This window comes from Xenopus tropicalis, chromosome 2 (assembly GCF_000004195.4).
Source record: "Xenopus tropicalis strain Nigerian chromosome 2, UCB_Xtro_10.0, whole genome shotgun sequence".
NCBI classification, from domain to species: domain Eukaryota; kingdom Metazoa; phylum Chordata; class Amphibia; order Anura; family Pipidae; genus Xenopus; species Xenopus tropicalis.
Genome location: NC_030678.2, coordinates 171995933 through 172068021, shown reverse-complemented (window position 1 = coordinate 172068021; position 72089 = coordinate 171995933). Strand labels below are relative to the sequence as shown.

The window sequence follows — 72089 nt, the reverse complement described above, 5'->3', positions numbered from 1 at the left end:
AATAATTGCCGCGGGCGCCAATTTTTTTTGCCGCACAAAATTTTTGCCGTTTTGCAGATCTTTTGAAAGGATGGTGGCATCATAGTAACATAGTAAGTTGGGTTGAAAAAGACACATGTCCATCACGTTAAACCTTAATGCCTATATATAACCTGCCTATCTGCCAGTTGACCCAGAGGAAGGCAAAAAACCCCATCTGAAGCCTCTCATCCAGCATCCAAAGTGACCAATCAGTGGGATTATGGGTCACGAGACCCACCGGCATATGATTTCTGGGTGGCCCAGGAACACAGTGGAACTGGCTGGAGTTCTGATTCTAACCATGATTGTAGTGCGAGCAGTTCCAGCTCCAGATGTGGTTAAATAAGAATCACAGAGAAGGCGAAAGGGAAATGCGCGCGGAGATAAATTATAGGAACTCAGCAGAGAAAGTATTTGACGATTTGTCCCTCAACAATCACTCCCCGTCGGGCCTGCAAAGGTGAACTCTTCAGAAACAAAAGGGCGAGATCCAAAGCTGCACAAACAAGTCCCGGTTCAGATGGTGTTTGGACCTCACAGTGGGGCAGGGATCAGTTCCAAGGAATAGTTGGGAGGAGAGGGGGATGAAATAATCCATTCTTTTAGCACTGGGCTCTGGGATTTCCAAGGAAACATCTGTTTAGTAGCGAAATCAGTAGTCGCTCATTATCTTCCCTTGTCAGTACATTTTCCTGCCAATAGATTAGCCAATAGTGCAAGCTTAAACGCTATAGTTATTCTGCAGAAAGCTTTACCATAGCTGAGTAAGCAGCCCTAGAAGCTCCCTCTGTTTGTTTAAAATAGCAGCTGCCATTTTAGCTCGGTCTCAGTAGCTTCTGTGCTGCAGCTCTGGCTGCTGGTAGCTCAGATTACACAGAGTTTGGAGAGGAGCAAACTGAGCCTGTGCCCTGAAGGATATTTCTGAGAGAAAAGGGAATCATTTAACCATGAAATAAACCCAATAGGGCTGTTCTGCCCCCAATAAGGGGTAATTATATCTTAGTTGGGATCAAGTACAGGTACTGTTTTATTATTACAGAGAAAAGGGAATCATTTAACCATTAAATAAACCCAATAGGGCTGTTCTGCCCCAATAAGGGGTAATTATATCTTAGTTGGGATCAAGTACAGGTACTGTTTTATTATTACAGAGAAAAGGGAATCATTTAACCATTAAATAAACCCAATAGGGCTGTTCTGCCCCAATAAGGGGTAATTATATCTTAGTTGGGATCAAGTACAGGTACTGTTTTATTATTATAGAGAAAAGGGAATCATTTAACCATTAAATAAACCCAATAGGGCTGTTCTGCCCCAATAAGGGGTAATTATATCTTAGTTGGGATCAAGTACAGGTACTGTTTTATTATTACAGAGAAAAGGGAATCATTTAACCATGAAATAAACCCAATAGGGCTGTTCTGCCCCAATAAGGGGTAATTATATCTTAGTTGGGATCAAGTACAGGTACTGTTTTATTATTACAGAGAAAAGGGAATCATTTAACCATTAAATAAACCCAATAGGGCTGTTCTGCCCCAATAAGGGGTAATTATATCTTAGTTGGGATCAAGTACAGGTACTGTTTTATTATTACAGAGAAAATAATTGTGGGATTGGGAGGAGGCAGGCTGGGGACAGCTTCTCACAAAGCTAAAGTTGTTTTTGAGAGGCCCAGAGAAGGATCTGGTGGCCCTGCTTTAGGGTCAATTAGGGAGAAATCTGGGGTGAATGTTTGTTCTCCTAGGACCCCTGTAGGCCCAGCCTGAAGGTCACTTGGGGTGGAACAATTATTCTATATACTCATGGAACCTTGTCTGACAGGTACATTGTTTGTCAGTAGTTGTATAAACTGGAGGGGCGCTGACCCAATAAGAGACGGGGGAGCAGACTTGCTTTGCTCAGCAAAATAAAAGCCATATAAAGCATTTATTGTTTTCTTAGATATAAAACGTCAGTGTAGCGGCCCCCCAGCCATGCTGGGCTTCTGGAAGAAACGTCTTGGTTCCCACTATTGTCTCTGCTATTAATTAGGAGATGCGGACACAAAAAGCCAATATAAACCAAGCTCGGAGCTGATGTCATTGGCCCCCAACGGCCAGGCTTCTGTGGAACATTCCGCACACAGGGACCTATTGTCCTACACTTGTTCTTGGCTGCACCGCGGGCCTGGAGTCCCAGTACTACCGCCGACTTACAAAGGACTCGTTTCTTCTGGAACTGCTTGAGTTCTGTCCCGGATCCAAGCAGAGAAGAATAGAGAGTCAGCACCGGGCACACCGGATAGAGAGGGGTCTCCCAACTGCCCAGTGAGAGCCCAGAACAACTACAGCTATCAGACCCCTCATCTGGAAACCCTTTATCCAGAAAGCTCCAAATTACGGAAAGGTCATCTCCCATGGACTCCCTTTTAATAAAACAATTCAGAATTTTAAAACTGATTTCCTTTTTCTATGTAGAAATAAAACAGTACCTGTACTTGATCCCAACTAAGATATAATTACCCCTTATTGGGGGCAGAACAGCCCTATTGGGTTTATTTAATGGTTAAATTATTCCCTTTTCTCTGTAATAATAAAACAGTACCTGTACTTGATCCCAACTAAGATATAATTACCCCTTATTGGGGCAGAACAGCCCTATTGGGTTTATTTCATGGTTAAATGATTCCCTTTTCTCTGTAATAATAAAACAGTACCTGTACTTGATCCCAACTAAGATATAATTACCCCTTATTGGGGCAGAACAGCCCTATTGGGTTTATTTAATGGTTAAATTATTCCCTTTTCTCTGTAATAATAAAACAGTACCTGTACTTGATCCCAACTAAGATATAATTACCCCTTATTGGGGCAGAACAGCCCTATTGGGTTTATTTAATGGTTAAATGATTCCCTTTTCTCTGTAATAATAAAACAGTACCTGTACTTGATCCCAACTAAGATATAATTACCCCTTATTGGGGGCAGAACAGCCCTATTGGGTTTATTTCATGGTTAAATGATTCCCTTTTCTCTGTAATAATAAAACAGTACCTGTACTTGATCCCAACTAAGATATAATTACCCCTTATTGGGGGCAGAACAGTCCTATTGGGTTTATTTAATGGTTAAATGATTCCCTTTTCTCTGTAATAATAAAACAGTACCTGTACTTGATCCCAACTAAGATATAATTACCCCTTATTGGGGCAGAACAGCCCTATTGGGTTTATTTAATGGTTAAATGATTCCCTTTTCTCTGTAATAATAAAACAGTACCTGTACTTGATCCCAACTAAGATATAATTACCCCTTATTGGGGGCAGAACAGCCCTATTGGGTTTATTTCATGGTTAAATGATTCCCTTTTCTCTGTAATAATGGTTAAATGATTCCCTTTTCTCTGTAATAATGGTTAAATGATTCCCTTTTCTCTGTAATAATAAAACAGTACCTGTACTTGATCCCAACTAAGATATAATTACCCCTTATTGGGGCTGAACAGCCCTATTGGGTTTATTTAATGGTTAAATGATTCCCTTTTCTCTGTAATAATAAAACAGTACCTGTACTTGATCCCAACTAAGATATAATTACCCCTTATTGGGGCAGAACAGCCCTATTGGGTTTATTTCATGGTTAAATGATTCCCTTTTCTCTGTAATAATAAAACAGTACCTGTACTTGATCCCAACTAAGATATAATTACCCCTTATTGGGGCAGAACAGCCCTATTGGGTTTATTTAATGGTTAAATGATTCCCTTTTCTCTGTAATAATAAAACAGTACCTGTACCTGATCCCAACTAAGATATAATTACCCCTTATTGGGGCAGAACAGCCCTATTGGGTTTATTTCATTGTTAAATGATTCCCTTTTCTCTGTAATAATAAAACAGTACCTGTACTTGATCCCAACTAAGATATAAATAATCCTTATTGGATGCAAAACAATCCAATTGGGTTTAATTAATGTTTAATTGATTTTTTTTTTCAAAATTACGGAAAGATCCCCTATCCGGAATACCCTTGGTCCTGAGCATTCTGGATAATGGATCCTAAACCTGTATAAGATATAGGGCAACCCTCTTCTACAGGGGCATAATTACAGAGGAAGCAGAGGGGGGCCCAGAAGGTATCAGGAGCCCCATGAAGCCCTAATTAATGAGCAATTTAATTATATATCGGTCAATCAGGCCATTTTGGGGGCCCAGTAATATCTAGTTACACCACTGCTCTTCTGTCTTTTATTGAATCATTTTCCATGTATTTGTTATATGAGGAAAGAACTGGATATCCCTAGACAGAGGTTTATATACAAGTAGACATAATAGGGAGATAACTGAGACAGACAGACATTAGGATTTGCAATATATTCTCATTACTGTAACTGATATAAGAAAAGGCAAGTTATATATTTCCCTAGCGGCCGAGTAATCACAGAATGATGGCATTACCTGATGATAAAGCCAACCTGCCGCACTCCAAATATGATTGATATAATTACTGCGTTAATTAGCATTACCTCTCAATGCCAATTTATACTCCTGGCCCTTTAACTTAACTTAATTGTGTGCCCCCCCATAACAAATAATGCATTTTAGACAAGAATATATATTTTATTTGAAATGCTATGATTGTTTCAGTAGAATTTATATTTATTAGAAATGACTAGAAAGCCAGACCCATTTGTTCAATTAATATTTTTAAATATTAGCGTTGGCAAGAAGGTGCCAGGTCTGATGGACAGGAATTTTTACCCCAATGTTTCTATATATCTGTAACCTTGTTATGGGCTAAGGGGGCCCAGCCTGAAGGCCAGTTAGGGGGGGATTTGGGGTGAGTGCTTATTTGTGCCCTGGGTACCCCTGGAACTATAGCGGGGTGACTGTTACCCCAATGTTTCTATATATCTGTAACCTTGTTATGGGCTAAGGGGGCCCAGCCTGAAGGCCAGTTAGGGGGGGATTTGGGGTGAGTGCTTATTTGTGCCCTGGGTACCCCTGGAACTATAGCAGGGTGACTGTTACCCCAATGTTTCTATATATCTGTAACCTTGTTATGGGCTAAGGGGGCCCAGCCTGAAGGCCAGTTAGGGGGGGATTTGGGGTGAGTGCTTATTTGTGCCCTGGGTACCCCTGGAACTATAGCGGGGTGACTGTTACCCCAATGTTTCTATATATCTGTAACCTTGTTATGGGCTAAGGGGGCCCAGCCTGAAGGCCAGTTAGGGGGGGATTTGGGGTGAGTGCTTATTTGTGCCCTGGGTACCCCTGGAACTATAGCGGGGTGACTGTTACCCCAATGTTTCTATATATCTGTAACCTTGTTATGGGCTAAGGGGGCCCAGCCTGAAGGCCAGTTAGGGGGGGATTTGGGGTGAGTGCTTATTTGTGCCCTGGGTACCCCTGGAACTATAGCGGGGTGACTGTTACCCCAATGTTTCTATATATCTGTAACCTTGTTATGGGCTAAGGGGGCCCAGCCTGAAGGCCAGTTAGGGGGGGATTTGGGGTGAGTGCTTATTTGTGCCCTGGGTAACCCTGGAACTATAGCGGGGTGACTGTTACCCCAATGTTTCTATATATCTGTAACCTTGTTATGGGCTAAGGGGGCCCAGCCTGAAGGCCAGTTAGGGGGGGATTTGAGGTGAGTGCTTATTTGTGCCCTGGGTACCCCTGGAACTATAGCAGGGTGACTGTTACCCAGTCCCTTCCTAGAGGCTATTATCCCCCCACTGCTACTATAGGCACCATCTCTCCCTACTATACCTGCTATCCCACAGCCCCAGTCCCTTCCCAGAGGCTATTATCCCCCCACTGCTACTATAGGCACCATCTCTCCCTACTATACCTGCTATCCCACAGCCCCAGTCCCTTCCCAGAGGCTATTATCCCCCCACTGCTACTATAGGCACCATCTCTCCCTACTATACCTGCTATCCCACAGCCCCAGTCCCTTCCCAGAGGCTATTATCCCACTGCTACTATAGGCACCATCTCTCCCTACTATAAGTTCCATGCAGGATGCTGCCGCTTTGCAGAGCGATTTGACAAAATTGGAAAACTGGGCAGCAAACTGGAAAATGAGGTTCAATGTTGACAAGTGCAAAGTTATGCACTTTGGTAGGAATAATATAAACGCAAACTATCTACTGAATGGTAGTGTGTTGGGGGCATCCTTAATGGAGAAGGATCTAGGGGTTTTTGTAGATCACAAGTTGTCTAATTCCAGGCAGTGTCATTCTGTGGCTACTACAGCAAATAAAGTGCTGTCTTGTATAAAAAAGGGCATTGACTCAAGGGATGAGGACATATTTTTGCCGCTTTATAGGTCCCTGGTAAGGCCTCACCTTGAGTATGCAGTGCAGTTTTGGGCTCCAGTCCTTAAGAAGGATATTAATGAGCTGGAGAGAGTGCAGAGACTGCAACTAAACTGGTAAAGGGGATGGAAGATTTAAGCTATGAGGTTAGACTGTCGAGGTTGGGGTTGTTTTCTCTGGAAAAGAGGCGCTTGCGAGGGGACATGATTACTCTGTACAAGTACATTAGAGGGGATTATAGGCAGTTGGGGGATGTTCTTTTTTCCCATAAAAACAATCAGCGCACCAGAGGTCACCCCTATAGATTAGAGGAACAGAGCTTCCATTTGAAGCAGCGTAGGTGGTTTTTCACGGTGAGGGCAGTGAGGCTGTGGAATGCCCTTCCTAGTGATGTGGTAATGGCAGACTCTGTTAATGCCTTTAAGAGGGGCCTGGATGAGTTTTTGAACAATCAGAATATCCAAGGCTATTGTGATACTAATATCTACAGTTAGTATTACTGGTTGTATATATAGTTTATGTATGTGAGTGTATAGATTGGTTAGTATAGGTTGTGTGCTGGGTTTACTCGGATGGGTTGAACTTGATGGACAATGGTCTTTTTTCAACCCTATGTAACTATGTAACTATGTACTATACCTGCTATCCCACAGCCCCAGTCCCTACCCAGAGGCTATTATCCCCCCACTGCTACTATAGGCACCATCTCTCCCTACTATACCTGCTATCCCACAGCCCCAGTCCCTTCCCAGAGGCTATTATCCCCCCACTGCTACTATAGGCACCATCTCTCCCTACTATACCTGCTATCCCACAGCCCCAGTCCCTTCCCAGAGGCTATTATCCCCCACTGCTACTATAGGCACCATCTCTCCCTACTATACCTGCTATCCCACAGCCCCAGTCCCTTCCCAGAGGCTATTATCCCCCCACTGCTACTATAGGCACCATCTCTCCCTACTATACCTGCTATCCCACAGCCCCAGTCCCTTCCCAGAGGTTATTATCCCCCCAATGCTACTATAGGTACCATCTCTCCCTACTATACCTGCTATCCCACAGCCCCAGTCCCTTCCCAGAGGCTATTATCCCCCCACTGCTACTATAGGCACCATCTCTCCCTACTATACCTGCTATCCCACAGCCCCAGTCCCATCCCACTGGCTATTATCCCCCCACTGCTACTATAGGCACCATCTCTCCCTACTATACCTGCTATCCCACAGCCCCAGTCCCTTCCCAGAGGCTATTATCCCCCCACTGCTACTATAGGCACCATCTCTCCCTACTATACCTGCTATCCCACAGCCCCAGTCCCTTCCCAGAGGCTATTATCCCCCCACTGCTACTATAGGCACCATCTCTCCCTACTATACCTGCTATCCCACAGCCCCAGTCCCTTCCCAGAGGCTATTATCCCCCCCACTGCTACTATAGGCACCATCTCTCCCTACTATACCTGCTATCCCACAGCCCCAGTCCCTTCCCAGAGGTTATTATCCCCCCAATGCTACTATAGGTACCATCTCTCCCTACTATACCTGCTATCCCACAGCCCCAGTCCCTTCCCAGAGGCTATTATCCCCCCACTGCTACTATAGGCACCATCTCTCCCTACTATACCTGCTATCCCACAGCCCCAGTCCCATCCCACTGGCTATTATCCCCCCACTGCTACTATAGGCACCATCTCTCCCTACTATACCTGCTATCCCACAGCCCCAGTCCCTTCCCAGAGGCTATTATCCCCCCACTGCTACTATAGGCACCATCTCTCCCTACTATACCTGCTATCCCACAGCCCCAGTCCCTTCCCAGAGGCTATTATCCCCCCACTGCTACTATAGACACCATCTCTCCCTACTATACCTGCTATCCCACAGCCCCAGTCCCTTCCCAGAGGCTATTATCCCCCCACTGCTACTATAGGCACCATCTCTCCCTACTATACCTGCTATCCCACAGCCCCAGTCCCTTCCCAGAGGCTATTATCCCCCCACTGCTACTATAGACACCATCTCTCCCTACTATACCTGCTATCCCACAGCCCCAGTCCCTTCCCAGAGGCTATTATCCCCCCACTGCTACTATAGGCACCATCTCTCCCTACTATACCTGCTATCCCACAGCCCCAGTCCCTTCCCAGAGGCTATTATCCCCCCACTGCTACTATAGGCACCATCTCTCCCTACTATACCTGCTATCCCACAGCCCCAGTCCCTACCCAGGACCACAGCACTAATGTTCTCTCACTTATATATAAATCATATAAAACTTCATTCAGTCATTTGACACAGTGGCAGTTGTGCAGGAATAAGGGATGCAACACAATTACATTCTAACAATATTCTGAGGCTGAATGAAGTTCTCATATGATTTATACACAAGCGCGGGGATGTTACATAGTGCCGCGGGCCTGGGTTTTCATTACTGTCGGCTTTATATACATTAGTGGCTGCCCAAGCCCGGGCTTTTCCCATTGCTACTATAATCACAGCTGTGCAAACAGAAAAACGGTTCTACAGTGTTCTTGTTCTTTCACACACCCTCCGTATATAATAATGCTGCTACGTAGAGCCCTGGGTGCTTTCGGCTGTCCATAGATTATATTTGTTTGTGTAAATCTCGCTTGTTATAAAAGGCAAAGTAAACACTTCACCCTGACGTTTCACTGGAACGTCAAAATAATCTTTTCCCAAAAATTCGACTCTGATTTGTGAGTTGTGACTTCGGAATTGCGACACCGTATGATAAACACGGATCTGTTATTCTGGGCGCAGCAGGATATATTTTACTGAGTCGTCACACAAATGTCTGGCTCGGTCCAACAGAGACGGAAGGGGGGGAGACAGAAAGCCTTTCATTGGGAGATTAAAGGGGCTTGTTGTGGTTGACGATCTAATGAAAGAGCATCAACATCAAACATGAAACACCCATGTCCTTGGCACCCGCAGCGCAAGGGGCGGGGCAGCGGTTTTTACAATAAATACACAGAGTGTAAGAAAAAATAGAATGTTTCAAACCCCAGTATTGTTGTTGGAGAGACGACACAGGCTCCGTAGCGCATTGTGTGCAACAAACGTTTTGTCATTCTGATCTTCATACAAACTAGTTCCCAGGAATATAAACTGACAGGGCCACAAACTGCCCACAAAAATCCTGTTTATTTATCATTCAACAATCCTGGTGCAACACATCTATGTGGGTGTGACTCAGAGGCATGCTGGGAAAATCAGGGTAAAAAAGTCAGATACGTAACGAAACACAAACATTTCTGCCCCACCAGTGGCCCTTATTGTACTACCTGGGGCAGCTAATAACTGGCCTTCAGGCTGGGCCCCCTTAGCCCATAACAAGGTTACAGATATATAGAAACATTGGGGTAACAGTCACCCTGCTATAGTTCCAGGGGTACCCAGGGCACAAATAAGCACTCACCCCAAATCCCCCCCTAACTGGCCTTCAGGCTGGGCCCCCTTAGCCCATAACAAGGTTACAGATATATAGAAACATTGGGGTAACAGTCACCCTGCTATAGTTCCAGGGGTACCCAGGGCACAAATAAGCACTCACCCCAAATCCCCCCCTAACTGGCCTTCAGGCTGGGCCCCCTTAGCCCATAACAAGGTTACAGATATATAGAAACATTGGGGTAACAGTCACCCTGCTATAGTTCCAGGGGTACCCAGGGCACAAATAAGCACTCACCCCAAATCCCCCCCTAACTGGCCTTCAGGCTGGGCCCCCTTAGCCCATAACAAGGTTACAGATATATAGAAACATTGGGGTAACAGTCACCCTGCTATAGTTCCAGGGGTACCCAGGGCACAAATAAGCACTCACCCCAAATCCCCCCCTAACTGGCCTTCAGGCTGGGCCCCCTTAGCCCATAACAAGGTTACAGATATATAGAAACATTGGGGTAACAGTCACCCCGCTATAGTTCCAGGGGTACCCAGGGCACAAATAAGCACTCACCCCAAATCCCCCCCTAACTGCCCTTCAGGCTGGGGATAATAGCCTCTGGGAAGGGACTGGGGCTGTGGGATAGCAGGTATAGTAGGGAGAGATGGTGCCTATAGTAGCAGTGGGGGGATATTAGCCTCTGGGAAGGGACTGGGGCTGTGGGATAGCAGGTATAGTAGGGAGAGATGGTGCCTATAGTAGCAGTGGGATAATAGCCTCTGGGAAGGGACTGGGGCTGTGGGATAGCAGGTATAGTAGGGAGAGATGGTGCCTATAGTAACAGTGGGGGGATAATAGCCTCTGGGAAGGGACTGGGGCTGTGGGATAGCAGGTATAGTAGGGAGAGATGGTGCCTATAGTAGCAGTGGGGGGATAATAGTCTCTGGGAAGGGACTGGGGCTGTGGGATAGCAGGTATAGTAGGGAGAGATGGTGCCTATAGTAGCAGTGGGGGGATAATAGCCTCTGGGAAGGGACTGGGGCTGTGGGATAGCAGGTATAGTAGGGAGAGATGGTGCCTATAGTAGCAGTGGGGGGATAATAGCCTCTGGGAAGGGACTGGGGCTGTGGGATAGCAGGTATAGTAGGGAGAGATGGTGCCTATAGTAGCAGAGGGGGGATAATAGCCTCTGGGAAGGGACTGGGGCTGTGGGATAGCAGGTATAGTAGGGAGAGATGGTGCCTATAGTAGCAGTGGGGGGGATAATAGCCTCTGGGAAGGGACTGGGGCTGTGGGATAGCAGGTATAGTAGGGAGAGATGGTGCCTATAGTAGCAGTGGGATAATAGCCTCTGGGAAGGGACTGGGGCTGTGGGATAGCAGGTATAGTAGGGAGAGATGGTGCCTATAGTAGCAGTGGGGGGATAATAGTCTCTGGGAAGGGACTGGGGCTGTGGGATAGCAGGTATAGTAGGGAGAGATGGTGCCTATAGTAGCAGTGGGGGGATAATAGCCTCTGGGAAGGGACTGGGGCTGTGGTACAGCAGGTATAGTAGGGAGAGATGGTGCCTATAGTAGCAGTGGGGGGATAATAGCCTCTGGGAAGGGACTGGGGCTGTGGGATAGCAGGTATAGTAGGGAGAGATGGTGCCTATAGTAGCAGTGGGGGGATAATAGCCTCTGGGAAGGGACTGGGGCTGTGGGATAGCAGGTATAGTAGGGAGAGATGGTGCCTATAGTAGCAGTGGGGGGATAATAGCCTCTGGGAAGGGACTGGGGCTGTGGGATAGCAGGTATAGTAGGGAGAGATGGTGCCTATAGTAGCAGTGGGGGGATAATAGTCTCTGGGAAGGGACTGGGGCTGTGGGCTAGTGGATATAGCAGAACTCAGACTCAGGATCAGATTGTACAAATGCAGTTCTGCCTGAGGCATGTGACGCCATTTTTAATAATACATTCCATCAGTTGTTTTGTTGCTGTTGGGGAACAATGGCTCCGCTCCAGATGTATTACTAGGTGTAGAATAATATTTAGTAACTTAGTAACCACGCCTGAGTGAAATGCTTTCAATAAACTTTATAACCGCCATGAAACAAGCAGGTCCCGGACAACAAACCAACCTGAAGGCATCGGGGGAGAATAATCGAGAGGTGGAAGTAGAATTCTCAGTAGGAAGTGGGGCCGGGGGGGCCGCTAATCATGTTGCACTCGTTGCTGAACATTTTCCTGCTGTTTGATGGCGTCAGATGTCTCCTTGGATCAAACACATTAAGGCAACATTTATAAAACTGTGGGGCTGGTACCCAAGAGGGGTGCTTGTGAGTGATTATTTACTATCTTGGTTACACCTGCAATTACAGGATTGTGTCTGTAGGGCCAAGTGGGGCAAATAACCAAATGTCTGACTTCTAAGGGGGCTTGAACCCAAACATTTGTAAGTGTTTGATTTAGTTCTTCAGGAGAGGTAACAGAGAGAAGGGGGGTCTTGGGCTCAGGTGTCCAAGACAAGTGTGTAAGTAAGTGAGTGAGTAAGCAAGAGAGTGAGTAAGTGAGTGAGTGAGTAAGTGAGTGAGTGAGTGAGTAAGCAAGTGAGTGAGTAAGTGAATGAGTGAGTGAATAAGCAAATGAGTAAGTGAATAAGTGAGTGAGTAAGCAAGTGAGTGAGTAAGTGAATGAGTGAGTGAGTAAGCAAGTGAATAAGTGATTGAGTGAGTAAGCAAAAGAGTAAGTGAGTGAGTGAGTGAGTGAGTAAGCAAGTGAGTGAGTAAGTGAATGAGTGAGTGAATAAGCAAATGAGTAAGTGAATAAGTGAGTGAGTAAGCAAGTGAGTGAGTAAGTGAATGAGTGAGTGAGTAAGCAAGTGAATAAGTGATTGAGTGAGTAAGCAAAAGAGTAAGTGAGTGAGTGAGTAAGTGGATGAGTGAGTAAGCAAGTGAGTAAGTGAGTGAGTGAGTAAGCAAGTGAGTAAGTGACTGACTAAGCAGGTGAGTAATTACCTTAGCAACAAGGGTGTGGTTTGAATGAAAGACATTGATATATGAATAGGAGAGGACCCATGTTTGAAAATGGCAAAGAGTCAGAAGAAGAAGGCAAGTAATTCAAAAATGTTTCCACAAAAAGCGGAGCACCACGTGATTAAAAATAAAAACAGTCTTTATTCAGTCACATTTAAAAAGGCACATGTACATCTCATGGACTTACGCTTAACGCGTTTCGTGGCTCCCGCCACTTCATCAGAAGCATAATCAGTATAATTATACCCAAGTGGCCACTCTAAACAGTGCCAGGTGGAAAAAATGAAATACAATTAACCCTTACTTCCCACAGATATAAAAAGAAGAAAACCACAGAATAACATAAAATCAGAGACGAAAAAACCCCATATATCCTAACTATATATAAATTCAATAATATCAGTATAATTAGAGAAATATATATATATAGATAAAGACATAAGTACAAAAGAGATATAGGTAATGCAATTTCCTAAATATATATCAATAGAAACAAGACAATTCCCATTCTCTGTTCATACCATCTTGTGATTCTAGGGAATGCAGATTATATATCCAAAAAGCCTCTTTTTTAAGCAATCTTTTTTCCGAATCTCCCTTCCTAACTTGAAAAGATGGTTTATGTATTATCTGGAAGGTAAGAGATGCCTTCCCGTCATGTTTCTCTATTACATACATTACGTATTGTTTTCCCTACATATTGGGATCCACATGAACGTGTTATTAAATCAACAACCTCCTTCGAAAGGCAATTAAATTATTGTTTAATCTGAAATTTCTCTCCTGTATGTGTGCTAGTAAAGCTTTTGGACACATTTAAGAAGCGACATGCCTTACATCTCTTTCTCCCACAGTGGTAATTGCCTACATATTTAAGCCAAGATGTGCTTTTCTTTTTAGAGGTATAAAGACTTGGAGAAAGCCAAGATGCCACATCTCGGCCTTTTCTATATAAAAAAGGATGGTTTTTTGTCTAGTACAGGTACCGGACCCCTTATCCGGAAACCCATTATCCAGAAAGCTCCGAATTACGGAAAGCCCGTCTCCCATAGACTCCATTTTAATCAAATAATTCAGATTTTTAAAATTAATTTCCTTTTTCTCTGTAAAAATAAAACAATACCTGTACTTGATCCCAACTAAGATATAATTACCCCTTATTGGGGGCAGAACAGCCTTATTGGGTTTATTTCATGGTTAAATGATTCCCTTTTCTCTAATAATAAAACAGTACCTGTACTTGATCCCAACTAAGATATAATTACCCCTTATTGGGGCAGAACAGCCCTATTGGGGTTATTTCATGGTTAAATGATTCCCTTTTCTCTGTAATAATAAAACAGTACCTGTACTTGATCCCAACTAAGATATAATTACCCCTTATTGGGGCAGAACAGTCCTATTGGGTTTATTTCATGGTTAAATGATTCCTTTTCTCTGTAATAATAAAACAGTACCTGTACTTGATCCCAACTAAGATATAATTACCCCTTATTGGGGCAGAACAGTCCTATTGGGTTTATTTCATGGTTAAATGATTCCTTTTCTCTGTAATAATAAAACAGTACCTGTACTTGATCCCAACTAAGATATAATTACCCCTTATTGGGGGCAGAACAGTCCTATTGGGTTTATTTAATGGTTAAATGATTCCCTTTTCTCTGTAATAATAAAACAGTACCTGTACTTGATCCCAACTAAGATATAATTACCCCTTATTGGGGGCAGAACAGCCCTATTGGGTTTATTTCATGGTTAAATGATTCCCTTTTCTCTGTAATAATAAAACAGTACCTGTACTTGATCCCAACTAAGATATAATTACCCCTTATTGGGGCAGAACAGTCCTATTGGGTTTATTTCATGGTTAAATGATTCCTTTTCTCTGTAATAATAAAACAGTACCTGTACTTGATCCCAACTAAGATATAATTACCCCTTATTGGGGGCAGAACAGCCCTATTGGGTTTATTTAATGGTTAAATGATCCCTTTTCTCTGTAATAATAAAACAGTACCTGTACTTGATCCCAACTAAGATATAATTACCCCTTATTGGGGCAGAACAGCCCTATTGGGTTTATTTCATGGTTAAATGATTCCCTTTTCTCTGTAATAATAAAACAGTCCCTGTACTTGATCCCAACTAAGATATAATTACCCCTTATTGGGGCAGAACAGCCCTATTGGGTTTATTTAATGGTTAAATGATTCCCTTTTCTCTGTAATAATAAAACAGTACCTGTACTTGATCCCAACTAAGATATAATCAATCCTTATTGGATGCAAAACAATCCTATTGGGTTTAATTAATGTTTTATTGTTTTTTTAGCAGACTTAAGGTATGGAGATCCAAATTACGGAAAGACCCCTTATCCGGAATACCCTTGGTCCCGAGCATTCTGGATAACAGGTCCTATACCTGTACTTTCACTAGGATGGGGTCCTGTAAAAGGACACCCCAATACTTACAAATACTTTTACGTACCACATGGGCATCCTTATTATAGACCATTGAAAAACGGATTTTGGATTGCTCTTTATCATGTAGACTCAATTTACCTGACCTCTTAGGTCTAAGAAGAATATCTCTATCACTACTCACAGCCCTATCATATGCAGCCTTAATTACATCTGGTGCATACCCTCAAAAACTATAAATAATAAATAATGAAGACCAATGGAAAAGTTGCATAGAATTCGTGGTCATTCTATACTATACTAAAATAAAATAAAATTCAAAATGAATGTATAAAAAATTGCTCAGAGCCCTCATCTAATCACATCTGCAATTTTCTTTTTCTTTTCTTTTTTTTTAGTTTATACGATATTAACCGTTCTTAAATTGCTGATATATTGAATTTGAAACAACAGCGCCCCCTGCTGCATATGAAATACGACTTAGAGGTGCCCGCTGCCCATTACTATCCCTCTATATACGGATACATTCTGTAAATGAATGGCTGGGCATCAATTTGGCCAAAATAAATGCGTTTTTCAAGGGGACATGAAGGAGAAATTGTGGGCCCCCTGTGACCCCCACTCACGGGCCCCTGTATAGAAGCAGACCTGGGCCCCCCTGAAGATTTGGAGCTGTTTCTGTATAGTTACAACACTGGGTCAGTCATTTCAATTAAAATAAGGCACCTAGGCAGGTGTCTCTTCTGCTACCCCTAGTTCCGGCCCAACTCAGCTGTCAGGGAATAAACTGCTATAAAACTAGCTGTAAAGTCTGAAGATAAAGATCATACAAATAAAAAGCCATAGTACTAAATGGTGCTGAATAGTATTGTGTATTTTCTGCTGCTGATTCTTTCATTCTGACCAGTTTCTTTCTCACAGAATTCCAAAGTGCCCAGGAACAATGCCCCTTTATTGCCGGCTCTGGGTCTGGGCAGTGAGAGTCTGGGTTTAGCCCTGCATGGAGGAACTTGTGTCGTTGCAGAGCCCAGCCATGCCGGGCAGAGCCTGTTAGCTACGTCTCACCTTGTATTAAGCGCAGAACCCAACATGCCCTCTGCCTCTGTACAGGGTGAGGCTGGCGCACCAGAATACCATGGTACATCCCAGTGGGCACAGCCTGGGTTAAGTCTGATCTGCTTCCTTGTCCCCGACATAGACCTTACAGACTTTTACATTATACTGCCAGTAGGTAAAATGCCATTTATCACTCCAAGGGACATTTCCATTGCACTAGATTCCAATGGCGGTGCCGTTAACACCACTCCAGCACATGGTGATATTAGCTTAATTTGCCTCTGATTACCCATAAACCCCACGCACCGTGGCATTGTTCTTGTGGAATCAGCAGTGAGTGTTCCAGGTTATGATGTGTCTGAACACTTGGCCATAGAGTGCAGCATGTGTATATCAGCTTGGCCTTTCTCTCCCCATGTTAATGCAAGTTGCATAGCAATGACCCAAACCAGCAGCTAGGGGGAGTAGGACATCCCTGCAGTAAAGTCCGTTAGGTAAAGCTGAATTACAACATAGAAAAAGTCTGACCGTTTGTTTTTCTTGCACAGTTGGGATGGGGAATGTATATCACTGCCGATACAATTATTTAGCATTGGAATGTTTTTATTGAACTATTCCCCTGCAGTAAATTGCACATAAACCCCATTCATTAAAAGGAGAAGGAGAGGCTAATAAAGAGTTAATCCCAAGCTGCAGGCATACCTTCAGTTGTCTCAATAGTGCCCTTAAGTCTCCCCATATTTCTCCCGTTCAGATGATCATAAGCCAAACAGGAAGAAAAGACGCTGAGCTGTGTATAGAAAGTTCCCATAATGCCTCACTCCTGCACCAAGACCCAGACCCATGTACATGCTCAGTTAGTAAGACTATGAGTCAGCTTCCTGTTGATTGGCTCAGATCCACATTCCTAAGGGGGGGGGAGTGAGTTCTTAGCATTCTTGAGGGAGGGGGGAGCAGGAGAGCGGTGAGAGGAGAGAGCAGCATGTCTCTGGCACAGGAAAACAGACACAACAAATCTTTTGAAAGAGGACTTAGTGCAGTGTTTTTGTGAGTGCTTATGGCTGTATCTCCGTTAAAGGTACTTGCGTCAAAAAAGCCCTTCCTGCCTTTTACTCTGAACCAGTTGCTGCTGTGCCAATTGACGCAGGAAAACCCTGGAGCTTCTCCCACTTCCAGGCCCAGGGTCGGACTGGGCTGCCGGGACACCGGGAAAAATCCCGGTGGGCCCCGGCTCTAGTGGGCCCCCGGTGGCCCAGACCCGACCCATGCCGGCGCTCCCCTGACGCAGTAAACTTATGCGCGTTCAGGGGAGGACGTCGGGTGGGGGCCCCTGCAGGGGGGGTTAGGGGACGTGGTCGGTGGGCCCTGCACCCCCCAGTCCGACCCTGTCCAGACCAGGCAGTAGGTCCGGGGTTCCCTCTCTCACGTACCCCTGTATGGAGGACGCAGACCTGGGCCCCCTGCGCACGTATAACCTCCTTTCTGCTTAGTTACACCCCCGGGTCAGCCAGGGAACAGGGCACAGGGTTAATAGAGCCGACTCCCCATATAAGGAGTAAGTGCCAAATAATTACAATAAAGGCAAAGTCAGCTGTCGGAATAAACTGATATAAAACCAACTGTAAAGTCTGAAGATAAACATCAGTATAAAAGAAAACCCAGGGCTAAATGGTGCTGAATAGTATTGTGTTTTCTTGGCACTTGTTGCTGATCCTTTCTTTCTGGTCTGACCAGTTTCTTTCTCACAGAATTCCAAAGTGCCCAGGAACAATGCCCCTTTATTGCCAGCTCTGGGTCAGGGTATTGGGAGTCTGGATTACTTGGAAACTTGAGCCAATGCAGAGCCCTTGGCACCGTAACCCAGCCATGCCGGGCACAGCCTGTTAGCTACATCTTACCTTGTATTAAGCGCAGAACCCCACATGCCCTCTGCCTCTGCACAGAGACTGGCGCGCCACAATGCCAGCAGTAAAATATAATTGTTTGGGTTGTAGGTCCAGGGATCCCTCAGCATCCTGCGTCAATAGGTTGAAAGAGCTGCATTATGGGAAAAAACGTGCCAACTGCGCTTCAAATGGCACTTTGCTCCCCCATTACCCTTCACTGGTAAAAACTGCCATTTTGCACAACAACTGCAGAATAGAATGGTTTTAGGATAGAAACAGGAGTGAAATGTCCCTCTGTAGAACGATAGAATTATTACCTTTTCATATAAAAAGACTTTACGGGCATGAAACAGTTTATTTGTAGGTACAGGTATGGGATCCCTTATCTGGAAACCCATTATCCAGAAAGTTCCGAATTACAGAAAGGCCATCTCCCATAGACTCCATTACAAGAAAATGATTCTTATTTTTAAAAATGATTTCCTTTTTCTCTGTAATAATAAAACAGTACCTGTACTTGATCCCAACTAAGATATAATTACTCCTTATTGGGGCAGAACAGCCCTATTGGGTTTATTTAATGGTTAAATGATTCCCTTTTCTCTGTAATAATAAAACAGTACCTGTACTTGATCCCAACTAAGATATAATTACCCCTTATTGGGGGCAGAACAGCCCTATTGGGTTTATTTAATGGTTAAATGATTCCCTTTTCTCTGTAATAATAAAACAGTACCTGTACTTGATCCCAACTAAGATATAATTACCCCTTATTGGGGCAGAACAGCCCTATTGGGTTTATTTAATGGTTAAATGATTCCCTTTCTCTGTAATAATAAAACAGTACCTGTACTTGATCCCAACTAAGATATAATTACCCCTTATTGGGGCAGAACAGCCCTATTGGGTTTATTTAATGGTTAAATGATTCCCTTTCTCTGTAATAATAAAACAGTACCTGTACTTGATCCCAACTAAGATATAATTGCCCATTATTGGGGGCAGAACAGCCCTATTGGGTTTATTTCATGGTTAAATGATTCCCTTTTCTCTGTAATAATAAAACAGTACCTGTACTTGATCCCAACTAAGATATAATTACCCCTTATTGGGGCAGAACAGCCCTATTGGGTTTATTTAATGGTTAAATGATTCCCTTTTCTCTGTAATAATAAAACAGTACCTGTACTTGATCCCAACTAAGATATAATTACCCCTTAATGGGGCAGAACAGCCCTATTGGGTTTATTTAATGGTTAAATGATTCCCTTTTCTCTGTAATAATAAAACAGTACCTGTACTTGATCCCAACTAAGATATAATTACCCCTTATTGGGGCAGAACAGCCCTATTGGGTTAATTCAATATTGAAATGATTTTTAGCAGACTTAAGTTATGGAGATCCAAATTACGGAAAGATCCCTTATCCAGAAAACCCCAGGTCCCGAGCATTCTGGATAGTAGGTCCCGTACCTGTAGTGGTTCAACAAATAAGTAAATAAATAGATATATATTTTAATACACATGACGCTATCACTGGTCTATTAAAGAGCAACAATATCTTTATACGTATTTTCCCTTTGAAGAGGTGCTTTTCTAATCTTTTTTTTTGCTTTTAACCGGACTTCTATGAAGAGCTCAGCGGCACAACATTCAGATCTGCCATTGTCTCTCAGGCTGCAGCCTTGTCGCCTTCCATAGCCCTCCTGTTGTGTTATAATAAGAAGGCAAAAAGAACCTTGTCTGGGTGTGAGAAGCAGAACAACCGGCCGTGTTGTGTTTGTATTAAATACTTGCCCTTGGGGTGGAATTTTATTTCTGTTTAAAAATATCTCTTAAACAGGTTCCTGCTTACAACTTATTTTTGGCTACTAAAATCCCCGGTGACTGCGTTTACTGCTAATCCAGCTCAGTAAATATTTGCAAGTGTTAGGTACATAATTACTAATTAGCTTTCAGAGTTTCCGTGACGACTGGGCTACGAAGGTCTATTAAAGTATTTGCGATGCAATGTATTCTGTTTGTGCATGTTCTTAGGTAGCGATGCAAAGCTGGCTCCATACAGAGCCGGGGTAACTAGAGATAATATATACTGAGTATTGGCAGTGACTGTAACATCACGCTATCAGTAGTCCCAACCGGGGGTGCAGGATCTGTCCCTATTCAGTTACTGTAGGGTCAGGGCGGGCTTACATGGGCAGCTGAGCTGGTATCTATCGGCTATTCTCATGGTATCGGAGGGGTCTGGATATGGGTAGTGTCTCCCTAATGAGAAAAGAGGCGGCCATTATATACAGGGTCGGACTGGGCCGGCAGGACACTGGCCCTTGTCCGACCTGGACCCAATCCCCACTACTTTCGCTTCCCACTGCCCTCCCCCAATCGTGGCAAATTGTAAGGCAGTGATGCCCAACCAGTGGCTCAGGGACAACATGTTGCTCCCCAACCCCTTGGGTGTTGCTCTCAGTGCCCCCAAACCAGGGAGTTATTTTTGAATTACTGACTTGGGGGCAAGTTTTGGTTGAATAAAAACAAGATTTCCTACCAAATAAAGCCCCTGTAAGCTGATAGGGTGCATAGAGGCCCCTAATAGCCAATCACAGCCCTTATTTTGCTCCTCCAAGAACTTTTATGCTTGTGTTGCTCCCCAAGTCTTTTAACTTTGGACTGTGGCTCCCGAGTAAGAAAGGTTGGGGATCCCTGGTGTAAGGTATACACTTGGGGGGGGAGGAAAGGGCTGGTAGTGGGCAAGTAAGGGCCCCAACACCCCCTCAGGGGCCCCTAGGGTAGCAGCCCCAGTGGGCCTCTCACACCCCAGTCCAACCCTGTTTATATATATATACAGTATTATAGAAGAGAGTGTATACTGGAAACCGGGAACCCAGATGGAAAGTTTCAGTGGGGTCTTAGTTATTAATCACTTTTAGTTGTCCTTTAAAACTGTCTTTATTTCATATTCTTGCAGATTATAGACTTTACTGCTATATATCTACACATTCTTGTTATGGGGTATTTTTTTTGTGACCCAGTCAGTGACCCAGTGAGGGTTCAGGTAAGTAACAGGTAAGTAACAGATAAGTAACAGGTAGGTAACAGATAAGTAACAGATAAGTAACAGATAAGTAACAGGTAAGTAACAGGTAAGTAAGTAACAGGTAAGTAACAGGTTAGTAACAGATAAGTAACAGGTAAGTAACAGGTAAGTAAGTAACAGGTAAGTAACAGGTAAGTAACAGGTAAGTAACAGATAAGTAACAGGTAGGTAACAGATAAGTAACAGATAAGTAACAGATAAGTAACAGGTAAGTAACAGGTAAGTAACAGGTAAGTAAGTAACAGGTAAGTAACAGATAAGTAACAGGTAGGTAACAGATAAGTAACAGATAAGTAACAGGTAAGTAACAGGTAAGTAAGTAACAGGTAAGTAACAGGTAAGTAACAGATAAGTAACAGGTAGGTAACAGATAAGTAACAGATAAGTAACAGATAAGTAACAGGTAAGTAACAGGTAAGTAACAGGTAAGTAAGTAACAGGTAAGTAACAGATAAGTAACAGGTAGGTAACAGATAAGTAACAGATAAGTAACAGGTAAGTAACAGGTAAGTAAGTAACAGGTAAGTAACAGGTAAGTAACAGGTAAGTAACAGATAAGTAACAGGTAGGTAACAGATAAGTAACAGGTAAGTAACAGGTAAGTAAGTAACAGGTAAGTAACAGGTTAGTAACAGATAAGTAACAGGTAAGTAACAGGTAAGTAACAGATAAGTAACAGGTAAGTTACAGGTAAGTAACAGATAAGTAACAGGTAAGTTACAGGTAAGTAACAGATAAGTAACAGGTAAGTTACAGGTAAGTAACAGGTAAGTTACAGGTAAGTAACAGGTAAGTTACAGGTAAGTAACAGGTAAGTAACAGGTAAGTAACAGGTAAGTTACAGGTAAGTAACAGGTAAGTAAGTAACAGGTAAGTAACAGGTAAGTAACAGATAAGTAACAGGTAGGTAACAGATAAGTAACAGATAAGTAACAGATAAGTAACAGATAAGTAACAGGTAAGTAACAGGTAAGTAACAGGTAAGTAACAGATAAGTAACAGATAAGTAACAGATAAGTAACAGGTAAGTAAGTAACAGGTAAGTAACAGGTAAGTAACAGGTAAGTAACAGATAAGTAACAGGTAGGTAACAGATAAGTAACAGATAAGTAACAGATAAGTAACAGATAAGTAACAGATAAGTAACAGGTAAGTAACAGGTAAGTAAGTAACAGGTAAGTAACAGATAAGTAACAGGTAGGTAACAGATAAGTAACAGGTAGGTAACAGATAAGTAACAGATAAGTAACAGGTAAGTAACAGATAAGTAACAGATAAGTAACAGATAAGTAACAGGTAAGTAAGTAACAGGTAAGTAACAGGTTAGTAACAGATAAGTAACAGGTAAGTAACAGGTAAGTAACAGATAAGTAACAGGTAAGTTACAGGTAAGTAACAGATAAGTAACAGGTAAGTTACAGGTAAGTAACAGATAAGTAACAGGTAAGTTACAGGTAAGTAACAGATAAGTAACAGGTAAGTTACAGGTAAGTAACAGGTAAGTAACAGGTAAGTAACAGGTAAGTAACAGGTTAGTAACAGATAAGTAACAGGTAAGTTACAGGTAAGTAACAGATAAGTAACAGGTAAGTTACAGGTAAGTAACAGATAAGTAACAGGTAAGTTACAGGTAAGTAACAGGTAAGTAACAGGTAAGTAGAGAAACTGTATCTGTAGATTAGGACCAGTAATGGTACCAGATGGGCTTTACATTGGATATGGAGGCTTAGCAGCTGTACTTTAAGTCGCCTTGGCTTGTTCCTATAATCCCCCTGTATTGCAGCATTTTACACATAATTCCATGAGGTTCTAGCCCAAACCATCCCTTTATTGGTTCCTTTAAAAATGGCTTCTGGTCTGGGAGACATCTCCAGAATATAAAGCTACACTGGGGCGGGTTCAGCGGGTTATCCTTTCCCTGGGTAATGCAACCAGGCAGGATGGTGCCAATCAGTGAAAACTATAACCAGAGGTAAGTAGTTATGGCCACAGGTTAGCAGAACTAGCCCTTACACCTTGCTTAGAATAAATCATCCAATTACACTGTAAGCTCTAGCATAAAGCAGGACATATATAGGCTGATAAAATCACTGCAGACCAAGTTGGTAGCTTATTGGCCAGTGTATGGGGCACACCAACTGACCTACCTGGCTAAATATTAGCTATGAATCTGTCAGTCTGATTATATCTGATATCTATCCTGAGGGTTGAGGACTAAACAAGGCTGACAGGTCTTCCTGGACCCAATGATCTGATTGCTGCCCCCAGAGTACTGATCCGGCTATTGGATAATTGCTATTTTATTTTCCTCCAGAACCTGCAATTTGGATCCGTAGCCTATTTGTGCAGCAATCTGACCAACCGCACACTTAGATGGTGTCAGTGACATCAATGGGGGGCTGAGCACTTTGGTATGTGAGTAGGGCAGGGGTGGCCCAGAGGGTTCTCTCCCAGTGTCCCGCCGGCCCATTGTGTGCACTGCATTGTGGGTACTGGGTCAAAACGCCATGCAAACGTGTCCATTTAGAAAATATGGCATATTCCTTCTATCGCAGGAAGCTCAGATACATACATATATATAGATAATACACAGTCACGTCCCCCCCCCCCCCAGCACAGGGATCCCAGTGTTTGGCCAGTAGGACAGGCTGTTACACCAAAGCTTTTTATAGGTTTGTGACAATGAGTGAGTCACGGTACTTTCCAAGTGACATACAATGGTCGCTTCCCTCTGTGCCCGTAACCTTTGCTCTCCCCATTGTGGGATTTATTTTGGGGCTTGTTTACAGCGCAGGGGCCCCCGTACAGGAGACATTCTGTGTAACATCTCTGTATTTCAGTCAATATTGTCACATTCTGATGCCGGGTCAGCATTCATAGTTAGGGCTGGCTACCAATGAGATAAGTTGCAGCCTATAAGAATTCTGGTACCATTGAGATAAGTTGCAGCCTATAAGGATTCTGGTACCAATGAGATAAATTGCAGCCTATAAGGATTCTGGTACCAATGAGATATGTTGCAGCCTATAAGGATTCTGGTACCAATGAGATAAGTTGCAGCCTATAAGGATTCTGGTACCAATGAGATAAGTTGCAGCCTATAAGAATTCTGGTACCATTGAGATAAGTTGCAGCCTATAAGGATTCTGGTACCACTGAGATAAGTTGTACCCTATAAGGATTCTGGTACCAATGAGATAAGTTGTACCCTATAAGGATTCTGGTACCATTGAGATAAGTTGCAGCCTATAAGAATTCTGGTACCAATGAGATAAGTTGCAGCCTATAAGGATTCTGGTACCACTGAGATAAGTTGTACCCTATAAGGATTCTGGTACCAATGAGATAAGTTGTACCCTATAAGGATTCTGGTACCACTGAGATAAGTTGTACCCTATAAGGATTCTGGTACCACTGAGATAAGTTGTACCCTATAAGGATTCTGGTACCAATGAGATAAGTTGTACCCTATAAGGATTCTGGTACCACTGAGATAAGTTGCAGCCTATAAGGATTCTGGTACCACTGAGATAAGTTGTACCCTATAAGGATTCTGGTACCAATGAGATAAGTTGTACCCTATAAGGATTCTGGTACCAATGAGATAAGTTGCAGCCTATAAGGATTCTGGTACCACTGAGATAAGTTGTACCCTATAAGGATTCTGGTACCAATGAGATAAGTTGCAGCCTATAAGGATTCTGGTACCAATGAAATAAGTTGCAGCCTATAAGGATTCTGGTACCAATAAGTCACTATAAGTTGTATTCTGTAAGGATTCTGGTACCAGTAAACCCCCATCTGACCATTCATTCCAATACAAAGCATGTCCCTGTAGGTAATGTTTGTGTGGCCACCATGGCTAGAGATCGCAAGCTCCCAGGGATTTAGCCCATGGCACATTCTGACCAGAGCCCATTATGCCCTGAACACACACTTACTCCACCCCATTGGGGATAAAGAATATCAGGTAGGGGGACATGTCTCCATGGCTAGAGGAGGAGGCTTCAGTAGCCATTGGCTATATGATTGTTGGGGAATTGGCTACAGTGAGTAGGGTGCAATACTAAGGGGAAGCAGAAACTGCAACTATAGGTGCTTTTGGGAATGAGGCAATCGCTAAGGACATTGGCACAGAAGTTCTGGGCAAAGGCCAACAAATATCAGCTCTAAGTGTTACAGTGAGTGTGGTTACAAGATAACACCTAGGGGCACAGCGGCTTTGTAGTTATCAGCTATGGCAGTAGGAGAAGAAGTTAATATTTACCAATGTTACGAATTACTAGTGATAATTATTAAGTGGAAGGCAAACACTTTTGATTTGGAACTTAATTAGCGAGGAGTGAGTGGCAACGGAAAGCTTATGGTAATAGCAGGGTTATTGTAATAGCAGGGTTATTGTAATAGCCAGGGTATGGGTGGGGCAGGGTTACAGTAGCGGCAAGGTTACAGGTGCGGCAGAGTTACACGTGCGGCAGGGTTACAGGAGCGGCAGGGTTACACGTGCGGCAGGGTTACAGGAGCGGCAGGTTTACAGGAGCGGCAGGTTTACAGGAGCGGCAGGGTTACGGTAGCGGCAGGGTTACGGTAGCGGCAGGGTTACGGTAGCGGCAGGGTTACAGTAGCGGCAGGGTTATGGCAGGGGCAGGGTTACAGTAACGGCAGGGTTACAGTAGCGGCAGGGTTACAGTAGCGGCAGGGTTACGGTAGCGGCAGGGTTACAGTAGCGGCAGGGTTACAGTAGCGGCAGGGTTACAGTAGCAGCAGGGTTATGGCAGGGGCAGGGTTACAGTAGCGGCAGGGTTACAGTAGCAGCAGGGTTACAGTAGCGGCAGGGTTACAGTAACGGCAGGGTTACAGTAACGGCAGGGTTACGGTAGCAGCAGGGTTATGGCAGGGGCAGGGTTACAGTAGCGGCAGGGTTACAGTAGCGGCAGGGTTACAGTAGCGGCAGGGTTACGGTAGCAGCAGGGTTATGGCAGGGGCAGGGTTACAGTAGCGGCAGGGTTACAGTAGCAGCAGGGTTACAGTAGCGGCAGGGTTACAGTAACGGCAGGGTTACAGTAACGGCAGGGTTACAGTAGCGGCAGGGTTATGGCAGGGGCAGGGTTACAGTAGCGGCATGGTTATGGCAGGGGCAGGGTTACAGTAGCGGCAGGGTTACAGGAGCGGCATGGTTATGGCAGGGGCAGGGTTACAGTAGCGGCATGGTTATGGCAGGGGCAGGGTTACAGTAGCGGCAGGGTTACAGGAGCGGCATGGTTATGGCAGGGGCAGGGTTACAGTAGCGGCATGGTTATGGCAGGGGCAGGGTTACAGTAGCGGCAGGGTTACAGGAGCGGCATGGTTATGGCAGGGGCAGGGTTACAGTAGCGGCAGGGTTACAGGAGCGGCAGGGTTACAGTAGCGGCAGGGTTACAGTAACGGCAGGGTTACAGTAGCGGCAGGGTTACAGGAGCGGCAGGGTTACAGTAGCGGCAGGGTTACAGTAACGGCAGGGTTACAGTAGCGGCAGGGTTATGGCAGGGGCAGGGTTACAGTAGCGGCATGGTTATGGTTATGGCAGGGGCAGGGTTACAGTAGCGGCAGGGTTACAGGGGCGGCATGGTTATGGCAGGGGCAGGGTTACAGTAGCGGCAGGGTTACAGGAGCGGCAGGGTTACAGTAGCGGCAGGGTTACAGTAGCGGCAGGGTTACAGTAGCGGCAGGGTTACAGTAGCGGCAGGGTTACAGTAGCGGCAGGGTTACAGGGGCGGCATGGTTATGGCAGGGGCAGGGTTACAGTAGCGGCAGGGTTACAGGAGCGGCAGGGTTACAGTAGCGGCAGGGTTACAGTAGCGGCAGGGTCACAGTAGTGGCAGGGGCAGGGTTATGGTTATGGTAACAGAGCTCCGTACCCACATCCAAAATGCAAAAACAGATTTGAACCATTAAAACACACACAAAATAACAACAACAAAAGTCAGAATAGATCTATTTCAATTTAATATAAAAGATAAAACATGTTTACATCAGAAAATAAGTTTTTGTTTTTAAAAACCTACTAAAATAAGGTTTAGTATAAATTAGTGTTCGGGCTCGTTACAGCCCCTCTTGTTTATACATATAGATCAGTAAAATATGAATATATATTTACAACAATAAAAACTGTGGTTCAATACATTACACAGACACAGCCGACATTGTTACTGACTTGGGACAGTCTCGTTTATGGGGGGCACAGACAGTGGCACTTTTTGGGGCCCAAATGCAGTTCTGTGCTGTACTCTGGGGGCACTTACTGCTCTTACTGGATCTTCCATCACAAACAGCTTTGCTGTGTCCTTAAATACAATATTGCACTGTATGCTAAACAAAGTCAGGTTGGGGGTAAAAATGAGTCAAAAATCAGAATACAAGACAGCTAAATGGCTGGAGGGCCTCTATGATTCCCTCTGAAAGTGCTAAACGGGGCTTTTATTTGAAATAACAATGGAATCTGATCTATAGAATACGGGAATCAGTCTACTCTAGGTTTCTGTTATTATCCCATATGAGATAAATAAGCCTTTTTTTTTTTTTTTTTTTTTTTTTAAACGCTCCTAAAATGACTCTGTACAGCCCCAGGAATAACATACCTTTCTCCCTGCATGCAGATTTACTTTGTTTCTCTATTACAAGCAGCTGAACTGCAGCTCTTTTACTGACTTCACACTAGACAAGGAAGTAACTAAAAGAGCTGCAGTTGAAATGGCTGCAATAGCGAAACAAAATAAATCTGGATGGAGCATCTGTGTTTATCCCAGGCTTTTGTCACCACTGGGGTCAATTTCATTGGTTACCTGCCAATCCCTACTTCATGCTCAGGGGGCTTAGTAACATACATAGTAAGTTAGTAAGTTGGGTTGAAAAAAGACATACGTCCATCACGTTATTATCCCATATGAGATAAATAAGCCTTTTTATTTTAAACGCTCCTAAAATGACTCTGTACAGTCCCCGGAATAACATACCTTTCTTCCTGCATGCAGATTTACTTTGTTTCTCTATTACAAGGAGCTGAACTGCAGCTCTTTTACTGACTTCACACTAGACAAGGAAGTAACTAAAAGAGCTGCAGTTGAAATGGCTGCAATAGCGAAACAAAATAAATCTGGATGGAGCATCCGTGTTTATCCCAGGCTTTTGTCACCACTGGGGTCAATTTCATTTGTTACCTGCCAATCCCTACTTCATGCTCAGGGGGCCTAGTAATGCTTCTAGCTTAGGGAAGCCCCTTGTCTGTCCTAGACTTTCTTAAATATAAAGTAAAAGGTAATATATAAAATATCTGGGAATGTTACATTATATTTGCCACATAGATAAAGGCACCATATTTCTTCATATTGATTTCTACGTGTAGCTATTTTACCTCACGGAGGTTGATACCCCAAAACTAATGTAGCATGAAGCATCTGGTATATGTAGAACCTACAGCGAGGTTCCCTCTACACCGATGTCTCGTGTCTGTTTGGCTCATTTCTCGGTTAATTACACTTTGCTAATTACAGCCGGGCTCTGCCTGGCCTCACTGTTGGAGACACCGGTGGCACTGCCGCTCCAGTTGTTCTCTAGAACATAGGATGTAAATTTGTTCTTCATTTTTGAGAGTCCGTTTCTGGGAATGATGCTTCTCCTAACAGTCTGTCCGGCCAGAAAGTACAATATGGGGTCAAGGCAGCTGTTGGCACTGGCCAAGGGTCTGGTCACTTTATAGGCCAAGTTAATGGCGTTCAATATGTCACAGTCAAGTTCCATCTTGCGGAAATAGTAATAAAGGGTCCGATTGATATGAAAAGGCAAGAAACAAATGATGAAGACCGCCAAGACAATGATAATCATTTTAATCGATTTCTTCTTGGAAGCCGAAGTCTGAGCGGTGGCGGCTGAGGGCTTCATAAGGGTCCGTGCCATCAAGCAATAGCAGATAATAATGGTGATGAACGGGACGCAGAAAAGCAAGGCCAAGTCGACTGTGCTGTAGACCACAAAGTTGTCAAATAGATCCACGCTGGAAGTGTCATGGCAGGTGGTGCTGTCCCCATTGGAACTGGTGGTAACAAAGTACAATATAGGGGACTGACAGGCGGAAACGATAACCCAGACGACCACGGAAATAATCCGAGCATTCCGCACCTTCAGCCAACCGAGTGATTTCATTGGGTAGCAGATCCCGAGGAAGCGGTGGATGCTGATGCACAGCAAGAAGGAGATGCTACAGTACATGTTGGTGTAGAAAAGGAACTTGACGATCTTGCACAAGGCCACGCCGAACGGCCAGTTGTCCCCCTGCGAGTAGTAATAGACCAGCAGCGGGAGGGAGATGACGTACATCATGTCGGAAATGGCCAGGTTGAACATGTAGGTGGTGGAGGCGTTCCAGGGCTTGATCCGGAACAGGAAGATGTACAGGGCCAGAATGTTCAGGATCAGCCCCACGCAGAACACGATGCCGTACGACACGGGGAGGAGGACGTACTTGAAATCCTCGTCGAATTTACACTTGTACGTGGAGTTCTCTCCGCCTCCAGACGCGTTCATTTTTCTGCTTTCGTAGTCTTAACCTGATTTTTAAAAAATTACAAAAGAAAGTATAAGGTTAGGGTCACTATATTGTCATCACTAAGCATTCCAAGATGGCTACCGGCGAGCTATTTAGGCACGTTTTTCCTACTGGTGTTTGGTGCTTTGTTTCATGTTGGTGTGTGCGAACTTATCCACCACATTAAAGGGAAACTACACCCCCAGAATGAATACGTAACCAACAGACAACAAGTTTATATTATATTTAGTGCTGGGCTGTGTGCTCCCTCAGAGATCAGCTGACAGGAAGTGATGCAGCTCTAACTGTAACAGGAAGTAGTGTGGGGCAGGGTTACAGTAGTGGCAGGGTTACAGTAGCGGCAGGGTTACAGTAGCGGCAGGGTTATGGCAGGGGCAGAGTTATGGTTATGGTAACAGAGCTCCGTACCCACATCCAAAATGCAAAAACAGATTTTAACCATTAAAAAAACACACAAAATAACAACAACAAAAGTCAGAATAGATCTATTTCAATTTAATATAAAAGATAAAACATGTTTACATCAGAAAATAAGTTTTTGTTTTTAAAAACCTACTAAAATAAGGTTTAGTATAAATTAGTGTTCGGGCTCGTTACAGCCCCTCTTGTTTATACATATAGATCAGTAAAATATGAATATATATTTACAACAATAAAAACTGTGGTACAATAAATTACACAGACACAGCCAACATTGTTACAGACTTTGCACTGGGACAGTCTTGGGGGTAAAAATGAGAGTCAAAAATCAGAATACAAGAAATTTCTGGAGGGCCTCTATGATTCCCTCCGAAAGTGCTAAGCGGGGCTTTTATTTAAAATAACAATGGAATCTGATCTGTAGAATACGGGAATCTAAAGGCAGACACTCTTCTCTCACTCTAGGTTTCTGTTATTATCCCATATGAGATAAATAAGCCTTTTTATTTTAAACGCTCCTAAAATGACTCTATACAGTCCCCGGAATAACATACCTTTCTCCCTGCATGCAGATTTACTTTGTTTCTCTATTACAAGGAGCTGAACTGCAGCTCTTTTACTGATTTCACATTAGACAAGGAAGTAACTAAAAGAAGAGCTGCAGTTGAAATGGCTGCAATAGCAAACCAAAATAAATCTGGATGGAGCATCCGTGTTTATCCCAGGCTTTTGTCACCACTGGGGTCCATTTCATTGGTTACCTGCCAATCCCTACTTCATGCTCAGGGGGCCTAGTAACATACATAGTAAGTTAGTAAGTTGGGTTGGAAAAAGACATACGTCCATCATGTTCAACCATAATAATAATGCTTCCAGCTTAGGAAAGCCCCTTGTCTGTCCCAAACATTCTTAAATATAAAGTAAAAGGTAATATATAAAATATCTGGGAATGTTACATTACATTTGCCACATAGATAAAGGCACCATATTTCTTCATATTGATTTCTACGTGTAGCTATTTTACCTCACGGAGGTTGATACCCCAAAACTAATGTAGCATCAGGGTCGGACTGGGGTGTGGAGGGCCCACCGGGGTGCCCATAGTGTACCCCCCCGAGGGCCCCCCAACCCCCCTCGCAGGGCCACTCTAACCTCGCAGGCCCCCCCACCCGACGACCTTACCCGAGCGCGTAAATATAACGCATCGGGCAGGAGCATTCGGCAGGGGGAGTGCCGCAAGGGTTGGGTGTGGGCCACCAGGGCCCACTAGAGCCGGGGCCCACCGGGATTTTTCCCGGTGTCCCGGCAGCCCAGTCCGACCCTGTGTAGCATGAAGCATCTGGTATATGTAGAACCTACAGCGAGGTCCACTCTTACTCTTCCCTCTACACCGATGTCTCGTGTCTGTTTGGCTCATTTCTCGGTTAATTACACTTTGCTAATTACAGCCGGGCTCTGCCTGGCCTCACTGTTGGAGACACCGGTGGCACTGCCGCTCCAGTTGTTCTCTAGAACATAGGATGTAAATTTGTTCTTCATTTTTGAGAGTCCGTTTCTGGGAATGATGCTTCTCCTAACAGTCTGTCCGGCCAGAAAGTACAATATGGGGTCAAGGCAGCTGTTGGCACTGGCCAAGGGTCTGGTCACTTTATAGGCCAAGTTAATGGCGTTCAATATGTTACAGTCAAGTTCCATCTTGCGGAAATAGTAATAAAGGGTCCGATTGATATGAAAAGGCAAGAAACAAATGATGAAGACCGCCAAGACAATGATAATCATTTTAATCGATTTCTTCTTGGAAGCCGAAGTCTGAGCGGTGGCGGCCGAGGGCTTCATAAGGGTCCGTGCCATCAAGCAATAGCAGATAATAATGGTGATGAACGGGACGCAGAAAAGCAAGGCCAAGTCGACTGTGCTGTAGACCACAAAGTTGTCAAATAGATCCTTGCTGGAAGTGTCATGGCAGGTGGTGCTGTCCCCGTTGGAACTTGTGGTAACAAAGTACAATATAGGGGACTGACAGGCGGAAACGATAACCCAGACGACCACAGAAATAATCCGGGCGTTCCGCACCTTCAGCCAACCCAGCGACTTCATTGGGTAGCAGATCCCGAGGAAGCGGTGGATGCTGATGCACAGCAAGAAGGAGATGCTACAGTACATGTTGGTGTAGAAAAGGAACTTGACGATCTTGCACAAGGCCACGCCGAACGGCCAGTTGTCCCCCTGCGAGTAGTAATAGACCAGCAGCGGGAGGGAGATGACGTACATCATGTCGGAAATGGCCAGGTTGAACATGTAGGTGGTGGAGGCGTTCCAGGGCTTGATCCGGAACAGGAAGATGTACAGGGCCAGAATGTTCAGGATCAGCCCCACGCAGAACACAATGCCGTACGACACGGGGAGGAGGACTTTCTTAAAATCCTCGTTGAATGTACACTTGTACGTGGAGTTCTCTCTGCCTCCAAACGCGTTCATTTTTCTGCTTTCGTAGTCTTAACCTAATATTTTAAAAAATTACGAAAGAATGTATAAGGTTAGCCAAATCAGGGCCATTATATTTTCATCACTAAGCATTCCAATCTGATCTATAGAATACGGAATCTAAAAGCAGATAATCTTCTCTCACTCTAGGTTCTGTTATTTTCCCATATGAGATAAATAAGCCTTTTTATTTTAAATGCTCCTAAAATTACTCTATACAGCCCCCAGAATAACATACCTGTCTCCCTGCAGGCAGATTTAGTTTGTTTCTCTACAAGCAGCTGAACTGCAGCTCTTTTACTGACTTCACACTAGACAAGGAAGTAACTAAAAGAGCTGCAGTTGAAATGGCTGCAATAGCGAAACGAAATAAATCTGGATGCAGCAAGATGTACGTTATTCTGGGGGCTGTACAGATTACAAAATAAAGTATAAGGTTAGCCAAATCAGGGCCACTATATTTTCGTCACTAAGCATTCGAAGAAGGCAACCGACGAGCTATTTAGGCACGTTTTTCCTTCTGGTGTTTAGTGCTTTGTTTCATGTTGGTGTGTGTGTGAACTCATCTACGCGCTGTGCATGGAGAAATTTTTTTTCCCCCAACCATTTAACCCTTTTCCGAAGGCCGGGACCGTGGATTCGGCCGAAACCAAATCCTTCAATAAAAGCCTGGATTCGGCCCGAATCCTGAACCGAATCCGGTAATCGGTGCATTCCTAATATATATTTACTGCATATATATATATAGCCCCGTTATACGAGTGGGATTCAAGCCGTACATTAATCAAAGCTTTTAAAATTGTTTAGAATTGTATTTTCATTTTTTTAATTTTTTACATTGCAGAGAAGAGGAGGAGGGCAACTTTTTCATTTTTGAATAAAATGTGATTTTTATTTTTTTGCATTTTTGTGTGATGCTTGGGATACTTTTGGACTTTGCTGCCCAACTCATAAGGAGACAATTCACTGCCAGAGCACTTTGCAGCCTGATAATTAGTGTAATTGTGCCAATGACGTCGCTACGTACCGCCCTGCAGTCCATCTGGCTCAGCCGCACAGTACTACCCGGATACACCCCGGTGTAATTACACTAATATTGCAACAGTAGCCATTGCTGGGACATGCTGCAACCTATAAGCTTCCCTCTAACTGCTGCGATTGTTTCCCCACCAATGAACGGGTGAGTTATGAAATAATGTGACCCATAATCTCTACATGTGCAGCTCATTGGGGCTCAGTCCCTTGCACTTTCCCAGAAAAGCAAAAAGTATCTGCACACTCAAAACCAATAAGTAAAAAAGAAACTTATTCAATACAAAAAACACATCATAACAAGTATAGCCCAATGCGTTGCAACCCATTAAGGGTCTTCATCAGGCACAAAAATTTAAAAAAAGGGGCACTTTTCCCACGGTCAGTTGCACGTAAGACCCCTTTGCTTAAAAGTAATTGCATCCAAATGTGCTCCTTGCACTTTTGTATAGTTGTGTTCATTAGAGCTGGGCACTCTAGGCTACCATAGACAACTGGCTCCGCCCCAGTGTGTGCTTTCCCCACCCCTTGCGACGCCACTGCGCGGGGGCACTTATGATGACACTGCAGGGGGTGGGGGAGAGCCCTCTGACAGGCACCAATGGGGAACAAGGGCCCAGACAAGGGGTTGGCAAAGGAAGAGGTATGTGCCTAGTGCCCCCCTGTGGTTGCACCATAGCCACGTGCCTTTTCTACCTACCCCTAGCTCCGCTCAGTCTTCCTGCCTTCCATTCTGAATTCAGTGCCTATTGATACAGGCAGGGTCGGACTGGGGAATGCAAGGCCCACCGGGGCTCCCGCCCCAGGGGCCCTGCAGGAGCACCCACCGGCCGCATCCCCTATCCCCCCCGCAGGGGCCCCCACCCGACATCCTCCTCTGAGAGTGTGTAATTTTTAACGCATAAGGGGAGGAACAGTCGGGCAGGGGGAGCGCCAGCCAGGGTATCAATAGGGGGCTCCCCCACCGGGATATTTCCCGGTGTCCCAGCGGCCTAGTCCGACCCTGGATAGAGGGGGACCCTTGAGCTACTGTAGCCTCCAGACCCAGTGGTAGCTCCAGGGTTCCCCCAACGTCCTGTATCACTCGCTGCAGTTCAATTGCGCTGAAAATATAGGGAGCGCCCATCACTCAAACGCCAAACACCGGAAATTACGCCAGGAAGACATTTGCCACAATGGTGCCAGTTTGGTAAAATCAAACACAATTGAGATAGGCACAGTCGCGTCAAGAGCATTGCTCCCTTTGAGACCGCAATGCCGTCGTAATTCGGGAACAAGAACAGCATTGTGGGAAAAAAAACATGGCGACATGGCATGGTGTGTTTGAAATTGCCCTTTGCTTGCTGGGGATGTATATGTGCCCCTATAGCTTTCTGTTTACTTCTGTTATGTGGGATTTTTATATTTATATATTTATAAAGAGTTAACTCAATGCAGAATACGCCCCCACATATCCCATACACTTATACAGGGAGCCATAGAGCGGAGCAGTGAACTCTATTTTCCCCCATTGATAACTATGACCTTGCTTTGAGAATGTCATATCAGCCCGCACATCTTTAGATAAGGAACAGCTGCATCATGGCAGCTATAAACCCCTGCAGCGCGGCGGCCCGGGGCAGAGATATACGGTTCTGCCCTAGGAAAATATTATACTCAGGGGACGCGTCACTTGCAATAATTGGAGCAATTAAAATGTAACCGGGATAAAGTGTCGCTGATGTGGTTCTGCTTTTAAAGGGATACTGATGTCAAAATACAATGTTTCATTGTTCTGACACATTAACAAGTGTAGGGGGCAGTGCCAAATGTCTACACAGTCATATGCCCATTGGTTCTTCTGGGATCCAAAAAGAGTGTTTGTGGGGGGGGGTTATCCAGGAGTAAACTGGATTTCAGGCAAATTGGGGATGTGTCTAACTACAGGTATAGGACCCATTATCCAGAATGCTTGGGACCAAGGGTATTCCGGATAAGGGGTCTTTCCGTAATTTGGATCTCCATACCTTAAGTCTACTAAATCAATAAAACATTAATTAAACCCTATGGGATTGTATTGCATCCAATAGGGATTATTTATATCCTAGTTGGGATCAATTACAAGGTACTGTTTTATTATTATAGAGAAAAAGGAAATCCGTTTTTAAAATTCTGAATTATTTGATTAAATTGGAGTCTATGGGAGACAGCCATTCCGTAATTCGGAGCTTTCTGGATAATGGGTTTCCGGATAAGGGATCCCATACCTGTATAACTACCCCCAGACTGGGCATGGCTTAATCTGTAAAAACAGCCAGGGACAGAGTGGGCCGGCGGGACATTGGGAAAAAACCCTGGGCCCTGCTGACCCAGACCCAATACCCATAAGTACTGCATGAGGGGGGGGGCAGGCAGAGGGATGAAGGCAGGTAGGTGGCAAGGACCCCTAAGTGGCTGTGCAGCAGCCCCAGTGGCCTTAAGGTCCCCATACATGGGCCGATTCTAGCTGCCGATATGGGTCCCTTAGATAGATTCGGCAGCTTATCTGCCCGTGTAGGGGCACTACCGACGGGATCAGGGGACCACATCCGCTCGGTCCCCGAACCAACTGTGCCTATACCTGTCGGAATTCGATCGTTTGGCCCCGGGGCCAAACGACCGAATTAGCCTGAAATAGCCCGATATCGTTTGGCGACCTCTTAACGTGTACAGCCACCTTTAGACACCCAGTCGGATGCTGAAAACCTTTGTACCACCAGTGCCACCCAGTAGAGAAATGCCCCCCCAGCAACTATGACCTAAATACCAGGGCACAGAGGAAGGAGCTATAAATGCCATGACGTACATACACGTGCCCTGCGCCTCTTATCACTGGTTTTGTAACTCCCTATAAAGTACCCACCTTTGTTTGCTCTTCTGCAACATCCCGCCGGGCCCCATTAGAGCCACACAGGTGCCAACTGCTTATGTACCCGGGATAGCTGGCACCTCGGTTAGGAAGGCAACGTTCCAGCTCCAGCAAACAGAACCCACGGAGAACTAACACGCAACTTACAAGCTTATTTGGAATATGTCACACATTTTACTATGGTTGCAACATGGGTGACTGGGCACGAATGGCACATGGAAGCAGCTCTGCGCTTGGCACTGTATTGTCTGGGGGAAAGCAAAATGGGGCTTTTCCTTGTGAATAAAATAGTAATACATTTCCTGCTGCTCATCTTAAAGTGAGAGCTTCCTGGCCAAGGGCTGTTACATGAACTGTCACAAGGGACAGTGTGACGCTGTGGGACCCATTCTGCACTAGATATAATGGTAACGTGTCCGTATGGGGGTGATTAATGGCTGGCTATTAGGGTGCTTCCTCCTCCACCGGATCAGATCATTTAACCAACTGCTAAATAATTGGGTCAGGACCTATAGCGGCCAATTCAGATTCCAGTATGAGTAGAGATTGGCCGCATTGGCCAGCCCACCAGTATAAACACAAGGGCATTTCAGGTTGGCACAGCATGGTCAGCGGCAAAACTTGGTTGCACCGGGCCCCCCCGCAGAAAAATCTTTTGAGAGAGCCAACCACAACGCTATATTTCAGGTAGAAGTGGGGCCGGGGAGGGGGGACTAAGGTACAGCAGACCCTGTGGTCCAAGCTGTCTGGGCCCCAGGGGGGTCATGGTCTGCTGTATATATAGTTACGTTGAATGCAGTGATGCCTGTAATTGGCATAAGGGGCAGGCTGGGGTTGGCATGTAGGTGCCCCCCCCCCCATATTGGCCCCTACCTGTATCTTAACTTCCCCGTTATTCAGTTAGGGGGCAGCAGCAAGCACAGGGAGCCCTATGGCACCTTTGCACCTCATTTTAGATTTTTCATTGAAGGTGCAGAACACTAAGCCCCCCCGGGGCACTAATCGGCACAATTACTTTATAAATAGGTCCCTATGGTTTTCTTTACATTGTGGAATCAGTATGGCATTCCCCTCATTCTCTAGTTCCGAGAACAAATCCGCACTTATCATTTCCTTGATCATTAGCTTCGTTTTATCACTTTTTTTTGCCCTTTTTAACTCCCCGTGTGCCAGTTTTCCAAAGAAATAACAAAAATACAAAAATATGATGGAAATGTAAAGAGCTCTACTACTAAAGGGCCACATTCCTACGTATCAGCGCCGGGCCGGCATTCCAGTGACTAATGCTTCTGGTATCAGACACGGAACTATCGGACTTGGGAAAATATGCTGTGTTTTTAAAAGCACATTACTATCGGTTTAAAGGGGAACTTCACCCAAAAGAAAAAGTGATTCTAAGAAACTTTGTAAATGAAATTGCAGCTGAAAGCAGTTTAGGCTGTAAATGGCACAATGCTCTCCTTATGTAATATAGCAGCAAGATGGCTGATATTGTGCTGGGAAGCAGCATTCTCATTGGCCGATCCTCTAGCATCTCTAATAAGTATTTTCTTAGCAGCTTAACTAAGGGGGGTGCAGTTGGACAGCTCCAAGGGGGGTTTAGGAAGGGTTTGCCCCTTTAAAAAAAGAGCACTGTTCCCTAGAGTTGTTATATCATTTTTGTATTATTCATAGTGTTTGGAGTTTCAGCAGCTATTTGGTTGCTAGGGTCCATGTTACCTTAGCAACCAGGGAGTGGTTTGGATAAGAGATTGGTATATAAATAGGAGAGGGACTGAATAGAAAAATAAGTACTAAAATGTAACAATAACAATTAAACAATAGCTTTTGGCTGCCGGGGTCAGTGACCCCCATTTGAAAGCTGCAACGAGTTGGAAGAAGAAGATCATTAATTAAAAACTATAACAAATAAATAATGAAAAGTTAACTGAAAGTTGTACCGTCCCTTTAGAACAATAAAACAGATGGATCCATCATAAATAAAATTCCCCACGTACCCTGTGACCTTCCTTGTAGCGTCTCTATTTCCCATGAGTCATTCGCCCCATAACTCACGTTAAATCCAATATCCATGTCATCTATCCAGGGCCACTAACCTCCCCACCCACACTAATAAACTCCTTCCGAGCTGTTTATTCAATCAATATTTGCTGAAGCCAGAGGACATCTATTTGCCATATGTGATAAACCTCCTCCTTCAGTCATTTCTCTCCTTTATTGCGTTTATCTACCATAAGCTCCGCTCTGAGCTCGCCCACGCCGCCCGTGCCAACCCTGTAAACTTAGGGGGTGAAACCTTTATATCAGATTATTAAAAATATCATGGCCAATAGCCAAAGCCAGCAGCCCTGCCCCATCCACACTGGTGCCAAATAATGTCCCTTTCACTTTAAAGGGATTCTGCCATGATATTTATGGGGCACTTTTAATCAATAAATGACACTGTTACACAACAAATAATTCCCTCTGCCATTTAACCTTTTATTCTTGAACCAACAAATGTATTTGTAGCTGTAATATTGGTGTGTAGGCGCCATCTCAGTGCCTTGTGCCGGAGTCTGAGCTTTCAGCCAGCGCTACACATTAGATCTGCTTTCAGCTAACCTATTGTTTCTCCTACTCCCATGTAACTGGAGGAGTCCCAAGCCGGACTTGGATTTCTTACTATTGAGTGCTATTCTGATACCTACTGGGAGCTGCTATCTTGCTCCCTTCCCATTGTTCTGCTGATCGGCTGCTGGGGGTGAGGGGGGGGGATATCACTCCAACTTGCAGCGCAGCAGTAAAGTGTGCCTGAGTCTGAGCTTTCAGCCAGCGCTACACATTAGAACTGCTTTCAGCTAACCTATTGTTTCTCCTACTCCCATGTAACTGGAGGAGTCCCAAGCCGGACTTGGATTTCTTACTATTGAGTGCTATTCTGATACCTACTGGGAGCTGCTATCTTGCTCCCTTCCCATTGTTACCTGTAAATAATTCTCCTTCTGGAAAGACCAGAAAGCGGATGCCATTAATCCCGACAGATCAATAAGTAATCGTCTAGGATCTGAATTCTAAGCAGCGTTTAAGCCGCTCTCACCGCAGTGTTTTATTGTATTATCTTCATAATGGGCGAATATTGTTTGTTGCATTAACCGCTGAGAGCGGCTACTGGATCTGTAATCCATTACGGTCACGGCATAAAACCCCATGACAATAACAATATTATTCTGCTCGGAGGCAGTTTGTTCAGTTGATCCCTGACTAATCCCCCGGGGTAGCAGTAAAGCAGCGACTGGGACTTTGCCTTATGGCATTGCTGTGCAGCGAGTAGTAACAGAAACAGTCGCTTCCTTCTATTCAAGTGGGAATCGCGGGTTTGCGGAACCTGTTTGCTTAGTGACTGTTCCTCATACAGTAAAAGGGACAAAGACGCTGTTACTTAATAATCTTGTGAAAGAGGACAATGTGCCATTCACAGAGAAATGATAAAATTCCCCGTTCTGTAATGATATAAAGCACTGAGTTTCGTTAGATATTTTCTCTTCCTCTTCCTCTTGGTCTATTGCCATTGGTACAGACCCCCAGAGGTGAATGGAACCAATAAGAACCAGCCAGGGGGGTCACACCGCACCCCTAAAAACATGATTTCTCTGCTTATGGTCATTCATTTTGTGAAAGTAAATTTAATTGTAAATATAAGGACAATGCAGTGCAATATTGCACCCTTAATAAATGATTGACCCAAACATCCCTTGACTTTTACACTTGGCTCAAAGTTCTAGATCACTATCAGGCGGAACGTGGTTGCTGATTTGCAGCCCCTATCAGCAGCGGGCAAGGACAAACAATTTTCTTGGCTTGTAAATACCAAAGACTGTACGGAGAGATTATCTCACAAAAAGGCTCATCTGTCGGGGCAGAACTGAGAGACTTGTGCCACCACATTCCATACAAACATCTTAAGACACTGTGGCGGGACATCTCCAAACAGTGGATAGAGAATGAGCCCACCAGTTGCTTGATCCAAGAAAGTTTATTTACAACTTGGGCTCTATAGTTCTCCTAATGCTGGCCAACTTATTACATGTAGTAGGCCAATTAGTTCTCGTATAGCATGCTTGAGGACATATAGTAAAGTCTATGGAGCCTGAGTAAACTGGGGTCCATATAAATCCTTTGGAGGGCCAGATCCGGCACATGGGTCTCCATAGTGCTGGGCGGTATACCGGTAAAAACCGATCACCGGTGTTCTTTTTGAAACCGATATGAATTTTCTACATACCCCCATACCGGTGTGCGTGAATACTTCCGGGTGCGCACGTGACGTCAGCGCGCACACACTCTACAAAAGCGCCATCGCTAGGACGCATTCAGAGTCGGATACCAATGTGAGCTGTCGGGGGGGGGGGGTGCCTGGCAAGTAATTATATTTTATGTGAAGGGGATGGGGGGTGTTTGGGGGGGTTGGGATGGGGTGGGTGGGGGGTTATATTTATGTGAAGGGGATGGGGGGGTGTTTGGGGTGGGGTGGGGTTGGGTGTGTGCGGATGGGGGGGTGTTTGGGGTGGGGTGGGGGGGGGGTGTGCGGATGGGGGGGTGTTTGGGGTGGGGTGGGGTGGGGGGGGTGTGTGCGGATGGGGGGGTGTTTGGGGTGGGGTGGGGGGGTGTGTGCGGATGGGGGGGTGTTTGGGGTGGGGGGGGTGTGTGCGGATGGGGGGTGTTTGGGGTGGGGGGGTGCGTGCGGATGGGGGGGTGTTTGGGGTGGGGTGGGGGGTAGCATGCGGATGGGGGGTTGGGGGGGCTGCGTGCGGATGGGGGGGTGTTTGGGGTGGCGGGGGGGGTGCGGGTGGCGGGTGTTTTGGGGTGGTCACCTAATCATGCATGGGGAAAAAAAAATACCGTCAAATACCGTGATACCGATATAATTTTGAAAAATACCGTGATATAAATTTTTGGTCATACCGCCCAGCACTAGGTCTCCAGTTGCACAGCCCTGCTCTAGACCATTATGTAAGGTGGCACCCCTTTTGCAAGTTTGCCATCCATATATTGATATATTGTTTCTCGCCTATTCTATCTACACTAAAAATCTTTCCGTTCAACCGTAGACCAAATTCTGAAGATAAATACACAATAATAAGGTGGGTTGAACCAATTTTCTTATATTGGTGCTCTGTCTTTGTATCTAGACTGATGGGCTCTGGACCAGGGGACCTGTGAGAACCTTGCCCACTGGTAACTTTAACAGCCAAACTTAATTCTCTAGTAATCTCTGTATTAGTGAATTCTTCCCTCCCCTCGTGTGTTAAAGAAGAGGTTAAAGAAGTCTGGGGTGTGGGTCAGAATGGCTCTGCAATCAGGACTGGCAAAATGGTCAATGTTGACTGGACCACCGGCATAATAAGAGTCAGTGGGCCCTCCTGCTTCTAACCATTTGGCCTAATTCATGGTCATTCCCTATCTCTCTATGATAACCATGAGACTTAAGTTGGCCATACATGGGCCGATTGTAGCTGCCGATATGGGTCCCTTAGACTGATTCAGCAGCTTATTGGCCCGTGTAGGAGCAGAAACAACAGGACTACCTGAAATTGGCCAGATATTGATTTGGCAGGTTAAAAGATTTAGTCGGATCGGGGACCACATCGGCTCATTGATGCGGTCCCCGAACCGACTGCCCCATTTGCGGCATCAGAATCTGATCGTTTTGCCCCAGGGCCAAACGACCGAATTAGCTTACATTTTCCCGATATCGCCCACCCGTAGGTGGGGGATATCGGGAGAAGATCCGCTCGCTTGGCAACCTCGCCAAGCAAGCGGATCTTAATGTGTATGGGCACCTTAAATAAATAGAAGAACAGTTTCAGGATAAAAGATTAAGAATAAAGAGGTTGAATGACGTTGAACACAGTTTGGACAGTGGGCCCATAACCTTAGGGTTTCTGGGGGACCCCGACATCCCAGTCAGACACTGAATAAGGCTCAAGGCCCCCCCCCCCCACACTGAACATTGTTGTAACTACAAAGGAATAATGATGATTGTTACAAATGGTAATGATAACGTGATCAGTAAATAACTTCGCTAGAAACTGAAAAACTCCGCTTCATGAGGAACCGGATTAGAAAATCTATATTGGTGATAAATGAGTTTATTCAAGAGAGACACCTGGTAACGCAGGAGTTTTCCAATGCCAAAGCCATAACGCTCTCTCTCTAAGTAACCTGAGGGCCTCATTAATCTTTTCCTTCTCTTGTGTCTCTTATTGACAATTGTCAACTGGTCCCCCCCCCCCCGGAACATACACAATACTGCTCATGGCATTCCTTACTGTAATATTCTTATTACAGGGCCTAGTACAGCCATAGATTTCTGCTTAGTAGCAGCTACTTGTCACAGCTACTAAACGCCAGAAAATCCCCTGCCATAGACAATACTGAGAATTGCCCCTGCTAACTAACTGTCACACATAGAGACAATTATCAGTAAATGATCAGCAGTAAATGATCAGTTTTAGGGTTTCTCCCATGCCTAAATACACAAATGAAGCAAACACCTCTATAAACCCAAGACAAATTATTTCTTATTATTGAACAAAATACAAATAATTAAAAACAAATCAGCAGACCAACTGCAAATTCTCACAGTTCCGCAGTCGCATTCATATTACAAAGTGAATCAAGTTGCCCTTTGAGGGTATTTCCCAGGATTCTGGTTTTCAGAAGATAAAACGCTGATTTAGCTTTTTTTTAGGTTACATAAGAGAAAGAGCTATTGTCCCATTCAGGCTTCTTATGAAACAGGAGGAAGCTGAGTAGATTTATACAGATATTTTGAAGACACGTAAGAAAAAACTGCCAGGTATTGGGTCGGCCCTGTGAGCCTGTAATGTACCCGAGCTCTGTATAACTGATCCGTGGGTTATGTAACGTTCCCCGGAGCCTTTCCGAGGTGCCGAGAAAGTTATTCCCTGTTTATTCTGTATTTCCGCCGGCCGAAAGAATAACAATAAATAGCAACACAAGCTGACGGTTTGTATATTGCCTGCACTAGCGGTTCTGACAAGTGATGAGTGAATCTGTTCCATTTCGCTTTGCTGAAAAATTCGCAAATCTTCAAAAGATCTGCGAAACGACGAAAAATTCGCGAAACGGCAAAAATGTCGAGCGGCAAAAAAATTTGTCGCCCACGGCTATTCTTTTGTTGCCCGCAGCTATTATTTCGTCGCCCGCGGCTATTATTTTGTCACCCGCGGCTATTATTTTGTCACCCGCGGCTATTATTTTGTCTTGCGGCTATTATTTTGTCACCCGCGGCTATTATTTTGTCACCCGCGGCTATTATTTTGTCTTGCGGCTATTATTTTGTCACCCGCGGCTATTATTTTGTCACCGCGGCTATTATTTTGTCTTGCGGCTATTATTTTGTCGCCCGCGGCTATTTTTTCGTCGCCCTCGGCTATTATTTCATTGCGCGGCTATTATTTTGTCGCCCACGGCTATTATTTTGTCGCCTGCAGCTATTATTTTGTCGCCCGCAGCTATTATTTCATCTTGCGGCTATTCTTTTGACATCCGCGACTATTCTTTTTTTACGCCGTTTTTTCCACAGCGAATTTTTTCATCCGTTTCGCGAAACAATCCGCCAATGGCGAAATGCAGAAATTCGCCGCAAATCCATGCCTGTTGGCTAGGACTCTGGACTAATGTACCTGCACACCTGGAGAAGAACTGACTTCTGCTACATTGTTTTTGAGTCGGAACCAGAGAACAACAGACGGGCGCTGCTCTCAGTAACGATGACGTTCACAAGTCACTATAATAAAGCCGTGAGAATGTTTAATGATATTATTGGGAAGTTGCTTAGAACGATATTGTCTCTAATTATGTGTGAGAACAGGTAATGGCGTGTTGATCCCCGACATACTCTGCATTCCTTACCCGGCGCGGGACACTCCTTCTCTGTTTATTTGTATTTTTTATACGTGGGTGGGAGCTGCCATTTAAGTCAACTATTTTTAAACCAGGGGTATTTTTTTGCACATAAATTCGTCACTTGAATGTCATTGGCTGTCATGATGTTATACTGTGATTACATTGCTACCTTAGCAGGTTCGGACTGGGGTATGTGCGGCAAACTGGGGCCCCCGACCACCTGCTCACCTGACGCTGGCCCCGCCCCCCCGTGTGCGTACTTTCTACTTCGGGGGCCACGGGGTTTTTTCCCAGTGTCCTGCTAGTCCAGTCTGGTCCTGTACCTCAGCCCTAGGGTTGCCACCTGTCCGGTTTTGGCCCAGACAGGGTCAAAACCAGGGTCGGACTGGGGGGTGCATGGCCCACCACCTCCCAAGGTGCCTCCTCCAGCCGCGTCCCCCACAGCGGCCCCCGCCACGCACCCCTAACCCACCCTGTCCGACGTCCTCCCCTGAATGCGTGTATGTGAAACGCGTCAGGGGAGGACATCAGAGGCCAGAGGAAGCGGCAATAGGATTGGGTCTGGGCCGCTGGGGCCCACCGGGTATTTTCTTGGTGTCCCAGCAGTCCAGTCCGACCCTGGTCAAAACCAACAGGGCTATCCAGGTCAAAGCTACCTGCAAGGTTTCCCCAATTTGGAAAACCGGGCGCCGATCGTTGTGTCATAGCACCGCCCCTGTGACATCAAAACCGCCCCCCCCCCCGTGATGTCATGACCGGCCTCCCTGCCTAGAGTTCCCGGGCAGGAGAGGTTCCATGTTAAGGTTAATATCAAGTTGCCGCCATGTTTCCGTTTCTGCAGCTGCACGGCACCATGCAAATGAACACACTGGATCGGCAGGATTTTTTTGCATAGACCCGGCCATAAGGCAAATATGGGTCTGAGAGCCCTGGGCTTGTAATTCAGTCCTTCTATGGGGGTTATGTAATAAATCTGTTTGCCCAGGAGCAGTAACCCATAGCAACCAATCAGCAGGTAGAATATACTGGTCATCTATTTAATAGCAAACATCGTATTGGTTGCTAAGTGTTACTGCACCTGGGCAAACTTAGTGCCTTTTATTACATACGGGGGTTGTGTGAGTGCCTAATTGCCTTTACTCACGCTCAGACCCTTACTGCTTACAGACACACATACTAACCAAAGTGTATCCTTATGTACCTGCTGCAGGGGTCCCCATTGCTTCCATAGAGACTCCTTTAAAGCTGGGGCTGCACTGGGGGGGGGGGTCTCGTTTGAATATTGGGGAAAGGCGAGGCCCCCAAACGAGCAAATCTTTCCCCAATATTCCCACCCTGGGTGATATTGGATCAATCGGATCACATTGAGGAGATGGAGGATCAAATATGCAAGCAATTGAGTTTTGCTTGCAGGCGGTTCAAGAACCCACTAGGAATGACTCTATTTTGGACCTGGTGATTTCTAATAATGCTGAACTTATCTCTAACATTTGTGTGGGTGAGCATTTGGGGAACAGTGATCACAACATGGTCTCCTTTGAGATAATGCTGCAGAGACAGCGCTATAAGGGAGTAACTAAAACACTCAATTTTAGACGTGCAGACTTTGCCAGTATAAGGGCATCTCTGCAATGTGTCAACTGGGAAAGGCTTTTCATGGGGTTAGACACAGAAGGAAAATGGAACATCTTTAAAACATTGCTTTGTAGGTATACACAACAGTATATCCCCCTTGTAAGCAAGGAGAGGCATCGCAAAGCAAAACCCTTATGGCTGAATAAAAGTGTTATTGTCGAGGTTGGTAAGAAAAAACGTGCTTTTAGGGCATTCAAGTTAGCTGGGGCAGCAGAAACTTTCATCAGGTACAAGGGGGCAAATAAAGCAGCAAAAAAGCTATCAGGCAAGCTAAAATAGAGATGGAAAGGGATATTGCAGCTAGGAGTAAAAAGAATCCAAAATTATTTTTTAATTATGTGAATAGTAAAAAAATGAAGCAAGAAGGGGTGGGAACTTTATTATCACGGGGGGTACGTTGGTTGATGAAAACGGGGGAAAAGCTGAAATTTTGAACTCTTATTTTTCATCTGTCTATACATCTGAGGAGCCAGATAATGAAGGCTTCCCTTGTAATATGCCCAGTTCTAGTAATTTAGCTACTGGCGCATGGGTCACTCGGGAGGAAATTCAAAAGAGACTTGAACATGTAAAGGTAAACAAAGGTCCAGGGCCGGATGGGATTCATCCCAGGGTATTAAATGAGCTGAGCGCTGTGATTGCCAAACCTCTTCACTTAATTTTTCAGGATTCATTGAGGTCTGGCATGGTGCCGAGAGACTGGCGGATTGCTAATGTGGTGCCGTTATTTAAAAAGGGATCCCGTTCTCAGCCTGAAAACTATAGGCCTGTTAGTCTGACATCAGTAGTAGGAAAACTTTTGGAAGGGGTAATAAGGGATAGGGTACTTGAATACATTGCAGTTCACAATACTATTAGTTTGTGCCAGCATGGTTTTATGCGTAACAGATCTTGCCAGACTAATTTAGTCGCCTTTTATGAGGAGGTGAGCAGGAACCTTGATGCTGGAATGGCAGTTGATGTCATCTACTTGGACTTTGCTAAAGCGTTTGATACAGTACCTCACAGAAGGTTAATGATCAAATTAAGGAATATTGGCCTAGAACATAATATTTGTAATTGGATAGAGAACTGGCTGAAGGATAGAGTACAAAGAGTGGTTGTAAATGGAACATTTTCTAATTGGGCCAGTGTGGTTAGTGGAGTACCGCAGGGGTCAGTCCTTGGGCCTTTGCTGTTTAACTTGTTTATTAATGACCTGGAGGGGGGCATAGACAGTACTGTGTCTATTTTTGCTGATGACACTAAATTGTGCAAAACTATAAGTTCCATGCAGGATGTGCCGCTTTGCAGAGCGATTTGACAAAATTAGATAACTGGGCAGCAAACTGGAAAATGAGGTTCAATGTTGATAAGTGCAAAGTTATGCACTTTGGTAGAAATAATATAAACGCAAACTATCTACTGAATGGTAGTGTGTTGGGGGTTTCCTTAATGGAGAAGGATCTGGGGGTTTTTGTAGATAACAAGTTGTCTAATTCCAGGCAGTGTCATTCTGTGGCTACTAAAGCAAATAAAGTGCTGTCTTGTATAAAAAAGGGCATTGACTCAAGGGATGAGAACATAATTTTGCCCCTTTATAGGTCCCTGGTAAGGCCTCACCTTGAGTATGCAGTGCAGTTTTGGGCTCCAGTCCTTAAGAAGGATATTAATGAGCTGGAGAGAGTGCAGAGACGTGCAACTAAACTGGTAAAGGGGATGGAAGATTTAAACTATGAGGTTAGACTGTCGAGGTTGGGGTTGTTTTCTCTGGAAAAGAGGCGCTTGCGAGGGGACATGATTACTCTGTACAAGTACATTAGAGGGGATTATAGGTAGTTGGGGGATGTTCTTTTTTCCCATAAAAACAATCAGCGCACCAGAGGCCCCCCCTTTAGATTAGAGGAAAGGAGCTTCCATTTGAAGCAGCGTAGGTGGTTTTTCACAGTGAGGGCAGTGAGGGGGTTGGGGAATGCCCTGCCGGGGGATGTTGGGTAGGGGGTTCCTCACGATGAGGGCAGTGAGGTTGGGGAATGCCCTTCCTAGTGATGGGGTAATGGCAGATTCTGTTAATGCCTATAAGAGGGGCCTGGATGAGTTCTTGATCAATCAGAATATCCAAGGCTATTGTGATACTAATATCTACAGTTAGTACTAGTGGTTGTATTTATAGTTTATGTATGTGAGTGTATAGATTGGTAGGTGTGGGTTAGGTGTGCTGGGTTTACTTGGATGGGTTGAACTTGATGGACACTGGTCTTTTTTCAACCCTATGTAACTATGTAACTATGTAACTATGTAAACCTGCCCGATCCACATCATTGCCTAGATATTGCCCCAATCAGGTATTCCCATTGGGGGGGCCCTTACACAGACTGGTGATCTGCTAACATGGTACGTCCACGGCTTTTATTGGCCCATGTGTGGCCTCTTTAATGCTGATTCCTGCTTCTGCTTTGCTTAAAAATCCATTGTTTCTCTCCCAAAGAGCCGTGACTATCTCTTTACCAGAGCTGGGGCAATACTACTTGAGCCATTGCCCCACCTGCTCACCCTCCATGTGCTTATTACCCCCACACACGCTGTTTGGTCTTGACTATCAACCCACGTCCCCCATCATATGCCCCCCATCATATGCCCCCCACCATTGCCCCTCAGTCCACAGCAGATATTGGATAGGTTTAAAAATCCCATTAAGCAAGGACCACATTGCTGTGTTGATATGGTCCCTCCCTACTGGCCCCCAAAGCCCAGTCTGGCCTGATCAAATCTCAATGAGTATGGGCAACTTAAGCTTTATTTGTTTAACCATTTTCTGTTATACTGTGTTACAGACCTGGCACTAAGCTGACCCCAACAAGTGAACAGATATCCCATTATCAACCCGGGGGCTCTAAATATAAGCTCTGTTTATTGCAATTATGACCCGGGTGTTGCCTTTTTGGCTTGAAACATTACTGTATTTGAACATACAGTGTATATATATATATATGAAGTTACACTTTGTCACTCAGTGTGTACGGCAGCCCTATTACCGACACAGCAATGTTCTGTTTGCAGAGATTGGCTCATAAGATAAACACACATCAGGGGAACATTTCCCGGTGACAAAGGGACCAAAGATTTACTGTGCGACTCCCACCCAGCGTCCGGCACAAACACACATGTAGGGTAAATAGTGGGACAATGGGTGCTCTGTATATAAGGACCCTGCAGGTCCCCTAGCTCCACAGCCCCCCCCCCAAAAGGTCATTTTATAACAGGGCAATGATCGAGGGTGCTAGTGCCGTAGCCAATGGCCTACAGGCAACTGACCCTTCTAATATTCCCAGGGAGGGACTTATTCACTGCAGGGATATTTACTACAGGGATACTGACCCCTTTGTTAAAACTATAGAAGTGTGGCCATCTGTACCCCAAAAAGCTGTAAATTAGGGGTGTATATATATCATATTTAGTTATTAACTCCAGGGGCCACAGCACCAGGTTTAATACATCATTGTTCTACCTGCAGCGGGCTGCAAAAATTGCTGATTGGTTGCTATGGGTTACTGCCCACGGGCAAATTTGCCCAGTGTTGATAAATGAGCCCCAGTGTCTTTTATTATATATGGGGGTTAGTACCTTACAGGGTTGCAACTAGGGGTTGGCAGACGAGGGAGATGTATAGGGCCCAATGGTGGGGGGCGCAAGTTATGTCTCTCCTGCCGACCCCTAGTTTGGGCCCTGCCCGAGTTGGGTCGTTGCAAGTAAAAGTGAGACCAGACGGGGTATGTGACAGGTATGTGGGGGCTCATAGGGGAAAGAGTGGGGGGCGTAGTTCCGCATGAACGCTTGCCTTGGCCGCAGTGTGATGTTGGCCGGTTCCGGTGCCTTACTGCCACACACTCACTGGCACATCGGGTTCCACTTCAGCCTCTGGAGAGGATAAAGCTGTTTATGAGCAGAGTAAACACAATGAGTGTGTGTGGGATGAGCACGATAAAGCCAATGCAAATAAACCTGATTCTGTGATTACAGGGAGAGGGTAACTAGGAAACCTGCCCTTACGGTATTCTCATCCGCCCCGGCGTGACAGAAACCACAACTGCCAGTTTTAGGCAGTTTCCACTCGCCTAAAAGCCTAAAGCCGGCGCACACATTGCCATAAGCACAAAAAAAACCTGTCGGAACCTGACTTCACTGAGCAACACGTGGATAACTCTGCTCCGAAACAGAGTTGATAATAAATGATTTAAAAGAATTCAGGCACAGCTGCAATCTAAAGTGAAGACCAACAACCAATGAGATGAAGCTATGAGGGCCACATGCCCCCTTATTAAGGTGGCCAAACATGGGCAGTTTTAAGCTGAGTCCTTCAGACTGATTCCGCAGACTATCTGTCCATGTATGGGCCACAGACTTTCCTGGCCCAAAATCATTGAGATGTTAATTGGACTGGCATGATCTCTCCATCAGATCACGAACCGCATTGGCTCATTGATGGGTGGTTATTGCTCCGGCAGCTCTTATCCTTGTCGTTATAATTCGATCGTTTGGCCCTGGCCCAATATCACCCACCTTAGTAGCCCATATTGGGAGAAAAAGCCACTTCTTTGATGGCCTTGCCAAACTACCGAATCTTATGGCGTATGGCCACCATGACTGCAACATAGCCGTGCATGTATTCCTACCCAAGTCTTGTCATATTATAACTGGGATTCAGGTAATATCCCCAATAGCGAATTGAATGAAGCTGTAAAGTGTATGGCACGGTTGGCACCCTTTGGTCACTGTATGGAAAAGGTATAGTGACCGTAGGCTAAACCTAATTAGCCAACATGGGACCCCTGCTCAGACCCCCACCTTCCCAAACCATCACAATCTTACTCTCCAAAATGGCTCTGCTCATTCTAGTCTTCCTAAACTTTGAACTTGGCAGTGATGTTGGCCGCCATGTTCCACTCCCTGGCACCGTGACTCTAATAGTCGAAAATAAGCGCACATATATTCCTCCCCGAATGCATCAGGTTGCCCAGAAAGCCACATGAAAAAAACACTCCTTCTGCCCTGCACCGAGGCCCACTGAGATTACCTACTGCCCCTGGGGGCCCAGTCCCTGACAGCGGGCCTATGGTAGCTAAATGGGTTTGGTTTTTCTTTATAGCAGAGCTGACAAAATCATGGCAGGGCTAACACTGAGCAAAACTGCACTAGTGCAATCACCTATGGGAACCAATCAAATGGCTGCTTTTATTGTTCTGGCAAAAAAAAGGATCCAATGACCTTTTTAGGCAAAGGATAGGGAGTCAAACTGGAGAGGCTTTAGATGAGGTTTGGATCAACTGGCAGTCAGGCCGGTTTCACACAGGCAAAAAGGCTGAACTTGATTGACGTGTGTCTTTTTGCAGCCTAAATTACTATGTTATGATGTTATTATGTTCTGCGGTTGCCAAGGTCCCTGTCCAAGTGCCGACTTGCCCAGTGATAGTAACTGTCAGTGGCCTTGTTTAGTAATGGGTCTAAGTGCCACAGGCTGTGTTTGTACCGTGCAATGCAACAATATTGTCCCCAGAATTCCAGCAATTCTGCATGAGGGGTAAAAGGGAACAGTTAGGGGTGGAAGTCTATTGCTTTGAGGGGTAACTACTAGGGGAAAGATTTGGTTTGGGGTGTGGGTATAATGCCCCCCTGTCCCTCTCTTCCTATATATATATATATATAAACGTTATTTATGTAATATATATTTATATATAGTGATGTATCGAGTTAAACCGGAGTTCCCGGATCAGCCATTCGCACATTCCATGTCAGTGATTCAGAAAGTTAAATGACCATCCTGGGAAATCATTAGGCTCTCGGTGTCCGGTTCTGCAATGTGAGAAGCCCAGTCTAATACTGATACATTCATCTCTATTCACTCACAGCTCATAGGGGAATCTGGTTACCAGTCTGATTATAAACACTCGGGGTTAGGTTATGGGCTTGGGTTACTCATGAATGCAGAAGAATACAATGCACAGAAATGTCCTATACAATTTATCCTTCTAACAGCGCTTAGCGGTATCATTAGTTGTAATCACTTGTGTCACATGACATTGAAAATTGTGTATAATAAAAATAAATGTGAAAGTCCATAATCAGTGCTTTTATATGGGCACAGAACCCCTCAGTGACTGCTAATATCCTTATCATTTACAGTAGGGGGTACATTATCCCTTATAATACATGAGTGATACTCAGAGTTCCCTGTATAACTCAGCCTGCAGCCTTGTGCCTTTATATGGGCACAGAACCCCTCAGTGACTGCTAATATCCTTATCATTTACAGTAGGGGGTACAGTATCCCTTATAATACATGAGTGATACTCAGAGTTCCCTGTATAACTCAGCCTGCAGCCTTGTGCCTTTATATGGGCACAGAACCCCTCAGTGACTGCTAATATCCTTATCATTTACAGTAGGGGGTACATTATCCCTTATAATACATGAGTGATACTCAGAGTTCCCTGTATAACTCAGCCTGCAGCCTTGTGCCTTTATATGGGCACAGAACCCCTCAGTGACTGCAAATATCCTTATCATTTACAGTAGGGGGTACATTATCCCTTATAATACATGAGTGATACTCAGAGTTCCCTGTATAACTCAGCCTGCAGCCTTGTGCCTTTATATGGGCACAGAACCCCTCAGTGACTGCTAATATCCTTATCATTTACAGTAGGGGGTACATTATCCCTTATAATACATGAGTGATACTCAGAGTTCTCTGTATAACTCAGCCTGCAGCCTTGTGCCTTTATATGGGGGGCACAGAGCCCCTCAGTGACTGCTAATATCCTTATCATTTACAGTAGGGGGTACATTATCCCTTATAATACATGAGTGATACTCAGGGTTCCCTGTATAACTCAGCCTGCAGCCTTGTGCCTTTATATGGGCACAGAGCCCCTCAGTGACTGCTAATATCCTTATCATTTACAGTAGGGGGTACATTATCCCTTATAATACATGAGTGATACTCAGAGTTCCCTGTATAACTCAGCCTGCAGCCTTGTGCCTTTATATGGGCACAGAACCCCTCAGTGACTGTTAATATCCTTATCATTTACAGTAGGGGGTACATTATCCCTTATAATACATGAGTGATACTCAGAGTTCCCTGTATAACTCAGCCTGCAGCCTTGTGCCTTTATATGGGGGGCACAGAGCCCCTCAGTGACTGCTAATATCCTTATCATTTACAGTAGGGGGTACATTATCCCTTATAATACATGAGTGATACTCAGAGTTCCCTGTATAACTCAGCCTGCAGCCTTGTGCCTTTATATGGGGGGCACAGAGCCCCTCAGTGACTGCTAATATCCTTATCATTTACAGTAGGGGGTACATTATCCCTTATAATACATGAGTGATACTCAGAGTTCCCTGTATAACTCAGCCTGCAGCCTTGTGCCTTTATATGGGCACAGAACCCCTCAGTGACTGTTAATATCCTTATCATTTACAGTAGGGGGTACATTATCCCTTATAATACATGAGTGATACTCAGAGTTCCCTGTATAACTCAGCCTGCAGCCTTGTGCCTTTATATGGGGGGCACAGAGCCCCTCAGTGACTGCTAATATCCTTATCATTTACAGTAGGGGGTACATTATCCCTTATAATACATGAGTGATACTCAGAGTTCCCTGTATAACTCAGCCTGCAGCCTTGTGCCTTTATATGGGGGGCACAGAGCCCCTCAGTGACTGCTAATATCCTTATCATTTACAGTAGGGGGTACATTATCCCTTATAATACATGAGTGATACTCAGAGTTCCCTGTATAACTCAGCCTGCAGCCTTGTGCCTTTATATGGGGGGCACAGAACCCCTCAGTGACTGCTAATATCCTTATCATTTACAGTAGGGGGTACATTATCCCTTATAATACATGAGTGATACTCAGAGTTCCCTGTATAACTCAGCCTGCAGCCTTGTGCCTTTATATGGGGGGCACAGAGCCCCTCAGTGACTGCTAATATCCTTATCATTTACAGTAGGGGGTACATTATCCCTTATAATACATGAGTAATACTCAGAGTTCCCTGTATAACTCAGCCTGCAGCCTTGTGCCTTTATATGGGCACAGAAGCATAGAGTCCCCGTTGCTAGGAAGGTAACTCCCCTGTGAGGCCGGCTACATCTGGAGCAGTTTTGGGAACACGGGGAGGAGGATATAAAACATATTCCAGTCTCTGTATCCAACAGATGTGAATGTAATTCCTGCCCTGTGGGACAATGTGGAACACAAAGTGCTGAACTGATGAAATTTCCTCACCATTTCCATTCCTCCCGTAGCCATAGTCCAACCAGGAATGAACCCATATGCATTAATAGCGCTCACTACTGTTAATATTAATAATAAACCTTAATATATTGGTGTTTCCTTTACCTTACGGAATAGGGTCATTTATCAAGAGTGGGCAAATTTGCACCTTGGCAGTGACCTGTAGCAACCAATCAGTGATTAGCCTTTTTCATCTAGTTGCAGGCTGAGCAATGAAAGCAAATACCCAATTGGTTGCCACCGGTTACTGCCCAGGTGCAAAATAATAAATTACCCCCCACTATTAAGTGTCTTCAATATGTAAGGAATGAAACAAACTGATCCATGTACAACAGCAAATTCCCAGAAATGACTGTACCTTTAGTTATAACACTGTGCATCTGGCATATGTCTTCTCTCATGGGGTTCAACCCTCCTTACAGCTATCTTTGGGCCCAGAGAGGATGCTGGGAAATCAAGCATTGGCACTGGGGTTCAAGCAATGTCCTTTATCAGAGTTCCTTCTGTGTGAGAATAGTCCATGATAGCCAGGCAAACGAAGCCAACCAGACACATTATAGTCCAACGTTTTATCATGGGGCTTCTAGCCACACCCTGCCATTGTCTAGCCTTGGAATATTAAGCCCCGCCCACTGATTTAGATTTACCATTGGCTACCTACAAACAGCCATAGGCTGTAGACTCATCTCCATATGGAAGAAGAAGGTCATTGTGTTGAGAAGGGGTGGGATAAGACAGCATACGCTCATATAGAAACAAATGCAGAGTAATAAACAAGTACCAAGTACCTATACAAATCACTTGTTTGTGCCCCCCCATGAACAAAATGGTACCAATATTTTTGGCCACGCCCCCTGTAGTAGTGCACTACACTAAGAATCAACAAGGTTGAACTTGATGGATGCAGGTTTTATTTCTCCAAGCACAGCTTCTACGATATACACGCAAATCATTTTACCCCTACGTGTACCTGTAGTTGAAACTGACCCTGCAGCTGCTGGGGGCCCCAGGAACTATGGGGGGGCCCAGTGAGAGTTTGATTGATAAGCAGTTGCAATATTTGTTATGTCGACTGTCTTGTTCCCAAAATTTGGGGCCCAATAACCAGTCAATGCCCTGCTGTAAAGTTCATGTAGGTACCAGCTTCTATAATTGACTGAATAGATCTCAATATAATATACAGTTTGGTCATTTCCCTATGGGACCAAAGTGTAAATTATATCCTTATAAACTGTGCTTAGTGATGTCATCAGTTATAATCGGCACTTAATGATTTCTGTCACTTATAATATCCCTATATTTTACAATAGGTTGTACTTTATTCACTATATATTATAAGGAACTCCTCGGGGGCTTATAATATCCCTATATGTTACAATAGGGGGTACTTTATTCACTATATATTATAAGGAACTCCTCGGGGGCTTATAATATCCCTATATGTTACAATAGGGGGCACTTTATTCACTATATATTATAAGGAACTCCTCAGGGCTTATAATATCCCTATATGTTACAATAGGGGGCACTTTATTCACTATATATTATAAGGAACTCCTCGGGGGCTTATAATATCGCTATATTTTACAATAGGGGGCACTTTATTCAATATATATTATAAGGAACTCCTCGGGGGCTTATAATATCCCTATATGTTACAATAGGGGGTACTTTATTCACTATATATTATAAGGAACTCCTTGGGGACTTATAATATCCCTATATTTTACAATAGGGGGCACTTTATTCACTATATATTATAAGGAACTCCTCGGGGGCTTATAATATCCCTATATGTTACAATAGGGGGTACTTTATTCACTATATATTATAAGGAACTCCTCGGGGACTTATAATATCCCTATATGTTACAATAGGGGGCACTTTATTCACTATATATTATAAGGAACTCCTCGGTGATGAAGGCTGGAATATGAATAGGATAGGGCCTGAATAGAAAGTTAAGATACATATATATATAAAGCTGTAGCCTCACAGAGCAATAGTATTTTGGCTGTTGGGGTCCCCCATTGGAAAGCTGAAAAAAATTAGGAAAGCAAGGCAAATATTTAAAAAACCTGCAAAAAATAATGAAGACCAACTGCAAAGTTGCTAGGAATAGCACATTCCATAACACTATAAAAGCTGACTGCAAGGTGAACTAAACCTTTAGTCTTTGACATTATGGAAATCAAGCAAGTGGGGTTTCCAGTTACAAACCAGTTGACCCCCCCAGTGTTGGGCCCCTACACCGCCGGCCCGGGTCTGTGTGGGAGGGAATAACAAGAGTATAAAGGAATGCGCCCATTTCTAAAGAAGCGCATGTAATGCATCCCTGTGGGCCGCGGATCTGTTACTGAGGCACCGCCCATTTACATGGGATTCCAGGGGCTTATTTATATAGCGGAATAGTCCATTATACACCCGGACAAAGAACCTTCTCAGGGGACAATTAGTTTCCTGGTAAATAGAGAATGATTTATTCACATTACTGTACAATTGCATTTCCCCAGTCACGGCTTTTAGTAGAGAGATGAAAGAGAAGCGGCAAAAAAACTGGGTCACGGGAATCTTTCAGGTACCAGCGGGCCCTGGGCAAAATGTCACTGGTGGGCCCCCCACTACCCCCCAAAAAATTTATGATAGAATAATCCTTAAGCACATAAAGTTTAATATAACAAGAAAGGCAGTGAAGAAATGGTATGGTCTTACTGAATTAGGCATGATCCCCTGGGGGGGGCACCCCGGGCCAACAACCCTGGGGACAGAAAAAATGACAAAATGTCAATGCCACAAGAAAAAAGTCAAAGAAATTAAAATATAGGTATGGGATCCCTTATCCGGAAACCCCTTATCCAGAAAGTTCCAAATTACAGAAAGGCCATCACCCATAGACTCCATTATAAGCAAATAATTCCAATTTTTAAAAATGATTTCCTTTTCTTTGTAATAATAAAACAGTACCTGTACTTGATCCCAACTAAGATATAATTACCCCTTATTGGGGCAGAACAGTCCTATTGGGTTATTTAATGGTTAAATGATTCCCTTTTCTCTGTAATAATAAAACAGTACCTGTACTTGATCCCAACTAAGATATAATTACCCCTTATTGGGGGCAGAACAGCCCTATTGGGTTTATTTAATGGTTAAATGATTCCCTTTTCTCTGTAATAATAAAACAGTACCTGTACTTGATCCCAACTAAGATATAATTACCCCTTATTGGGGGCAGAACAGCCCTATTGGGTTTATTTAATGGTTAAATGATTCCCTTTTCTCTGTAATAATAAAACAGTATCTGTACTTGATCCCAACTAAGATATAATTACCCCTTATTGGGGCAGAACAGCCCTATTGGGTTTATTTCATGGTTAAATGATTCCCTTTTCTCTGTAATAATAAAACAGTACCTGTACTTGATCCCAACTAAGATATAATTACCCCTTATTGGAGGCAATACAAGCGTATTAGCTTGTATTGGCTATTGTTTTTGGCGCTGTTCTATTGCTGCCCTATGGGGAAAAGGCCCTTGGCAGACGCTGGTGAAAGGCGGTACTACAGCTAATACCTGCGTGTTTGTGACCAGTTAGATTGGAACACACTTGCTGCTTAAGATGCCAAACTGCCCAAGTTTTAGTCGTAAGTTAAAAAGAAAAACCAGTTCTGTGGCCCCGGGGCTATTCACAGGAAAGCTCAGGAGACATTTAGAGGGTAAATACATCACAGTGACATATTCAAAAAAACATTCCAGCGAGGTGAAGGCTGACAGGTGCAGTTATCCGTCAGAGTGTGTGTATATAGCCACTCACGCAGCCTCACTAGTAAAGGGGAACTGCACATCGGGAAAAAATATTTTTTTTGAAAGATATAATTCTAAGAAACTTCCCAGTGTGCATTAATGGCATATTTTCAGTTTGTTACAGTTATTTTTAAATGTAGTTGCTATAGAAAGCAGTATCTGTCTGGCTGCACTGCAGGTTCTGACTCCTGAATGTATATGTATGTATGTAAATGCATAGCTTTGTTTGGGGCAAAATACAGACCCAGCCCTGAGTGCTAAAGGGATTCCCTGCATTTCCAAAGGTTCAATTAGCATTTTTATTCCCAAGATGCAACGCTCCATCTACATTTGTTTACAAAACTGGTTTCATAGTCTCTTTCTTTTCTCTAGTTCTGACTCTTGATATAATAAAGCAGGCGTCAGTTCACCTACCGGTCTGTTCATCTGTTAAATAAACCCTAAAGCTAGGTCAACGAGGTGCTAAAAGCCTTTGTAGCGAGCGAGAAAGTGAACGGGATTGGTCGGTTGCTGTTTTGGTGCAAGGAGGGAATTTATCCGCAATCGCTGGCAGTGTAGAGAGCACTTTATTTGGGAGTTTTCCTTGTGCCCCTATCAGATCAGTGGGGATTCATTTGGAGATAAACTCAAAGACTGTGCCTGTATGTTACCCAACCACTTAGACTGTAAGCTCTACGGGGCAAATGCCCATACCTAGTGCACTCTTACCTTCCAATTTGTGCCTGTATGTTACCCAACCACTTAGATTGTAAGCTCTACACGGCAAATGCCCATACCTAGTGCACTCTTAACTTCCAATTTGTGCCTGTATGTTACCCAACCACTTAGATTGTAAGCTCTACGGAGCAAATGCCCATACCTAGTGCACTCTTACCTTCCAATTTGTGCCTGTATGTTACCCAACCACTTAGATTGTAAGCTCTACGGGGCAAATGCCCATACCTAGTGCACTCTTAACTTCCAATTTGTGCCTGTATGTTACCCAACCACTTAGATTGTAAGCTCTACAGGGCAGGAACCATACCTAGTGCACTCTTACCTTCCAATTTGTGCCTGTATGTTACCCAACCACTTAGATTGTAAGCTCTACGGGGCAAATGTCCATACCTGGTGCACTCTTACCTTCCAATTTGTGCCTGTATGTTACCCAGCCACTTAGATTGTAAGCTCTATGGGGCAAATGCCCATACCTAGTGCACTCTTACCTTCCAATTTGTGCCTGTATGTTACCCAACCGCTTAGATTGTAAGCTCTACGGGGCAAATACCCATACCTAGTGCACTCTTACCTTCCAATTTGTGCCTGTATGTTACCCAACCACTTAGATTGTAAGCTCTACGGGGCAAATGTCCATACCTGGTGCACTCTTACCTTCCAATTTTTGCCTGTATGTTACCCAACCACTTAGATTGTAAGCTCTACGGGGCAAATGCCCATACCTGGTGCACTCTTACCTTCCAGTTTGTGCCTGTATGTTACCCAACCACTTAGATTGTAAGCTCTACGGGGCAAATACCCATACCTAGTGCACCCTTACCTTCCAATTTGTGCCTGTATGTTACCCAACCACTTAGATTGTAAGCTCTACGGGGCAAATACCCATACCTAGTGCACTCTTACCTTCCAATTTGTGCCTGTATGTTACCCAACCACTTAGACTGTAAGCTCTACGGGGCAAATACCCATACCTAGTGCCCTCTTACCTTCCAGTTTGTGCCTGTATGTTACCCAACCACTTAGACTGTAAGCTCTATGGGGCAGGGACCTCCTTCCTACTGTGTCTCATACCACATGGCACTTACTCCCTGTGCATTTATACTTATTTATTGTATTTATTATATCACTGTACAGCACTGCGTACCCTTGTGGCACTTTATAAATAAAGTTATACATACAAATAAATTCACGTAGGCACTTTAATGAAGCCTGATTGGTGAAATGCGTTAAGGCATGATATTATCACCAAGTACCATAGAAGGGACTCGTGGCAGAGGGAAACACCAGCAAGTGTTTCTATCTTTGTGCTCAGAGAACCTAAACCATGGAAACTGAGTGTTTTTACAAAGATAGAAATTGAGGAACAGATAGCAGTACAGGCTAAGAATAAACTCCAAACATTTTTTAAGTATATTAATAGTAAAAAAAATGCAGGTTGAGAGTGTGGCCCCATTAAATAATGGAAATATACAGTTGTTTGCATATGGGTAGGAAACTGGCTACAGGATCGGGTACAGAGGGGGGTTGTTAATGGTACAGTTTCTACTTGGAGTAGGGTTCTTAGTGGGGTTCTGTATTGGGTCCACTTTTATTTAACTTCTTCATTAATGACTTAGGGGACGGTAATATAATAGTAATAGCAACGTATGAGTGTTTGCAGATGGTACAGAATTCAATTAATTCCATCCAGGATGTGGCACCTTGCAGCAGGGTCTGGGCAAACTGGCAATCTGGGCGGCTAAGTGGCAGATAAGATTCAATGTTGATAAATGTACCTGAAATGGGAAGGCACTGGGCAAATCCATAATGGAGAAGGACCTTGGAGTCCTTGTAGATAATAAACTTGGCTGTAGCAAGCAATGCCAGGCAGCAGCAGCAAGGGCAAACAGGGTATTGGGCTGTATTAAAAGGGGTATAGATTCACGGGAGGAGGGGGTTATTCTTCCCCTTTACAGAGTGCTGGTAAGGCCCCATCTAGAATATGCTGTTCAGTTTTGGTCTCCAGTGCTCAAACGGGACATTATTGAGTTAGAGAGGGTCCAGAGAAGGGCAACTAAGCTGGTAAAGGGCATGAATAGTCTAAATTATGGCTTAAGATCCCTTTATATAGTAACATGGATATGAGAGTGTATCACTCCCTGCTCCCATAAATACAGCAGCTGAGATTAACAGTGACATTCCATCAGGGGACGGCATGCTGTGTTATCCAGATGGTGCTGAACTATACGTCTATGTCCCTGTTCTGTACTGTTAAGGGACACTGTCATCCAAAGACACTTTTAATTGCAGCTGGCTGGGTTATTATATGTATGATGTTTTTAAAGTGCCATGGGGTTGTTTTCTTTGCCTTTGTATCTTATTTAACTCTGTTAAGGGTTCATAATCTTTCACTGATATAAATAATGGGTATTATTATTATAAATATACAGTATAAGACTGCTGCCCTCTGTGGCCTGAGTGTTCTTTTATAGATATAGCTAGAATCTCAGCCATAAAGCAGGGCAGGACTGCTGCTTACAATGGGGGGATCAGATAGGATCTGTGCCACTGTGACAGAATGCTCTGTTATACAGATAGCTAGAATCTCAGCCATAAAGCAGGGCAGGACTGCTGCTTACAATGGGGGGATCAGATAGGATCTGTGCCACTGTGACAGAATGCTCTGTTATACAGATAGCTAGAATCTCAGCCATAAAGCAGGGCAGGACTGCTGCTTACAATGGGGGGGATCAGATAGGATCTGTGCCACTGTGACAGAATGCTCTGTTATACAGATAGCTAGAATCTCAGCCATAAAGCAGGGCAGGACTGCTGCTTACAATGGGGGGATCAGATAGGATCTGTGCCACTGTGACAGAATGCTCTGTTATACAGATAGCTAGAATCTCAGCCATAAAGCAGGGCAGGACTGCTGCTTACAATGGGGGGATCAGATAGGATCTGTGCCACTGTGACAGAATGCTCTGTTATACAGATAGCTAGAATCTCAGCCATAAAGCAGGGCAGGACTGCTGCTTACAATGGGGGGGATCAGATAGGATCTGTGCCACTGTGACAGAATGCTCTGTTATACAGATAGTTAGAATCTCAGCCATAAAGCAGGGCAGGACTGCTGCTTACAATGGGGGGATCAGATAGGATCTGTGCCACTGTGACAGAATGCTCTGTTATACAGATAGCTAGAATCTCAGCCATAAAGCAGGGCAGGACTGCTGCTTACAATGGGGGGATCAGATAGGATCTGTGCCACTGTGACAGAATGCTCTGTTATACAGATAGCTAGAATCTCAGCCATAAAGCAGGGCAGGACTGCTGCTTACAATGGGGGGATCAGATAGGATCTGTGCCACTGTGACAGAATGCTCTGTTATACAGATAGCTAGAATCTCAGCCATAAAGCAGGGCAGGACTGCTGCTTACAATGGGGGGGATCAGATAGGATCTGTGCCACTGTGACAGAATGCTCTGTTATACAGATAGCTAGAATCTCAGCCATAAAGCAGGGCAGGACTGCTGCTTTATAGGAAAAAGAAATGATCTGATTACACTTTACTATGAAAGTCCTGCAACTTTAAAAAATCTATCTAACTTTTGTTACTAGACATTACTCACTGAGTTCAGACACAGATATGGCTATTTAAAGGGGAGATAATTCCCTTGAGTGCAGGTTGTTTGTACACAGTGCCGTTGCTAATGCCGACAGGAGTTGTACATTCCTCCTGCAGTTTAATTACCGGCCGCGCAAGAAACAGACAAATCTTTGACCAATATTGATTAGTTACTGTACAGACACAATATCAGTCATTATGTCTCTGATCTCTCCACCATTATTTGCTGTCCAATGGCACGCAGTCGTGTATACTCCAATGGCACGCAGTCTTGTATACTCCAATGGCACGCAGTCTTGTATACTCCAATGGCACGCAGTCTTGTATACTCCAATGGCGCGCAGTCTTGTATACTCCAATGGCGCGCAGTCTTGTATACTCCAATGGCACGCAGTCGTGTATACTCCAATGGCGCGCAGTCTTGTATACTCCAATGGCGCGCAGTCTTGTATACTCCAATGGCACGCAGTCTTGTATACTCCAATGGCACGCAGTCTTGTATACTCCAATGGCACGCAGTCTTGTATACTCCAATGGCGCGCAGTCTTGTATACTCCAATGGCGCGCAGTCTTGTATACTCCAATGGCGCGCAGTCTTGTATACTCCAATGGCGCGCAGTCTTGTATACTCCAATGGCGCGCAGTCTTGTATACTGCAATGGCGCGCAGTCTTGTATACTCCAATGGCACGCAGTCTTGTATACTCCAATGGCGCGCTGTCTTGTATACTCCAATGGCGCGCAGTCTTGTGTACTTCAATGGCGCGCAGTCTTGTGTACTCCAATGGCACGCAGTCTTGTATACTCCAATGGCGCGCAGTCTTGTATACTCCAATGGCACGCAATCTTGTATACTCCAATGGCACGCAATCTTGTATACTCCAATGGCACGCAGTCTTGTATACTCCAATGGCGCGCAGTCTTGTATACTCTAATGGCACGCAGTCTTGTATACTCCAATGGCACGCAGTCTTGTATACTCCAATGGCACGCAATCTTGTATACTCCAATGGCACGCAATCTTGTATACTCCAATGGCACGCAATCTTGTATACTCCAATGGCACGCAGTCTTGTATACTCCAATGGCGCGCAGTCTTGTATACTCTAATGGCGCGCAGTCTTGTATACTCCAATGGCGCGCAGTCTTGTATACTCTAATGGCACGCAGTCTTGTATACTCCAATGGCACGCAGTCTTGTATACTCCAATGGCACGCAATCTTGTATACTCCAATGGCACGCAATCTTGTATACTCCAATGGCACGCAATCTTGTATACTCCAATGGCACGCAATCTTGTATACTCCAATGGCACGCAATCTTGTATACTCCAATGGCACGCAATCTTGTATACTCCAATGGCACGCAGTCTTGTATACTCCAATGGCGCGCAGTCTTGTATACTCTAATGGCGCGCAGTCTTGTATACTCCAATGGCGCGCAGTCTTGTATACTCTAATGGCACGCAGTCTTGTATACTCCAATGGCGCGCAGTCTTGTATACTCTAATGGCGCGCAGTCTTGTATACTCCAATGGCGCGCAGTCTTGTATACTCCAATGGCGCGCAGTCTTGTATACTCTAATGGCGCGCAGTCTTGTATACTGAAAAACTGCCTAAATGCATAGGAATGTCTGTATGCGCTGCGGGGCTGCTGAGTAAAAGCACATTATACTGAGAAGCAATGGAAAGTATTGTGTGGTGTTCTCCCCTATAGCCTGAACTGGAGCATGTAATGAGCCATATATGATATTTGGTACCAGGCCAGGACTCTTTCTCCACCTCCTCCAATGATGGCACCCAAGGGACAGTTAGGGCCAAATCCCAAAGAATATCCATTATTTCAGTAATACTGACCTGCCTACACCAGCTGCCAATTCGGCCCTTTATACACACATACGGGTCATTACACTCAAGGCATCAAATGCATTTTTCAGTAGTCAGAACCGATGGTGAAAAGTACAAGTTCCCACTAGTGGTGATTATCACCAGTGTAGGACAGCAGTAACTAGCAGAGGGCTACGCAGGGCCCAGGGCAAGTTACCAGCGATTGACATTTTTGATATCCAGTATAAATGCCCCCAGAACCAGTACAGTACCAGGTTGGACTGGGCTGTTCACCTTTGAGATAACTTTTAGTATGATGTAGAGAGTAATATTTGCAATTGGTCTTCATTTTTAATTATATGAAGTTTTTCCATTTTTTCAGTATTTGTTCTTTAGCTCTCCAGTTTGGAGTTCCACCTGCTATCTCATTGCTAGGGTCAGAATTACCTTAGCAACCAGGGAGTGGTTTGAACGACAGACAGGAATATGAATAGGAGAGGGACTGAATAAAAAATACAAAAAAATAAGTAACAATAATAAATAAATTGTAGCAGTTTTTGACTGCCAGGGTCAGTGACCCCCATTTAAAAGCTGCAAAGAGTTAGAAAAAGAAGGCAAATAATTAAGAAAAACTATAAAAAAAAAAAAGACCAATAAAAAGTTGCTTACAATTGGCCATTCTATAACATACTAATAGTTAACTTAAAGATAAACTACCCCATTAAGAGTTGAAAAAAAGACACACGTTTATCAAGTGCAACCACTGGGCCCAGTAAATCCTGCCGGGAATAAATTGAGTTCTTTTCAAACCTACAGTTTTCTTCACAGAGTGCAGTTTTTGTAGTATGGCAACTCAAACACATGTACAGGTATAGGACCCGTTATCCAGAATGCTCGGGACCAAGGGTATTCCGGATAAGGGGTCTTTCCGTAATTTGGATCTCCATACCTTAAGTCTACTAAAAAATCAATAAAGCATTAATTAAACCCAATAGGATTGTTCTGCCCCCAATAAGGAGCTTTCTGGATAACGGGTTTCCGGATAAGGGATCCCATACCTGTACTAAAATCCCAGGCAGAATCTATTTCAGCCAATGGCTGAACTTTATAGATACAGGGCTTTTTCTAAGCTGAGTTACTATGTAACTGCCGAGTGGCAACGCAGCACTTTCTAGAGAACGTTATATCAAATGAAACTTTTATGGTGTAGACATAGTTTGAGACAATTTGCAGTTGGTATTCTTTTTTTATTTTTTATGCTTTCTAGGTATTAAGCTTTTTGTTCAGCAGCTCTCCACTTGGGTATTTCAGCAGCTCTCTGGTTGCTAGGGTCTTATTTATCCTAGTAACCAGGCAGTATTGGAACAAGAGATGGGAATATAAATAGGAGAGGGGCTGAATAGAAAGATAAATAAGAAAAAGTAACAATAACAATAAAACTGGAGCCTCACAGAGCAATAGGGTTTGGCTGCCGGGGTCAGTGACCCCCATTTGAAAGCTGGAAAAAAGCAGAATAGAAAGGCAAATATTTCTAAAACTATACAAAATAAATCATAAAGACTAATTGCAAAGTTGGTAGGTGAACCAACCCCATTAACTTACAGAACTTACAAAAATGGGGGATATATACATTTTATATACATGTACATAACAGGTAATAGCACTCATATTGATTCCACAGGAGAGATTAACTGAATTGGGCTTTTATAGGGCTAATTGCTCTTAAATTCGACTTATTAAACACATTTTGCTATTTTGGGAGCTCTTTCAATACCTTTTATCCATAAAAATCCTTAATCTATGTTTTATATGCATTGTTAAATGTATTGTATGCAGATTTTATATTACAAATAAAGTTTTTTTTAAAGAAATCTGTCTTTCTTGTCCTTAGAATTAATGTGAGGTCTGTTACCTGTTCTATATAGAGACCATTATATCCCCAACTTTCCAATGAAGCAAAAAAGTTTATAAGGGAAGTAATATACTTTTTTCTTTTATAAATATAATTTTATAGTAGTTGAGGTTGAAAAAAGACAATTAAGTTCAACATCAAGTTCAAATATTTGCTCAGAATAATCCTGTAATACCCCAAGAACACTCAGCAGGATAAATACAGTACCAATTCCATGTATAATACCCCAAAAACACTCAGCAGGATAAATACAGTGCCAATTCCATGTATAATACACCAGAACCCACAGCAGGATAAATACAGTGCCAATTCCATGTATAATACCCCAGAACCCACAGCAGGATAAATACAGTGCCAATTCCATGTATAATACCCCAGAACCCACAGCAGGATAAATACAGTGCCAATTCCATGTATAATACCCCAGAACCCACAGCAGGATAAATACAGTGCCAATTCCATGTATAATACCCTAGAACCCACAGCGGGATAAATACAGTGCCAATTCCATGTATAATACCCCAGAACCCACGGCAGGATAAATACAGTGCCAATTCCATGTATAATACCCCAGAACCCACAGCAGGATAAATACAGTGCCAATTCCACGTATAATACCCCAGAACCCACAGCGGGATAAATACAGCGCCAATTCCATGTATAATACCCCAGAACCCACAGCAGATAAATACAGTGCCAATTCCATGTATAATACCCCAGAACCCACAGCAGATAAATACAGTGCCAATTCCACGTATAATACCCCAGAACCCACAGCGGGATAAATACAGTGCCAATTCCACGTATAATACCCCAGAACCCACGGCAGGATAAATACAGTGCCAATTCCATGTATAATACCCCAGAACCCACAGCAGGATAAATACAGTGCCAATTCCACGTATAATACCCCAGAACCCACAGCGGGATAAATACAGTGCCAATTCCATGTATAATACCCCAGAACCCACAGCGGGATAAATACAGTGCCAATTCCATGTATAATACCCCAGAACCCACAGCAGGATAAATACAGTGCCAATTCCATGTATAATACCCCAGAACCCACAGCAGGATAAATACAGTGCCAATTCCACGTATAATACCCCAGAACCCACAGCGGGATAAATACAGTGCCAATTCCATGTATAATACCCCAGAACCCACAGCGGGATAAATACAGTGCCAATTCCATGTATAATACCCCAGAACCCACAGAACCCACAGCAGGATAAATACAGTGCCAATTCCATGTATAATACCCCAGAACCCACGGCAGGATAAATACAGTGCCAATTCCATGTATAATACCCCAGAACCCACAGCAGATAAATACAGTGCCAATTCCACGTATAATACCCCAGAACCCACAGCGGGATAAATACAGTGCCAATTCCATGTATAATACCCCAGAAACCACAGGAGGATAAATACAGTGCCAATTCCATGTATAATATCCCAGAAACCACAGCGGGATAAATACAGTGCCAATTCCATGTATAATACCCCAGAACCCACAGCAGATAAATACAGTGCCAATTCCATGTATAATACCCCAGAACCCACAGCAGGATAAATACAGTGCCAATTCCATGCATAATACCCCAGAACACACAGCAGGATAAATACAGTGCCAATTCCATGTATAATACCCCAGAACACACAGCAGGATAAATACAGTGCCAATTCAATGTATAATACCCCAGAACCCACAGCAGGATAAATACAGTGCCAATTCCATGTATAATACCCCAGAACCCACAGCAGGATAAATACAGTGCCAATTCCATGTATAATACCCCAGAACCCACAGCAGATAAATACAGTGCCAATTCCATGTATAATACCCTAGAACCCACAGCGGGATAAATACAGTGCCAATTCCATGTATAATACCCCAGAACCCACGGCAGGATAAATACAGTGCCAATTCCACGTATAATACCCCAGAACCCACAGCAGGATAAATACAGTGCCAATTCCACGTATAATACCCCAGAACCCACAGCGGGATAAATACAGTGCCAATTCCACGTATAATACCCCAGAACCCACAGCGGGATAAATACAGTGCCAATTCCACGTATAATACCCCAGAACCCACGGCAGGATAAATACAGTGCCAATTCCATGTATAATACCCCAGAACCCACAGCAGGATAAATACAGTGCCAATTCCACGTATAATACCCCAGAACCCACAGCGGGATAAATACAGTGCCAATTCCATGTATAATACCCCAGAACCCACAGCGGGATAAATACAGTGCCAATTCCATGTATAATACCCCAGAACCCACAGCAGGATAAATACAGTGCCAATTCCATGTATAATACCCCAGAACCCACAGCAGGATAAATACAGTGCCAATTCCACGTATAATACCCCAGAACCCACAGCGGGATAAATACAGTGCCAATTCCATGTATAATACCCCAGAACCCACAGCGGGATAAATACAGTGCCAATTCCATGTATAATACCCCAGAACCCACAGAACCCACAGCAGGATAAATACAGTGCCAATTCCATGTATAATACCCCAGAACCCACGGCAGGATAAATACAGTGCCAATTCCATGTATAATACCCCAGAACCCACAGCAGATAAATACAGTGCCAATTCCACGTATAATACCCCAGAACCCACAGCGGGATAAATACAGTGCCAATTCCATGTATAATACCCCAGAAACCACAGGAGGATAAATACAGTGCCAATTCCATGTATAATATCCCAGAAACCACAGCGGGATAAATACAGTGCCAATTCCATGTATAATACCCCAGAACCCACAGCAGATAAATACAGTGCCAATTCCATGTATAATACCCCAGAACCCACAGCAGGATAAATACAGTGCCAATTCCATGCATAATACCCCAGAACACACAGCAGGATAAATACAGTGCCAATTCCATGTATAATACCCCAGAACACACAGCAGGATAAATACAGTGCCAATTCAATGTATAATACCCCAGAACCCACAGCAGGATAAATACAGTGCCAATTCCATGTATAATACCCCAGAACCCACATCAGGATAAATACAGCGCCAATTCCATGTATAATACCCCAGAACCCACAGCAGGATAAATACAGCGCCAGTTCCATGTATAATACCCCAGAACACACAGCAGGATAAATACAGCGCCAATTCCATGTATAATACCCCAGAACACACAGCAGGATAAATACAGTGCCAATTCCATGTATAATATCCCAGAACCCACAGCAGGATAAATACAGTGCCAATTCCATGTATAATACCCCAGAACCCACAGCAGGATAAATACAGTGCCAATTCCATGTATAATACCCCAGAACCCACAGCGGGATAAATACAGTGCCAATTCCATGTATAATACCCCAGAACCCACAGCAGGATAAATACAGTGCCAATTCCATGTATAATACCCCAGAACCCACAGCAGGATAAATACAGTGCCAATTCCATGTATAATACCCCAGAACCCACAGCAGGATAAATACAGTGCCAATTCCATGTATAATACCCCAGAACCCACAGCAGGATAAATACAGTGCCAATTCCATGTATAATACCCCAGAACCCACAGCAGATAAATACAGTGCCAATTCCATGTATAATACCCCAGAACCCACAGCGGGATAAATACAGTGCCAATTCCATGTATAATACCCCAGAACCCACAGCAGGATAAATACAGTGCCAATTCCATGTATAATACCCCAGAACCCACAGCAGGATAAATATAGTGCCAATTCCATGTATAATACCCCAGAACCCACAGCGGGATAAATACAGTGCCAATTCCATGTATAATACCCCAGAACCCACAGCAGGATAAATACAGTGCCAATTCCATGTATAATACCCCAGAACCCACAGCAGGATAAATACAGTGCCAATTCCATGTATAATACCCCAGAACCCACAGCGGGATAAATACAGTGCCAATTCCATGTATAATACCCCAGAACCCACAGCAGGATAAATACAGTGCCAATTCCATGTATAATACCCCAGAACCCACAGCAGGATAAATATAGTGCCAATTCCATGTATAATACCCCAGAACCCACAGCGGGATAAATACAGTGCCAATTCCATGTATAATACCCCAGAACCCACAGCGGGATAAATACAGTGCCAATTCCATGTATAATACCCCAGAACCCACAGCAGGATAAATACAGTGCCAATTCCATGTATAATACCCCAGAACCCACAGCAGGATAAATACAGTGCCAATTCCATGTATAATACCCCAGAACCCACAGCAGGATAAATATAGTGCCAATTCCATGTATAATACCCCAGAACCCACAGCGGGATAAATACAGTGCCAATTCCATGTATAATACCCCAGAACCCACAGCAGGATAAATACAGTGCCAATTCCATGTATAATACCCCAGAACCCACAGCAGGATAAATACAGTGCCAATTCCATGTATAATACCCCAGAACCCACAGCAGGATAAATACAGTGCCAATTCCATGTATAATACCCCAGAACCCACAGCAGATAAATACAGTGCCAATTCCATGTATAATACCCCAGAACCCACAGCGGGATAAATACAGTGCCAATTCCATGTATAATACCCCAGAACCCACAGCAGGATAAATACAGTGCCAATTCCATGTATAATACCCCAGAACCCACAGCGGGATAAATACAGCGCCAATTCCATATTTGTAGTTGGTAAGTCCCTGGTGTTGGTTTGGGGATGCTTAGTTATCCAAGCCTTCATTAAAATCTGCCCATGAGCAAATGTTTGAACTTGAGGGATGAACCTGGGCAAGCCCCTACCTGTGCATTTATCTCCTGTTTTAGATTGCAAGCTTTTTGGATGAGGATACCTTAGTAACTAGGCAATTACTAAAATCATTAGTACTAATTGTTCCTACTCATGCCCAGCCACAGAAGAACTATTATTACCTGTGCAATCTGATGCTGGATAACCATCTCGTTCTGCAGGTTAATCACTGCTGCTCTGTAGCGCGGCTTATTTGTGTTGTTATATACACAGTGCATGGGTATGGGCTCAGGTATCAGCACCGCTTGGCACCGTCCCACTGACGGCAAAACCGCCCGGCCCTCTTAGTGCCAACGACAATTACTGAATCTCAGCTCGTGGTCTATCTAATTTCCTAAGGAACAAAAACTATGTCAGTGCCCCCCAAAGTGCCAATTATAAACCAGATCTAATTGAGACCGGTGGGTCTATTACTATATAAGAACCTATTGCTACTACTAAAGCTTAGTCCACATTTCCTAACACACAAAAAAGTATGACAGTGCCTCCCAAAGGGCCAATAATAAGTCAGACCTAGGGAGGTGGTTATGCCCACTCAGTGCCAAAGGAATTACTGATTAAAGAAACAAAAACTATCCGTGCCCCCTAAGGTGCCAATAACAAATCAGACTTTAACTAGAGAGGTGACTACTACAGGCTTGAGGGGACAGATAAGTAAAAAGGTTTGGGGGGGAACACAGCACTTACCCCACAAGGAGAAGCTAAGTCCTGGCCAGTGCCCTCCTCGTTGGGTACCGGGCATTCAGCCTGCAGCAGAGGGCATGTCCTACCCGTGGGTTCTGAGCAGGACTGAGTCTCAGCTTTGGATCCAAAGTCTATAGAAGAGTAAGCAGCATGATCTGTGAGCTGTGGGACCAGCCCAGACTCGCTCTCCTCCTCCTCTTCCTCCTCCTCCTCCTCACTAGGCTGTGAATACCTAGAGACAGAGGGTGGGAGGTGGGCAGGGAAACCCAATGAATGAGCAATGCTAGT

The 72089-nt window shown here is 44.3% G+C and overlaps 2 protein-coding genes across 3 annotated transcripts; both read right to left on the bottom strand.

Annotated features, from left to right (window-relative positions):
• Positions 1 to 27746: 27746 nt before the first annotated feature.
• Positions 27747 to 29781, bottom strand: p2ry2 (purinergic receptor P2Y, G-protein coupled, 2; the record flags this gene model as incomplete). The annotated part of the gene is given in 1 exon segment (NM_203708.1): positions 27747 to 29781. A coding segment is annotated over 1 exon segment (1050 nt). The 3' UTR covers positions 27747 to 28707.
• A 478-nt stretch (positions 29782 to 30259) lies between these two features.
• Positions 30260 to 71886, bottom strand: LOC116406441 (P2Y purinoceptor 2-like). Of its 2 annotated transcripts, none has more exons than XM_031897362.1 (2): positions 71805 to 71886; positions 30260 to 32700 (listed from the first exon to the last, which is right to left on the bottom strand). In XM_031897362.1, the coding sequence occupies exon 2, from the start codon at positions 32675 to 32677 to the stop codon at positions 31628 to 31630; it is 1050 nt and encodes a 349-aa protein (XP_031753222.1). In that variant the 5' UTR covers positions 32678 to 32700; positions 71805 to 71886; the 3' UTR covers positions 30260 to 31627. The 2 variants fall into 2 exon arrangements, with proteins under 2 accessions (XP_031753222.1, XP_031753221.1); XM_031897361.1 differs by lacking the exon at positions 71805 to 71886 and adding an exon at positions 54800 to 54883.
• Between the last annotated feature and the right edge of the window lie 203 nt (positions 71887 to 72089).

What these genes read in the sequence shown, in the direction of transcription:
- LOC116406441 (XM_031897362.1), bottom strand. Translation starts at nt 32,677, where the DNA reads ATGAACGCGTTTGGAGGCAGAGAGAACTCCACGTACAAGTGTACATTC.